This window comes from Mixophyes fleayi, chromosome 2 (genome assembly GCF_038048845.1).
Source record: "Mixophyes fleayi isolate aMixFle1 chromosome 2, aMixFle1.hap1, whole genome shotgun sequence".
NCBI lineage: Eukaryota > Metazoa > Chordata > Amphibia > Anura > Limnodynastidae > Mixophyes > Mixophyes fleayi.
The window spans coordinates 7,013,058-7,085,146 of NC_134403.1; the positions used below are offsets into that span (position 1 = coordinate 7,013,058).

A 72,089-nucleotide genomic window follows, 5' to 3' on the forward strand; every position below is an offset into this window, starting at 1 on the left:
ATTGTCACATATCTGTATGTTCGTTACTTGTGTCTGGTAACTGTATCATTCATTGTATATGACATACTGGGTTTAGCAGTATTGATGGAGAACGAGTAGAGATATAGACATCTGTCGGTAACATAAGATTCTTGCTGTGTAATAATATAGCCACGTTGTGTTGTACGCCCGGTGTCACCCCATTCTGTATCTGGGGTATTAGAGGTGACAGGATACATTCCCCTCACAAAGTAAAATAATACTGGATGATTTACTTACAGATGCGGAGCCCAGACCCTTCCTCACACTTGTGGTTAGTGTATTATTAGTGTAATCTATGTCAGCACAACATGAAGATAGACTGTGAAATGATGTTTATGGGTGTAATGCCGATATGTTTATCTAGGAGCCTGTTGTGATTTTTATTTTGCTATATTCAGAAAAAGTTATAGAACTAAAATATTGTTTTCAATGTGACATATATACTATATATTGACACTTCTACTGGCCGGCAAGTTTTAGACCAGGGGCGAGCAGCTCAGCAGCCTATTAGAAATATTTTAAAGGAAAACAAATGCATGTGGCCCAGTGGCCCAGCCCACGGTAGCCCACAATGGACCGGCCTGGAGGGGTAGAAGTCCCCTGCTCCTCAACCCATCCACCCACTGGATGGCGGTCTAAGTTGACCAGCATTGAGCACTGTGTTTCCTGATTTGGCTTCAATAGTGTACAGTGTTAGTAGTAAATTCTGGTTGCATTAACCATAGGAAATATAAATAAATATCAATTCAAATGCAAAACACAATTTAAATATAAACATCTGTTTTCCTTTTTAAAAAATGAAATAAGATTCTTCTTTCCTGCCCCAGTCAAAATCAAATAGGTAAAATCACGATTTCCGGCCTCTGTCCCACTGTACAGCCCAGGGACATGCTTCCCCTGCTGGTAGGAATGTTGTGGGAAGGGAGGTATCTAACGGACAACCTAGCGCTTTGGGGGCGGCGTGGCCACTCCCCCTTTGTAATGTGGCCACGCCCCCTGTCCATGGACAGACATGTTGGGAGGTATGTTTACAAATGAAACTTTATATAATACAGCGGCCACACTAGTGAATTAAGTACTATTAATCGGAGCTGTGAATCCGCAATCAGCCAATCAGATGTGGCTAGCTGGTGGTTGTCTACTCTATGGGAAACCTCAGTTTAGTGTCTCCCTCCCTTGTAGTAAATTGTGGGGTTTCTATTCCCATTCCCATTTCTACCTGATAATCACCAGTGATCGGCTTTTTGCAGCGGGAGAGATCCAGATACATTCAAAGTGTTCAAAACAACGCGGACCAGCAGCTTCTATCCGCTAATAGCAGGTGTCTAATTGGACAACAATGTCACCCTTCCCAAACAACCAATGACAATCTCCCACCCCAAACATCCAAATTCACCCTCCTACCCCAAACAGCCAATGTCACCCTCCTACCCCAAACAATCAATGTCTCCCTCCTACCCCAAACAACAAATGTCACCCTACTACTCCAAACAACCAATGTCACCCTCCCACCCCAAACATCCAATGTCACCCTCCCACTGCAAACAAACAATGACAATCTCCCAACTCAAAAAAACAATGTCACCCTCCCACCCCAAACAGCCAGTGTTACCCTCCCACCCCCAACAGCCAATATCACTCACCTACCCCAAACAACCAATGTCACCCTCCCACCCCAAACAACCAAAGTGTTCAAAACAACGCGGACCAGCAGCTTCTATCCGGTAATAGCAGGTGTCTAATTGGACAACAATGTCACCCTTCCCAAACAACCAATGACAATCTCCCACCCCAAACATCCAAATTCACCCTCCTACCCCAAACAGCCAATGTCACCCTCTTACCCCAAACAATCAATGTCTCCCTCCTACCCCAAACAACAAATGTCACCCTACTACTCCAAACAACCAATGTCACCCTCCCACCCCAAACATCCAATGTCACCCTCCCACTGCAAACAACCAATGTCACCCTCCCACCCCAAACAACCAAAGTGTTCAAAACAAAGAGGACCAGCAGCTTCTATCCGGTAATAGCAGGTGCCCCATTGGACAACAATGTCACCCTTCCCAAACAACCAATGACAATCTCCCACCCCAAACTACCAATGTCACCCTCCTACCCCAAACAATCAATGTCACTCTCCTACCCCAAACAGCCAATGTCACCCTCCCAACCCAAACAATCAATGTCACCCTCCTACCCCAAGTAATCAATGTCACCCTCCTACCCCAAACAGCCAATGTCACCCTCCCAACCCAAACAACCTATGACAATCTCCCACCACAAACAACCAATGTCACCCTCCCACCACAAACAATCAATGTACACCTGTCTCCACAACTGATATCTTGGCATTTCCCTGGGTACACACGTATGTAAATTGGATACACACGGTATCGATGCCCTCAGTGCAGTGTGCGGTTTTACATTTTGGTTTAATATTTAGGGTTTCTGTCAAATTCCCACGCAAAGCCCTAGATACTGAAAATACAGATTTTTACCCAAAATTTCAAGTAGGTATTTCGAAGTATAAAAACTTTAAAGCCACATTCTCTAGATTTCATTGTTTCAATATATATATATTAGTTTTGTAGATAATAAAACAGTTTTGGATTGTCTTTTAGTCTTTGGATAATTTTCATGTGACTATTGTGTACATTAGCTATGTTGCGTACCTCCTAACTGTGCAATACTAGCAGGACTTTCATGTTTCGTGGACCCTGAAAGGGGTTTAGGCTTTCTGGAATTTGGGTTTCATGAAGTGAATTTACATTGGTAAGGAATGTTTTTCAAAGTATCTTGTAACCCAAACTAAGGCGCACCTTAAAAAGACTCTTAATTTGCATCTGCATTTCGTTACTGGCATGTTAACGACCCTTGAAGTGCAAATGTTCACAAGTATTATATACGCAAAAAATACTGGTCCAAAATGTGCGCATGAGCAGTGCAAAAAAAAGAAGTTGTGATGTACAACTGCACTTGTGTTGAACTCTAACTCACCTACTTAGTGAATAAGGTCTTCATCTGGTGTATATCAAAATCTTGTGAATAGGCCTGACCTTACTATCAAGATTTTGTTTTTACAAACCTCTGGAAGTCCAAGGGTTAAATGAGAGTGGAGAAGGTGCATTTACAGGGTTGGGACCTACTTTATGGGAGGGTAGACTGTCAATAGAACTGGGTTTATCCACCACTTCTAAAGTCCCTGAGATGAGATTAGATGTGTTTTGAATTCTCTAATTGCAGATCTGTAGGAAAGAGCATTTTTAGTGCACTTAGGCCAAACACAGGTAATATAAATTACAGGGATGGGGAGAAGAACCTTCTAGGTGTATTTGAACTTTGGGCCATCTGCTGGAGAAGAGGTCTAGACAAGGGAAGAGAGTATGGTGAGGACTAATGCAATGGAGAAGAGAGGGTGTAAGTCTGCTGTCAACCCTCATCTGAGGACTATGTTGGTGCATAATACATTTCATATTTCCTTTCCTCAGCAAGCCAACTGGAGGGAAATTGTGAACAAGAAGCTAAAGTTTCCTGTGTCTCTTATCAATGCCATCCATGATGGAAACCTCATCCAGGTGCAACAGCTTCTCCAGGTCAGCGATGGGATCCTGCGACAGCTGGATGATAGCGAGGACCGATCGTGGCGAGAGGCTCTCAATCTTGCCATCCGCACAGGAAATGAGGAGATCATGAAGACCCTTTTGCATTGTGTGAAGTTTGACTTCAGACAGATCCATGAAGCCCTCTTGGTGGCTGTGGACACTAACCAACCACATGTGGTTAAAATGTTGTTAGATCGATTGGACCAAGAGAAAGGGATCAAGATGGACATCAAGTCATTCTCATTGGCTTTCTTTGACAACTCTATTGATAATTCTCGCTTTGCTCCTGGGGTGACCCCACTCACGTTGGCTTGTGAGAAGGACCTCTATGAGATTGTGGAGATGCTGATGAAGAAAGGTCATGTAATCACAACACCGCACAAGATTTCCTGTGCATGTCTGGAGTGCAGCAATGGGCGCAAGTATGATCTCCTGAAGTTCTCTCTGTCTCGTATCAACACGTACAAAGGAATTGCCAGCCGGGCTTACCTTTCTATCGCCAGTGAAGACGCCATGCTGAGAGCTTTCAAGCTGAGTCGGGAACTCAAGCGCCTTTCAAGAAAGGAGCCAGAATTTAAGGTTTGTTTCAGATAGAGTAAAGAGCTATAAAGCTAATGTGACGATGTAGTTGGTATTTATACACAGGTAATATTAAGACCTCCTTGTAGTAGGAAGTGTTGGAGTCCTACAAGCATTTACTAACATTATATTACCCTTTAAAATATAGGTTATTCTATTACATATTGTGTTGTTTGAAGTATTACAAAACTCTCAATATATTTGATTTTTAAATCATGAAATTTAGTTTTTTCTTTCCATTCCGAGGGCAATTAACTGTTCAATATCCTCAATATTCCTAATGTCATGTGTATTGATGTCCTTTGCAGCCATATATTGTATACATACATGTCAGGGACAGCCAGCTCTTGCAACTCCCTGATTTAATATCTTATCAATACTAATCAGTCACACAATATATCACCTCTGTTTTGTCAGAAAACCCCTCCCGACCACCTTTACCTGTCACAAACTTCCCTCTGCGCACTCATGACTTGGAAGCTTACTTCCCATACACTTCGGTTCTGCCACCATCTACGTATAAGACCCGTAGAGCACCTATGACTTATTATCCAATTGTGCACATTCTGTGCTCTGGTAGCTAAAATTGTTAACCCTTCACACACTGGTATCTAAAGGGATAACACAGCCAAGCAATCTATCTCTTCTAAACAGGCATTGAATTCGTTTAGAGCAACAAGGACAGCACTTATTATCTTTTAGATTTAATACACAAATTGTACAATGCTTACACGTTATAAAAGCAATTAATAAACATTGATATGACATAACATAAGCAAAACATGTAAAATAAAGGGATAAACTTCAGAGTATAACTTACAGACAAGTGGTATAATCTGCACCAAGGGAAATTAACTTGAAGGATGGACAGCTTATCAATGATGATTGATTTCCTAAAAGACTGACAATTTCTTGTAACTGGTCTCCGCTTTTTAAAGACACTTTTACACCTTTCCCCACCTCCAGGGGGGTTGCGGTCTGTGACACTGTTTACAACCATAATTTGAATGTTCCCTGTTTTAAACCTAATTATAAATTTTAACATAACTTTTCTGGGGAGTGTCACACCAACCCAATTTTATTATTAATAGATCCACTACAAATTTACCAATTTATCGATACCAAACATACCTAGGTCCAATGTATTAGTTGAGCTTATGCTCGTTTCCTCATGTTCTCTGCCTGACTGACAGGTTAATTTGATTTAGGGGCTGCCCTTTATCATGCTATTTATGAAAATGGGGTTGATCACTAATTATATTGATTTTAAGTTAAATTTTGGAAACTGAATTATATTTGTCTATATAATATACAGCAAGCCATCATCCTTGTGTAAGACCACAAGCCGTGAACAGCTCCCTAAAGTCTCTCTAGGTGCCAGAAATCACTCCATATAGTTCACCCCATGAGGTCTTTGAAGCTGTTCACTTCCCTAAAGATTCTAACTGTTATCTAGTAACACAGGAGTGTGCAGAGCCACAGAATAAACACAGGCCATTTGAGAGCAGGGCTCTGCTTTGAAGTCACTTGTGTTTAACTTGCAGAGAAAAACAAATTATAAATGGCTACAATTGATACACAATATTTACATTGCCATTATAATTAGGCCTTATTCCCCACAATCAGGGTCGGACTGGGACTAAAAATCAGCCCTGGCATTTAAAAGTACACAGGCCCACCTCAGTTCCAGCAGGAAAGAAATTATGTGCCACCGCGCATCATCGGTGCCGAAAAGGGCGTGACCACATTGTGTTGTGTGTGTGGCCAACATGGGGCATTGATAGACACATTATAATAAACATTACATTTATCACGCCCTCCCAGCCACATCACGCCATCCCCCAGGCACATTATGACTCCCCAGCCCACTGTACTTATCTATGCTTCTGGTGCTGCTGACATCCATCAGGGTGGGGAACTTCCTGTAGAGTGAGTAGGGAAGCTCTTAGTCTCAAAAGATTAATAAATCTCATGAGACTTAGAGCTCCTCGGCTTGCTCTGCAGGCTGTGTCCTGTCCGGGACTGGGAGCAACTATCAGATTTTTCCTGCTGACCAAAACTGGATTAATGTTTGGGGGGCCCTAGGCACTTAAGAGGGGGGCACCTATGATGTAGTATGGTTATTAGACACATTTTCGACAAATACACAGGCAATACTGTGCGCACTACTGCTAGATGCATGCAGTTCTGCCTTCACAAGCTGTATAATGTGAAGCAGGACATATCTCCCAACTGCAGACCAAATCCTGACTAAGTGGGACAGTCACCCACCAAATTCAGGACAGTTGGCAAACTGATCTGGTCTCTCCTACCTGTCTTGTCACTTTCACCAGTTGTGGTTGCTGCTGTCTTTAGATCAATTGCTGCTTGTCCTGGAATGTTGGAGGCCCTATTTGGAAAAAAAATGAGTACATGAAATTTAGAAAACTCCAACCAGCCTTGGTGTTAAATCAATATAGCACCCACTTTTAAAATTAGGCCTCCCTCCAGCCCAAACATTAAAATAATAGTATTCACATTTGATAAATACATCTATTTCCCTCCAGCTAGCCTCCACTCACATACTATAGTCATACACTGGCCCCCATACACATACTATAGTCTTACACTGGCCCCCACACACATACTATAGTCATACACTGGCCCCCACATACATACTATAGCCTTACACTAGCCTCCACACACATACTATAGTCTTACACTGGCCCCCACACACATACTATAGTCTTACGCTGGCCCCCACACATACACACACTATAGTCATACACTGGCTCACACACACATACTATATTTACACTGTCACACACAAATGTTGATAAAAGGGACCCGGGTGTGTTATTTGTATAACACAAACACACCAGCAGCTGCTTTGTACTGCCATGATCAAGCACTTCTACAATCACAACACAGGGCTTCCCTTCAACTCACAGGAAAAACTGAGAATCGACATTTCCTGACTATATTGAGAATATTAGATCTAGCAAGAGGGCCCTTTTTTCCCTTTATTTTAGTGAATGTTTAAATGTATTTTTACTGCTCCACAGCATAATTTATATAAACTCAGTACTTTACACAAAACACCTATTGGAGAGTAGAGCAAGTATAGATATTATAAATACAATAGGCATTAGGTCCTGTCCTGAAAATATTACAGCCTAAACTAAAATATAATGCAAACAGACCCTTACCCATATATGACCTCACCATTCACAAACTTATCTTACAGGAATACACAGAATACTTGCCATTCAAAGTAGTGCAAAAATGTTACAATTAACTGTCTCACGCACACACACACACACACACACACACACACACACACACACACACACACTATATTCATACCATCTCACACACACATAATATATTTACACTGTCACACACATACACACTTTATTCATACCTTGTCACACAAAATACTCCCCTCCTCCCCCCTTACCTTGTTCGATCCAAGGTGCGCTCTGCAGCCTCTCTTCACACATGGGTCTGCACCTATCACATGGTGCACGTCCCATGTGACTCTGATCGCCGGAGACCCATTCATAGGGGAGGGAGGGGGGGACGCTCGCCCACCAGGAAGTCAGTGTAGGGCCGGCCTCATTACTTGGCGTATAGACTGTCATTATTTTAGAAGAGGAAAGAAAGAAAGTTATGTTGTAGGTGCACTGACACTTCCTGATGATCTTGTTAGATTATAAATGTAAGATATAACTTTTATTAAATATTGGTTAAAATTGAGCAAAATATAGGTTAAAATGAATAAAAATACTCGCTATCTGTTTATATAATCTCTATTAATATTAGGACTTATGCTGGTAGGAATTATAGTAGCGCTGTGGTAATTGTTTTAACAGGTATACCTATTGCTCATAGCCACATCTAGCTAACATTCCCCTAGTATTAAATTAGGCTATAGTGTTGCCAATCAATGCCAAATTAAGTAATTCATAGGTATGATCTATTAGCCTTTAAGGTAATAAGTTACTAGGTAATACGGGGAGTGGATTGCTAACTACCTAAAGAATACCACCGAACTGACTCTGGGTATATCGGGGTATTATAGCAGCTGCCAGTATGAGAGATATCAGGTAGACAGACAGCGAGGATGCCGACGCGCGTTTCGCTAAGGTCTGCTTTGTCCAAGGCAAATGCCAGGTTCCAGCATGACAGTCTGTACGCTGAGTAATGGCATTTGCCAGAACTGCCAGGTGGCCAGTCCGATTTGTTAATCCTTATAACTGTAATTCTGCTATGTTCATTACAATACATAATCCATGGCCTGCTTTACCAGGTGCAAAAACTGCGATATACTAATGACTGCAGCATCTTAAATGGTATAAATATTCCTACTTACCTGCCCCTGCTACAGAACTTAGAGCTCAGATTTTTGAACATAAAATAGCTTTAATTCGTTCTGGGAAAATGAACCGTTGTCTATAAAATAACAAACACCTTGCACCCATTTCACTTCTTGGTCGCTCTTTAACCACTGGGCAGTGAGAAAGTAATGAACCTGGAGAAAACCGAACATAAACTGAGAGAACATACAAGCTTCATGTAAATAGTGCCCATGCTGGGATCAGACCCATGGCCCCAGCACTGTGGGCAGAAATACTAATTCATAGAGTCTTACTTTTCTTCATATTGTGACGGTAATTCTACACAAAACATTACTGTTCGCCCCCATATCCTGTCCCCCTGTGATTCCTGCAGCCGGAGTACCTGAGTCTGGAAGACTTGTGTCAGGAGTTCGCGGTGGAGCTGCTGGGAATGTGCCGCAATCAGAGCGAAGTCACCGCGGTGCTGAACGACTGCGGAGATGACAGCGACGAGGAAGAGATGGACAATCAGGCATTTGAGGAAGGGATCCCTAATCTGGCCAGACTGCGGTTCGCTGTCCATCATAACCAAAAGCGGGTAAGACGCTACATTATTCTATAGTATGTATAAAACCATACCTAGGATTGGCTCTAAGTTGTTATTGGCCCTTCTGGGAAATGACTAGGACTAGACCCACAATACGGCGGGGATCATTGCCACAGATGCTGGTGGCGGCATTTTGGTTTTGTGATCAACCACTTTTAAATTTTTGGGTTTTGTTAAATATTTGTCCCGAACTGGGTCCCTTCTCCCACAGTGCAACCAACCTCTTGTGATGCCATGCACCCACTTTTGTGTAAATGCCCCATTTTCACTTGTAGCACATGGACTAGTGCAGTAAGATGTTGGCTTAATAAGGGGATGCAAATATTTAACCGTCTGTTAGGTGGATTTGGCGCGGCTTTTCTGTTACATGCAGATTAGCGCACGAATGTGCCCTGTTTTTCGTACAAGATATTATTATTGGACGGGATTGTTTAATTGAGTTGGGGGTGGAGGGGGTGAATTTAACGTTTCCAGGTAGTCACACAGCGCTTTCCTCACCACTAAAGGACTTAAATTCTCCAGCTGATCGCAGGCATTGGTACCCTCTGACCTGTGCGATCGATGGGATTCATTGTGCAACATCCGGCTGCATGTTTGTGGGAAAGCTCGTAGCTCAGCTCTTTTTAAACAATGTAATATAAACCTTAAAATACACAAAAGTGCCCATGTAATAAAGACTTACCAATGTCCCCTTATCCTCACGATTCATTTAGGCTATAAATGAGGCTAGGGGCAGTAGTTTAGGAGAAATACTGAAAAATTTAAATGAATAAATGGATCGGTCCTAAAGGGGCCTTAGCATGGACATTGATGTGACATCTTTATGGTTTCCACCATCCCTATTTTTTTTGGAGTATCCGCCAACCTATACATGTAGGAGCAAATTGATTTTACAGCAGTGTTTCCGAAGTGCTGGGACCTAAATTTTGCGCAATTAAAAAATAGTACAGACCCCTGTATTTTGCAGCCCGTAAATGACTCTTATTGTTCTTTTTAAACATTCCTCAGATAGCTCTGTGCTGCTCTTTAGCCTGCAGTGGTTTCTGCATTGACCGGAATGACTAAATATATAGACATTGAGATATTTGGTGGTGATTTGGGTGTGAGGTGTCTAACATTCTTATTTGTTTCACTCTGCAAGTTTGTGGCACATCCCATCTGCCAGCAAGTTCTGTCCTCTATTTGGAGCGGGAAGTTGTCGGGCTGGAGGGGCAGTAATACCATCTGGAAGCTGTTCATTGCATGCGCCATCTTCTTCACCATGCCACTTCTGTGCCTCATCTACTGGCTGGCTCCCAAGTCAAAGGTAAGGGGTAATCTATATATTGTATATCTACAGCATGCAGAGATCAGGGTTATATATACTGTGTGTGTGTTGTGAGTGTGTGTGTGTGTGTGTGGATCCCATCCCCTCTCACCTCCTTCGCTCCCTCTCCCCCACTGTCTGCTCCCGCTTTGTTCACCTCTTCAATCTGTCCCTCTCCATTGGCATCTTCCCATCATCCTTTAAACATGCTATTTCCTCACCCATTCTTAAAAAACCCAATCTTGACCTAACCTCACTCTCTAACTACCACCCCATTTCTCTTCTCCCCTTTGCCTCCAAAATACTTGAGTGGCTTATTTACAACCGTCTCAGCAGCTACCTCTCCAACAACTCCCTCCTTGATCCTCTCCAATCTGGCTTCCGCCCCTTTCACTCCACAGAAACTACATTGACCAAAGTCACCAACATCTTCTCTCGGCAAAATCCAGGGGCCATTTCTCCCTAATTACCCTCCTGGACCATTCTGCGGCCTTTGACCCTCTTCTACACCACACCCTTCACACCATTGGCCTTTCGAACACTGTGCTTTCGTGGTTCACATACTACCTCGCCAACTGCTCCTTCTCAGTTTCTACCTCTGGCCCCCCTTCCATCCATCCTTCCTGTAGGTGTCCCACAAGGTTCTGTCATTGGCCATCTGTTCTTTTCCTTGCAGACCTTCCCCCTGGGTGAGCCTCCAGTAACACTTTTATGCCGACGATACTCAACTCCACCTCTCATCTCCTGATTCTCCCCTTCTGTCCTGTCTCGGGTGTTCAGTTGCCTCCCTACCATCTGCTCCTGAATGTCCTTACACTTTTTCAAACTTAACATGGCCAAATCTGAACTCATCATCTTCCCTACAGCAATCTTCTTCTTACTGGCCTCCCCGCCCCCATCTCATTCCTCTTCGATCTATACTTAAAGTTGCAGCTAGACTTATCTTCCTCTCTCGCTGCTCCACATCTGCTTCCCCTCTCTGCCAAGCTTTACACTGGCTCCCCTTTCCCTACAGAATCCTCTTCAAACTCCTCACCCTCACATACAAGGCCCTCTCCAACTCCACTGCTCCCTACATCTCCAACCTCATCTCCATACATACTCTCTCCTGCCCCCTCTTGGTCAGCCAATGACCGTCACCTTTCCTCTCCTCTGGTAACCACATCACACTCCCTTATCCAAGGTTTCTCCAATGCTGCGCCCTCACCACTGGAATGATCTCCCTCGTTCTATCAGACTATCCCCTAGCCTGTATAGTTTCAAATGGTCATTGAAATCCACCTGTTCATCAAAGCCTACCAGTTCTCCACTTAACCATTTTACCATGTAGTATACCTCACCCTCGTTCATCCTCGATCTTTTCCACACTTGCCCAGATCCCCATTCTAGATAATTGTGTGCTTCCAGCTTTTTGGCAACAGTTTGGGGACGTTTTTTTCAGTGCTTACTCTTAACACTGCATATCTGTGTGTATCTAGCAAAATGAAAACATTAGGTATTGATTTCATATTTTGATCAAAACACTTAAGCCTTCATCCCAACATCAAAGGGACAACATAGTAGGCAGTTTTTTCACTGACCTATATGCTTCAAACACAACTAAAATCAGATGCACTCACCTCCCAGGTATAGGGGTTTACATTTAACAAGGGCTGGCTTGTAAGCTACAACCAAAAAGCCTTAAATAGGCCTGATAGACAGCTACCAAGACAACACAAGGCAATCTCATATTATACATGGTACCAGCTGCTCGGAAATATAAATGCCTGAAATGTACACAAAACTAAAAGACAGTTGTTGTCGGCCAACATCAGTGCCCAAACTCACTAATGCTCATGTGGCTGAATGGATACGAATCCCCTCAGCTATGTCCCAAAATCCTTCCCAGGGGGGAACCAACTTCATATTAATGCCCATGTTTTTGGAATGTTATGTTCAGGTGTCCACATACTTTTGACCATGTAGTGTATATAGAAATTAGGGTAATATATAAAGTAAGCAGAAATTTGAATTATACTTTCCTTTTTTACAGCAAAGATATCTAATAAAAAGCAGAATTTTATTAAATTCTACCGAGTTCTAACATGTCAATAGCACCAGTGGACCATGATCTGATTTTTAACATGTTGAAAATGAAGGACATATTTGATGACATTTTGGGTCTGATTTTGAACTGATGTTAGTCCTCTGGGAGGCGCAAGTCAACCACGCCCCCTTGCAATTTTTACTTAAACGTATCAGTGAGCATCCCATTGGCCTAGTGCAAGTTACCTAACTGATGATGATGACGAAGATGACTGCCGCATTTTTGTGCCAGACATATCTATACCATAGACTTAAAGTCACACGTATCTTAAGATATATGCAACTCAAAATAAATCCTCAGAAATGTAAGTGCACAGATGTACAGTTGTGTTTGTATTAATATCATCCACCAGATTGTTGTTGGTGTTGCATAGTGCCACGGTATTTGGGTCAGTATTGCATATTAGCTAATGGACTGGGGTCTGTATCGTACAGCAGCCACCAGATTGGGGTAAACACTGTATAGTAGCCACCGGACACTTCCAGGTGGATGGACCATGTATAACTCCCTGACCTGCAGCAGAAGTAAGAATGGCTACACAGCACCCAGAGGATTAGCCTGTGCTAGGCAGAACAGCACTAATCTATCTCTCTTCCACTCGAGTGAACCATTTATTATGAAATGTACAAAGTCTTGAAGCTCCCTTTTCTGTACAAGCGGCTGCAGCTCCTAGTCTAGCTTGGAACCATGACAGATCCAAAAAGTACCCAAGACTGGAAGGTTTCATTGTGATAGAAAGCCTTAGCATGCATTCAGGAAAAGTTGTCTCCTTTACTTCATGATGAAACCAATATATTTTCCCAAAGATGAAAGTGGGTTTAATAGTGTTAGTGATACCAGAAGGTCCACAGTTGTGGCCCTTGGCCTCATGGAGAGGAGGAGTCCTGTACTCAATGTCATCCTCTGTGATGCACAAGATTCAGCCTCTGTAGGAAAAACCCAAAAATGTACCCAGGAGAAAACGATTGTGAAGAATACTCTTCTGTTTCCATTGGGCAATAGAAATTGAATTGAACAAGCCCACGTTGAAGCGGTCATCTTCTGCAGGCTTATATGGTGCTGTTTCTATGCTAACATTTCTTAATAGACTCATTCTCGCAATTCATATTATATGTTGGCTTTAAAAAAAAGATGTTGGGAGAAGGCTGCTATAAATACTAACTCCTTCTGTTCAGATGTGGTTCCTGTGGCTGGTCCTTGGGGATTGTGTGTCACCACAGAGTGGTTTGGCAGAAATCTTTGTGTCTATGGTGAAAAAGATGCCCTCCGTCAATCCTACCACAAATGGTGGAGGAACATGAAGGCTAAAAGAGAAGAAATATTTTTAAGTGATCATTTTTTGGAGAACTGATCCGCCGCTACTGGAGCTGCAGGGTACTTAATGAATATTGCAGACACTAAATCCAAGAGTTTCACTCCATGGTCACCATTCTTTAATGAACCGACAGAAGAAAACATAAACCAGGACAATAAACTAGTTTCTACAAAAGTATGTCTCCAGTCATCGGAGTGACTGGCAGACTGAGGATTACTGGTATCCGTCTTACAGACAATGCCACCCACACTATCGCCCATTGTGCTTCCTCATTCCAAGGGACAAGCGATCTGTCCCACCGCAGTGTCCACAGTCTGTGTCGGGATACAGTAGCACAATGCAGGATGACGCTTTCAAACTGCTTTTGCAGATTTAATTTTCACTGACAGACATCACAAATACAACATAACATGTCCGATGAAGAGATTTGTATCTCAAAACATTGTGGTTGTGTTTGTCCTCTCTTTGAATGAAAAATAAAGCTGTTTGAAACTGCCATACAGTCTTGTGCTGCTGTATCCTGGCATACAGTGCACCTTGTTGTCAATAATTCCTTCTCAGTCACCATGTCATTCTTTTGCATCTATGTATTATATTCTAAGGTGTGCCCAAACTGTCCCTCTGTTGTGATCCAGTGGTCTTTAATCAGATTATAGATGCCAATCCCTCAGTCTAGTGATGTACCAAAAGCCCGTCATTAATCTTTGTATAGTCTTACTCCTTCAAATCAGTCCCTGACTCAGTGGAGTTAACAGTCTAAATTCTCTACATACACATACACACTAACAGTAATCTACCAGATTTCTTTTGCACTATGGGAAAAAAATGGAGCACCCAGAGGAAACCCATGCAAACAAGGGGACATAATGCTTTGGTTGCAACAGAAACCTGTGAGGCACCAATGTGAACTACAATGGCATCATGACAGTTAACAATGTGAAAATAAACTGTATGGTTCTGAAGAAAGGTCCTGAACCAAGCACTCAAGAATTTTTCCCCAATCCTATTATTAATAGTCCAAGTTCAGAGGCCTGTAGCCAAGCCTCATACTAAGACTGAGCCTCCCACTTAGGGAGGGAAGAGGATCACAGAGAGGAAGAGCGACATTTATGCTCATTCCACAGTTCCACAAGAAACTTCTTTCCTACCATGTTCCTGGGGTATCTTTGCCCTTGTACCAATATACAGAGGATGCTAATGTCATAGACTTGTGTTCCACACTCACTCTCTGAATATAAATTTGCAAAGGTCCTGTTGTCTGCAAACTTTGAGGCCAGTCTGAAGAGAATAAGGGCCTGTTATATGCAGAACATCACCGAGGTCAAGTAAGTCTATAACTGTGATCCATTACACAGTTACCAGGCATGAGTGCTATGGCCTTGCCAATAGTAGGACAAACTCCATACACTTTATCATTATGGAGTAAACCCCCCCATCCCACCCCACCCCTCCACCTCTTAAGGTGATACAATCCATTTATGGGTGTTCAAAGCAAACCGTATATAGAATATCTAAACCTTTGATGTTGTTATGATGACTGTATCATTCACAGTTGTAGTTATTTTTACGTTGTAATATCTTGCTGAATGTTTGTTATTATCTTTTGTCCTTATATAGACTTAATAAACAGAAAGCCAATACTTCTCATATCATCATTTATTTCTGATGCAACAACTGGATGCTTATTTGTTCCTCATGTGATTTTCTCACTGATCCCTCTGATATAACCATCAGTCTACTTTCAACTTACATAACATTGTTTACAAGAGACAGAGAATGTTGCCCCATGTCCTATAATATCATTAATAGTCCAGCTTCAGCGGACTGTTCCCATGCCTCATACTACGGTTAGGCCTCCCACTTCTCTAATAAAACTTTATTAAATGAATTAAACAAATTGAATTTGTTTGGGAAGCATAGGGGATAGGCAGAGAGGAAGAGAGACACATACATTACTTAGATGAGACAATGGATGAGACACTGTCTGGATGGTCTTGTTTCCAGATTGACACACTGTGCAAATAGCCATCAACTATGATATAGATTGTTTCCTATTTGCATTACACTGTTATAATGGGAAATGAAACAGTGACAGTGTCCATTCCACACTGCATTCTATTATATTCAATTTATTTATGAGAACATCTAATATTCAGAAATCTTCCACCCTTGGCTGGAGTGACAGAAGTTCCATTTTTCTACAGTAACAGTATTCTTTTTTTAATTGAAGAATTATTGTAAAGAGTTTGGAGAATAGCAAACTTTGAATAGCACGCAAATCATGTAAAAAATAATATTCCCAATGAGGAATAATCAATAACATTGTGTTTTACTCAAAAGGAGTTCTAAGCATTTGTTATATTTTCTGTATTCATTGTTTAAAGAAAAATATCTGTAATAAGACTGTTGCTGATCAGCACTTTACTTATTCTGTTTGGCGATGATTAAAAAAATCAACATAATTGTTTTTAAAACAAATTATATTATATGTTTAAGCTAAAAAGTTATTTTTCTGAGACTGTGTCCAATACTTCTAAACTCAGCACCTTATTCTAACTCTAAGAATGATTTTTATCTCGGTATTCAGTTTGGAAAAACGCTGAAGATTCCGGTAATAAAGTTCCTCCTTCACTCTGCCTCTTACTTGTATTTCCTGATCTTCCTCCTGGTGGAGTCCCTGATAATGGAGAGCAGACACGACATATACGAGGGCAGAGATCAGACCATCTGGCAGAATTCCCTACACATGATCTGGGTGGCAGGTTGGTCTACAGCAGAAGTTCTTCATCTGTTTTTGGTCCAGGACCCAGGCTGGGTTATACATGTATATTTAGCAACCAGATAAAATATAAGTATTTAAAATAAAAAAATATAACTTATTGAATTAGTTTTTCAGTTAACTTAATCCCCCATTCTTGCATGACCCCTTAAAATTGTGCACAGATTATATGGCTATTGAAGAATAGTTTATAGATTATCACATCTGTGTAATGTATCTGTAGGCTTCTTGTGGCACGAGTGCAAAGAGGTCTGGATCGAAGGGCTGAAGAGCTATTTCCTCGACTGGTGGAACTTTCTGGACATTGTCACAATCAGCTTGTACCTGGCCTCATTCTCCCTGAGAGTCCTAGTCGCGGTGAAGGGTTACCTGGCCTGCGATGACCAACCCGAGTCTGATACATGCTTCTACTACACTAAAGCAGGTGAGGTGCTGGATAGTGATTGTGGACTTTTAATAAAGGGGTGGAGTGGTCAGGAAGGTGGTTACATTTCTAAATCCCACATTTGGGATATACTGAATCAATATTTTAAGAATATTGCTTTCTTGCACAAAATATTTGGGCAAAACTCAAACAAAATCCAAATCTTAAATTTCCATATTAAGTAGAGGCCTAGGTGAAAACATTTTATTTGGAGTCTTAGCTCCTGGAAGTTAATAAACAATGAACCTTCATTTTGTTTCTGAGTGCTCTATTTAGAATTTTTATATTTTATTCTACTTTTGATTTAGTCAGTAGCAGAAGAAGAAGGTAACGTAGTGTTTGAGTGAGAGTTAGCTAGGTAGACATTCTGTGGAGTTATCTAAGATAAGTTAGACTGTTGAATTGAAAGATAAGCAGATATATCAACTGTACATAAAAAAGGAGTTAGTGGAATGCTGTTATGAGTTCAGTTTATTCCAGTAGCTATTCTATATGATGACATCATGCTGATTTAATTGCATGTTATACTTTGCTGTTTGCTGTGCCTCAGGAATAAATAAAGATTCAACAAATATACACTAACTTATATCAGACAGCTCCATTCTGTGGAGTTCTCTGAAACAATTTAGACTAGGGAGACAAACAGTCCATTAAACTAAAAGATAATCAGAGAGATACATTTTACATATATACATACAGATAATTGTTTACAATTAGCAAAACATAAACTGTAGAAATGGTTATTCAACTAATCCCATCATGATATGATGATTTGTAGTTTAAATAGAGATGTGTATTGTAAAAAATATAAGGATGTAGTAGAAAGCTTTTATGAAGTTTATTTCATCAGCTATCTTGTATGAATTCATGCTGATAGCTTTGCCTGCTATATTTTGCTGTTTAATGTTCCGCAGAAAGAAATAAAGAATCACAAAAGTACTTATTTAAATTTCAATACCGATGAAGTTTCCAACAGAGGTGATAGCTATTTCCTACACACTATAGCTGCAGGAAATTAGGATTCATGTTAAGTTGAATCCTAATGATTTACCAGAATTAAATTTTAATTAGGATAAGTTTGGATCCTGGATTTGGTGCATTCTAAATATATACTTAAGTTCTTCATGTGAGTCCACATTGATGATTGTCATAAGCCTCAATGCAAAAACAACTATGGTTATCCTAGAATGATTTCAGCTTCACATGAGTTGTCTTACTGTTGTTTTACCTAGGTATATAAACAGTATATTTATTAAAAACAGTTTACAGTACATTCTAATTAGAGGATCCTGGGTCAATTCTTCAAAATTTTGACAACATATCTAGATTCTAATATAGAACCAAAGGTGGATTGATAAGTCCGATGTCTCCAGTGTTGCTGAATATGGAGAAGCTGTTGCTGATACAGGTGGTAGGTCTGGATATTCAAGATAATACAGGGACATTGAGTGATCTAAAGTTTTATTGTTGTGTTTAGAAATATTAAAAAAATGTTAATTAACACCTGGTATATGATTAGAATTACCTGTAGTAATACCATTTATCTATCTATATACAGTCAGTGGCCACTTTATTAGGTACCTTTCTAGTACTGGGTAGGATCCCCCTTTTGCTTTCAGAGCAGCCTGAAGTGCTCGTGAGATGGATACAACAAGTTGCTGGAAACATTCCTTAGGATTCTGATCTATGGTGACATGTTGTCATCTTGCAGTTGCTGCAGATTTGTCAGCTGCACATTTATGCCACAAATCTCCCGTTCCACCATATTCCCAAAGCAGATAAATATATAAAGCTACGATCCAGGCTTATAATTGCAGTCTGTCATTTCAATAATACCATGTTGATATGAATCTGTAGGAGGTGTAATGGCTGAGAAGGGAACCCCCTGCTAATCTCTTGCAGGACGCCCTGAGTGGAACACGGAGGACCCCCAGTTCATCGCTGAGGTCCTGTTTGCTGTGACCAGTATGCTGAGCTTTACACGTCTAGCTTATATACTCCCTGCACATGAGACCCTCGGGACCCTGCAGATTTCCATTGGGAAAATGATTGATGACATGATACGGTGAGCAGCACAGATTCATGTAACCTGGTCCTTACATATTTATGATGCATACCATGTTATTACAGAAACTAGTGACTAGTAATTGTAGTAAATAGAGCTAGAAGCTAGGGTGCCGCAGGGTGGGGGTGGATACCAAGTTCTTGGATTTGAGTCTGACTTGGAGACCAAGCAGTGGAGAATTATAATGTGAGTGGGGGGGGGGGGGGGTATGATCTGGCCCCACCCACCCTAGGTATGTGCAGAGCCAGATTATATGTAGAGAAAAGTGGGGGCAGGTGACTGCTCGGACTAACAGTAGCGGCTTCCTAGTAGTCCGCACAGTCCTACCCCCATAGGCTGTGCACTCAGCACCATCTTTTTTCTTAGGCTATGTGCGCATCTTGGTTGGAGTTGAAAGAAACCTCTCTGTTGGCCTTGAATATCCACTTGCAAACCCTGGATATAACTGACCAATAATTGTAGGATATGATAGTAGTCTTGACTAGCAATGTCACTGGTCTGTAATATTTATGAATGTTGAAGTCTTCCTTCCTAGCTTACTGGGAGGGCTCAGTGTAGTAAGGTACTCCTTTATGATAGACAAGGGACTGTAACCAAACTCAGTCCTTTAAAGCACAGTCCTCTTATCCTAATCTTCCCTGCCATTGGCTACTGTGATTCTCCAAAAGAGATTCAGAAGGAGAGACTAAAACTATCCCCCATATTAGTGGGAGGCGGTTAATAGTAATATAATGATTAATATAACTGGTATTAGTAATTACTTGTAATGTCAATGACTGCAAGTATGAATGACCTGTAATAAAGCTGAATTAATTAGTAATGATGAAGTATATTATTATTCATGACTAGTAATGCAAATGACTAATTATCAACTAGTACTAGTTATTTATGGTACTAATGACTAGTAATACTATTATGTCTCCTGTTACCAGCTTTATGTTTATCCTCATGATAATCCTTACTGCCTTCCTGTGCGGCCTCAACAACATCTACGTCAACTACAGCGAATCCGACAAGCTGGGGAAGTATGTGTCTAACCACCCAGTCCCTTTATAATGCTGCCTATTTCAGATATGTAAAATGATGCATGCCGGCTCCTGACATGACCAATCTGCCACACGCTGATTAGTATCCGATATGGAGGCGATGAAAGGATGTAAAATAATTAGTATTGAATAGACTCAGCATTAGTGCTCAGTGTCAGTCTGCAGCAGTGAAAGCAAGTCAACTTCTAGTGTGCATTTTATCAATGAAGGGATTTCAATGGTTATATGGCGCTGAGTGTTAAACTGGTTGTCTATGACAATTTCGATATTCGATGTAGAGAAGCTCAGTTGTTAGATACACTCTCTATTATTGTATCTAAATAATATGAAAGGAAGTTTAATTTGGTCTAGACATTTATTTAAATATATTTTTGTGAAAGTGGAGATTTTCTTTAAACATATTTACTGGTCACTCATTGTTCTGAGAGTAGAAGGGCACTACTTCCTATTCACATGGGTCCTTCCTACCTGCCCAGGACAGGAAATATTTATTAGGAATCGTCACATTCATTCTCACTGATATTGGATGGTTTTATGGGAATAATGGTTCCACCTCATAAAGTTGTAAACGCTGGGATCTAGTTGGTGGTACATAAATCTACAGTCCTGGATGTGATCCTGCGGGAATGCATGGATGTAACATGTGAAATAGAGAACATTTATGTAAATGAGGTGTAATAATAAGACAAGGAGAAAAGCATATGGCTAGCACAGGGAGCCTATGACAATTAGTAAAATTACCATAGTAGAATAGAATAACCATCCTGAGTTTTAGCTCCCGGAGAGGAATATTTAATTACCATTAATGGTTGTGACCAAACCCAGACTCTCTTATAATCTGATTTTATGTTTTGGCTATTTGCAGCTTTAACGAGACCTTCCAGTTTCTTTTCTGGACCATGTTCCAGATGGTAGAGAGGACAACTGTGGACATGAATCACTACATGGTGGCAGAGTTTGCTGGTCGAGCTCTTTATGGTCTCTTTACCATCATTATGGTCATCGTCCTCCTCAATATGCTCATTGCTATGATCACAAACTCTTTCCAGAAGATCGAGGTGAGAATTGGCCTCAGGAGGAGACATTGTAACACTTGATGTGAACCCAACTTGCCGCTAGTGATCTGTGCTAGATAACCTAAGGGAGGGGGGCAGAGTCTCCGGGGTAAGCATTGACCCCCCAAAAGGGAGAGATAGGCTTCACTGTGTGGTTGTGGCCCCCAGGCTATTCTGAGTGGGCAGCTGCTGACCAACAAGAGGAAGATCAAATTATAGGCTAAAGTCTAGGTTGGCAGCACGGGGCCACTGCTGGTTGCACTACCCAAATGTCAGGCATGAACTTTTCTAGGCCGAAGCTGCTGGCAGACAAATGAACCCTGAACAAGCCGGGTTGGTACAGAGATAATCAGAATAGACAACCTGACTCACTTCAAGGGCCACGTGGGCAGCCCTCTAACCTCCAAATGGCTGCACATCACTCTTAATCTCAGTCATTTCTTAAAATAATATGTTTAATGAAAAAAGAGACACCTATCTGCAAACACATATGAGCGGGTATTCTGATATTAACGGTTACAAAATATCACTAACAAATTTGACAAATCAATGTGACTTTTGGGTGACCAGATTTCCCACCAGCATTCAGAGTTGGGTGTCTGTAATTCTGCAGAAAGGTTTCCATCTGTCAACCTGTTGTGATTTTTGTTTTTAATGTGACTCATGATGGAGAATTTCTGTTCACATGTGTCAGTGGATAGACAAATAGACAACTGATACATAACAGGGCTCCCCTTTAATGACTAAGTAGGAATCACGCTGTCAATCCTCCTTTGATTTCACATGCTTGTTCATAGGAGATCACTTGATGCGGAAGTTGGCTACTGCGGGCAAAGAATAAGATCAAGATCAATACTTTTTTTTATGAGCCTCTGAACTTCACCTGTGGCTGTGCTATTATCTGATAACAGCTGGGATTAAAGGTGAAGCTCGGGAGGACAAATATCACAGAATGAAAGCTTTGGCCGATAGTACAAAGCAGGAAGGAGCTGAGGACAAGTGAAGGCTCAGATGGCCCTAGGACCACCTGTTGGCTATCACTGTGATAGAGTGAGTTGTATAAAGCCTCAGCTAACTGTAATTGGAGTGAATTTGTGCTCAAAAGTCATCACTCGAATGAAAAAATAAAAGCAAAATGAGCCCCCCTGGTCCTCAACACCACTATTCCTATACTTTTAATGGGACCAGTTCGGCAGAGAAGGGCATTTGCAGTTGGTGGGGTCTCCCCAACTTAGGATGTGTGGTAGCTAACAAAATTGGGACCCCCGGGACGGCAACTTTGCCACATCAGTGCTCCCAGTATAATGGATAGTTGACGAACCTGTTACATGTACATTTAACACATACATCTATAATGCTCAATGGACATTGATGAAGAGTACATAAATAATCTATTATTTTATATATGAGCATAACATATAACAGATTCAGCCACAATTGAATGAGCACACTGGCTTTGCACAAAACCTTCCTTCACCCACTGGAAACATGTGGCTTGTAAATACTTGTAAAACCAGTCTTGGTCAGTAATTAGCATATGAATGCTGTGAGCAGTTCCTGTGGAAGGTAGTCTCCGCCCACAAGAAAGGGTTTACACATCATTCAAGGAAAAAGCTCCTTCTTGTGTGCCTGCCCCCAAACTGATGAGACATGCGGCCAATTAATGTAATATATGGCACCAAAATCTATACTTTGTGTAAAATATTGTTACACTGTATACTGTTTTATAACATATACATAAGTTTGACAATTAGAATGTTAATAATACATCACGTTTTAAATGAAGTTATATCTTGTCTGTGGTTATTCTTGAAGACATAAGCATAAGCTATTATATAAATATTGATCTTGTGGATTTAAGAGAAGCGAAGAATTATATTTCTGAGGTTAATCTAGAAGTACCTTTGCGAGGAGCTGGTTGACTGTAATATATCATGGTATGAAATGGTCATCCATACATTTGCCAGATTATTAAGGAGATTAAAACCCCATAATCAATAGAGAAATCCTTTTACATTGAAATCCTTTTACAGACATCATAAGGAATGTCAAACAGGTTTCTTAGACAGCAGCTTATTATACCAAAAGAGGACAAAATATAAACACACGCACAATTATTTTTAAAATAAGGTTTAATTGAATAAAATGCTCTCTAAACCCTTGTTCACCACTTTATTACATGTAAAATGTGTTCGATCTTCATCTGTCCTAGTTGAAATAAAAAACTAGAAAATAACCCATAAGAACAGACCCACCACACACTAGCTTCACTAAATGACCAAAGCCAGTAGTCCCTGGGACTACCCTTCACCAGTCAATCATAAGTGTCCAGTGTGAGAAAAACCTTATGAATGTCTGCCAGTGAAGGGTAGCCCCGATGACTACCGGATATGATCATTTAGTGGTGGACAATGCCAGTAAGTGGATGGGTCATGTTTCTATGATGATTTTTCAGGTTTATTTTTCCCATTTGGACAATGAATCAAGCAAGAAGAAAATATTTTATTTCATGGTTAATAAAGTGGTGAACGAGGGTTTTGGGGGTATTTTTTGTTTTACTCTTTTGGTATAATGGGGGTCTTAGGGACCTGTTTGATGTTTATTATGGTGTCCGTCGAGCATTTTATAGGTCTTATCTAACAAGTTTGTCAATTGTCAAACACGGACAACAAACATGTAAGATGTACTTTGAATACATAGATGCGGGTCAAGCACATTTGACAAATATGTTCAGCGTATGGTTTAAAAACAAAATTAAAACGAACCAGCCCCAAAAATCACGACTGAGCCACAAGCAAGGTCGGGGCCGTCAAACCGGCTTGGTTCGATTGATTCAAACTTGCTTGATTAATTCGAGCATCTCTAGTATTTCTTTAATAATTGGGCTCATCATAAAGAACATTGAGAAACCAGAAATAATAGGAAAGAGTTATGGCTATGACAGATCAGTGACTTGTGTCTCTCCCAAGGGTACACACCAGAAGTCAAGTGATGTTAGAACATGTCGGATACATATGGGATTGTGTTGGACCAGGGTTGGTCACTCGCTGACAGTGTATCTGTGATGACACTGCTAACCTCTATTTCACAAACAAGAGATCAGTTTATATTCCCTCCAAGCACCAACTATCTGCTTACAGTAAAACTACATTTACAGGCAACACCCGGCACTTGTCAAATAGCGCTACCAGAGATCAGCTACTATTCACAATACACAATAGAGAGCGATGGCTGGACACGGCTGTATATAATATATGGGGTAAACAAAAGGTACCAAAATGAGATAACAGGAAAAAAAACAATTCCACGATCAGTAGATTTTTCCTTTTCTTCTCCTGCCACCGACTGCTCCCCCGACAGAAGCAGAATGACGAGGTGGTGATGTACTTTGTTAGCTACCTCTCATAAAATGATGTCTGATGAAAGACTTCATGTGGTTAGCACAGCACTGTGTACACCTGAGGGTATGAGGATATTACAGACCTCCAGATACTTGCATTGGGCCCACTGTAATATTTCATTCTCTCTCTCTACTTGCATCCACTATATTATTGTTGTTGTGTAGGACAGTGTGTAGGGTACTATGTAGGGCATTGTGTAGGACAGTGTGTAGGGCACTATGTAGGGCATTGTGTAGGACAGTGTGTAGGGCACTATGTAAGGCATTGTGTAGGACAGTGTGTAGGGCACTATGTAGGGCATTGTGTAGGACAGTGTGTAGGGCACTATGTAGGGCATTGTGTAGGACAGTGTGTAGGGCACTATGTAGGGCATTGTGTAGGACAGTGTGTAGGGCACTATGTAGGGCATTGTGTAGGCAGTGTGTAGGGCACTATGTAGGGCATTGTGTAGGCAGTGTGTAGGGCACCATGTAGGGCATTGTGAAGGCAGTGTGTAGGGCACTATGTAGGGCATTGTGTAGGACAGTGTGTAGGGCACTATGTAGGGCATTGTGTAGGACAGTGTGTAGGGCATTATGTAGGGCATTGTGTATGACAGTGTGTAGGGCACTATGTAGGGCATTGTGTAGGACAGTGTGTAAGGCACTATGTAGGGCATTGTGTAGGACAGTGTGTAGGGCATTATGTAGGGCATTGTGTAGGACAGTGTGTAGGGCACTATGTAGGGCATTGTGTAGGACAGTGTGTAGGGCACTATGTAGGGCATTGTGTAGGACAGTGTGTAGGGCACTATGTAGGGCATTGTGTAGGACAGTGTGTAGGGCACTATGTATGGCATTGTGTAGGACAGTGTGTAGGGCACTATGTAGGGCATTGTGTAGGACAGTGTGTAGGGCACTATGTAGGGCATTGTGTAGGCAGTGAATTATAAATACAAAGTATTCCGCGCTATACCTAAATAATGGATATGCCGGGAGCTATAAACAAAATGGTTTTATCAGATATTACAACAATTAGTCATGTGTTAAAATGCACAAACATATACAGTAAAATACATAATTCCATATGCAGGTTAAAACATGTATGGATAATGGTCACAGACCTAGGTGTATTCAGTAGAGAACTGATAAGTACAAGGAAAATGTCCAACAAATAATCTTAATAAACAGACAGATAAAATAAGTACAATATAATGGCTGGGTTATAGTCCTGGAGGATATCGCGGTCCGTTGAAACTTGACTAAATGTCCAAGTTGTAAAAGAATTGGTCACAATACTTGCGCTTAGTAGTGGTCCAGATACCCAGAGATTGTCCTGTAAATCCAGTAGATGGAGTTGGTAGTGTGCAGGCGGTCCGAGCGGCGGTGGGTAAATATTGTCCAGTGTTTAGTGAACCAATTTCTGAGTAAACACAATAGCGGTAATACAGATGCCACGGGCGGCGTGTGTCCTAGCCTTGAACACACGCCTGGCCGGATGTGACGTATCGGGTGTGAGTAATCCGGAAGTGAATGCTGATTGGCCGACGCGTTTCGTCACCTAGGTGACTTTCTCAAGGCAGTCTCTCTGCCTTGAGAAAGTCACCTAGGTGACGAAACGCGTCGGCCAATCAGCATTCACTTCCGGATTACTCACACCCGATACGTCACATCCGGCCAGGCGTGTGTTCAAGGCTAGGACACACGCCGCCCGTGGCATCTGTATTACCGCTATTGTGTTTACTCAGAAATTGGTTCACTAAACACTGGACAATATTTACCCACCGCCGCTCGGACCGCCTGCACACTACCAACTCCATCTACTGGATTTACAGGACAATCTCTGGGTATCTGGACCACTACTAAGCGCAAGTATTGTGACCAATTCTTTTACAACTTGGACATTTAGTCAAGTTTCAACGGACCGCGATATCCTCCAGGACTATAACCCAGCCATTATATTGTACTTATTTTATCTGTCTGTTTATTAAGATTATTTGTTGGACATTTTCCTTGTACTTATCAGTTCTCTACTGAATACACCTAGGTCTGTGACCATTATCCATACATGTTTTAACCTGCATATGGAATTATGTATTTTACTGTATATGTTTGTGCATTTTAACACATGACTAATTGTTGTAATATCTGATAAAACCATTTTGTTTATAGCTCCCGGCATATCCATTATTTAGGTATAGCGCGGAATACTTTGTATTTATGTATTATATCAGGTTGGATTTCCCTGCTATTCTGCTGCTTACTTATAAGACCCTGTAGTGCGCTTCCTTCCTTATTATCGAGGCAGTGAATTATGTCTGTGGCTCTAGTACATCTCTCCATGCTGTATTTGCAGGACGACGCTGATGTAGAATGGAAATTCGCTCGCTCCAAGTTGTACCTGTCCTATTTTAGAGAAGGGCTGACGCTACCGGTTCCATTTAATATCATCCCAACCCCTAAAGCTCTCTTCTACATCATCAGGTACTGATCACACTGCCTCAGTCCAGCTCACCGCTTTAACAAATCTGGTAAAGATTAGTAGAATTTCAGAAACAAATAATCCATAAAGCATAATATAAATACACAATTCCTCTGTACTGTAACTGGCTGCAAAAAGGAACCATCATTATTGTTTTGCATCTGGTTCAGGTTCCTCTTACCCTCAACTTGCAGAGATAGAACTCCAGATCTCAGGCATCACAGGGAAGAACACCATTGTACGGCTTTTTCAGACAATTGGTTTAAACTAGTAAATATCTATATATGTTTGTCAGATTCAAACAACTTGCAATGAAAAGACTTGGTGAATTTATATATGGCTCCAGTCCATCACTACTTGGGGTACCCACAGTTTTACCATCAGTGGTGTCTACTGATTATTGGAAATCAATCCTTATGAAAGGAAGGAATTGGCTCAGGTTAGCAAATAACTGGCATTGACTTGCCTGAGCTTGCAGTGGAATAAAGGGTTCTATTGAGCCGATAGTGATTATTAGTATGTTTTAGTCTACTATGGTGGTCTACAGGATTACTGCTTGGTATGATGAGATGGATATTGTGCAGATGTTCAGGCTGGAATTGCCATCACCCTGTGCGGGTAACTTAGGAAGATAAGAACATGAATTACAGAATTAACATTAGCTCAATAAATCAGTTCTAAAACAGATATTAGTATAGTATCAACATTCTGTTTTTCTTTCTGCTGGAGTGACGGTGACATCCAGGCCTCTCAGAGCTGTACCCATGATCCTAACCAGTGTCTGGTGTATGGGTATTGGTGCCTGGGGGTCAGAATTTGGAGGCAGATTGTACTGTCTCCTGTGGCTATCTGGGATACACTATTTTTCATTTAGTATCAGTATTTACATTCCATTATTTGTAAAAAAAAATTAGAAACCACATAAGACAATATTATTATTTGATTTGTAATATGTTCAAGGTCAATACAAGAATCTATTTGGAAAATAGTTCATCCTAAAAGCAACACAACAAACACACAGACATTGTGGTTAGAAGATGAGCTGTTTCTTAACAATAAAAAGAGACAACACTCTGAGACAACACTGGATATCTTGTGAGCACTCTCATGCTGGCTGAAAGCCTAAATAATACCCTTTTCACAATATAGACCATGGACGGCCAAGATATCTAGTCTTCCTAAGTACAACTAAGGCATGTCTGAAGCTATTCTTTGCAATAGTATCCCTTTTCCACATAGCGCTAAGGGAATGAGGAATTATGCTCCACTACAATTTTTGTATGGCATTGCGTGACTTCAGCTATATTCACCCTCAAGGGCCTCGCTGTTGAGCTACCACTAGATTAACGACTTTATCTGGGAAATTTAACTATGTACAATTTATTCAATGGGGACAAACTCAGAACTGACTCAGGAGAGACTAGCAGAAGTTATGCCCAACAAAAGCAACTGCCTACAGTCGTGGTAACCATATCTCTAGTATTTAACTGGTTTGTCTGCTAAAAATTGACAGAAACATAACCGAGGTCAGAAGGAAAATATCTTTTTCCCCAGGAAAGGTGATGGTCCTACATTTGCAATCATCTACCATTAAAACTATATTGTGATATTTGTACTTTGCCAGATTCATTCAGAAATCCCATGTTTTTATTTTACTCGCAGAGGCATTCTCAGATTAGTATGCTGCTACAAACCCAAGAAGAAGCCAGAATATCCTCCCATCACCACGATTGTAAGTGAACTACAGAAAATAGCATCATCCAGTCTTTGTATGATGAGTCTACTAAAATGTTTCATCATTTTGTCTCAGTAAAGTAAAATCCTGTGTAGTGAAAATGTTGCCTTTAAATTTAAAAATGGACCTTAAGATGGGTTTCCCATTTATTCATTTAGTCCAACAGGGGACTTGTGGATTCTTTTGGGGAGAGTCGTGGCTCATACCGCCTTCAGGTGATAAAAGCTCTTGTACAGAGATACATTGACACGGCCAGAAGGGAATTCGAAGAGGGCAGACGCAAAGGTAACAAGTTCAGTGATGGTCTCATTTATCTTTAACCTATGAGTTTCCCAGTCACACCACTGAATAAGCTTCAGAATGTTGTGGAACCCCTAGTCGCCAATATCCTCAATCTCTGTCAAACATTGCAGTAATAGAAAGTGATGTTATCTCTCTGCAGACCTGGGGAACCGAATCACAGAGCTGAACAAGAATGTAATCCGTCTCCAATCGGAGGTGAAACATCTGCGTCGTTCCCTGGTCGAGAACGGAGGTCAGGTCACCGATAAAGACAACGACCATGTGCTAAGTCGCTACATCATGAAAGTGAAAAACAGTTTCCAGAGTTATGACCAGGAATCAGTGAGCTCCGGAAAAGATTCTTCGGAGGTCACAGTTCATCATGACAGTTTTAGGAGCATTTTGCCAGATGATGACTGCCCCCCATATCCAGATGTGTCACTAGCAGATGATGTAGACAAGTGTGGGAACAATGACAATTCAGAGGTAGGAGAGGACATGTAGAGGACATGAGAGACATTCATATTATGTACACCGGGGATTTCTGTAAACCAAAATTCAGATTATTCAGACTTCTATAGAAGTGAAATATGATTATGTTGCTGTTTCATGTACATCTTCATATCCAGGTAGTGAGCAGGCAGTGATTGACCAGTGTTCAGCAGAGTTCTGTATATACCAGATTATATATGGGTAGATGAGATGTATACTTGAAGACTGAAGAAGGTAGATTTTATTTTAAATTATTAAATGTATATAACACACCAGGAAGGAAGAGTTGGATCCTGGGTTTATAATTAAGGAAACAGTCTGATGATGAGTGCAGTGATGATTATAATGACTGACTGTATAGCAACAACACTCATGTGGCTTCAATACCAGTGTAGAGCCCTTGTAAACTTTGATAAGTCAACAGTCTTCTTATGTCCCGGACACCAGAAACTATTTTGTAAATTGTAAGCTCAATTGGGGAGAATCATGGACTAAGAAATCTATCAATGTATTAGAAGAGAGTATACTGTCCATCCCAGTGGTGCACTTCTATGCTGACCTTTAAAGTGGAAATAGACAGTCTGGTACCACAATGAAATCGGGTACGGTACATACATCCCATCTCCTAAGTTAGTGACCAAGAAGTCTGTAGCTTGCTGTGACTACCAGTAGGTCTTATGGCTGAAGAGGTGCTCCTCCTGGATGGAGATGGTACCAGGAGAGAAGGGAAAGGATAGTACCTTTTATTACAAGGGCTATTTTGAGACGTAATTGCTCTCAAAAGCCTCAATAAAACCTTGGCATTGGATACGGTTACAAAAGTGTGGTATAAGGCTGGGAACACACTGATCTACAGCATTCCTAGTAACAATATATAAAAATAACACTGATTGCAGATTCTTGGCTTGAAATTAGTATAAGGATTGGGCACTACAAGGAGTGAGCTACAGCCAGCAAGTCCTAGCACAGTCAATGTAAACAACACAGGTAGTTACACCAGGATATAGATGACTCACCGATAACACATTGGAGGGTTGGACATTACAAGATGCTGAAGTTCAGCTAGTATAGGCCGTACATAAGAGTATACACCCAACTGTCGCCAGTCCCAATTCCCAGATCTCTTACACAGAATTCGGTGGGGCTCTGGCATTTTGCGGCAGGGCTTATCCTGTCCTGATTTTAGCATGTACAAATGGTTCAGGTGATGGAGGCAGTGCAGTACATATGGTTCAGCCAGTTTAGACAATATATAGGTCAACATTTTTCCCAATGATTTTGTAGAGGGTGAGGGAAGGTTTATTTCTGTATTCACGCCCTTGTTGCTATCCACCTTATATAACTGCTGGCAGGGGGTGAGCATAGCAACTCTATATATTTCTTATTCTCAGACATTGCATTGCTCAGTATAATGGATATGCTGAGGCTGACCTGGAGGTAGTTACTGCACTATTTGTGCATGTTTCCATATAGCACATTATACATAATGTATGAGGCTGAGGGGAAGAGAAACATTATCCTGTAATACACACAACCAACAATCACTGAAAGCTGCAGTAAGACAATACTGCCCCCTGTAGTCTAAAGCATAAAGGACCATCAAAAACATATAAAAACTATATAAATACAACTACAATCATTAACAAATATATATATTTAAAAGTTTTCATACTGTGACTGTACCCAACACAATGTTTGACATTGTATTTAATGGAGTATAAAATAGTGTACAATTCAGACTGTGAGAAGTCCACTGCCCCATCTTACACAGCTTCAGGTCAAACGCCTTTATATATATATATATATATATATATATAAAATGATCCCCTTAGTGTTTGCATCGTCAACATTACGCAGCACTCTAACATCACAGGCTTGTTACAAATAAATGACATGCAATGAGACTGACACTGAAGGTAGAGGTTGCCCTAACCAGATGAGCTTACAGTCTATATTTGTGAATGGTAACAGTAGACTTTTTTATGTTAGGTTTATTAGCTCTTTAAAATGAAATATAGCTTATTTCAAATATTTGTCTGTGCATATGTTTAGTAAAAGTCATTCCACACCAATAATCATATTTCTCTGCATTAATTAATATGAGAGCTGCTTTCAATATTACTGACATTGTGACTGCACTGCTAGACGTGACATTTATGTCAGACGATAGATTACTGCACACAATTGCCCATACTGAGTTGGTTTCTGCAATTACTGTGATGGGACTCTGCAATCTTTCTGGTTCTTTAACAGACCAAGTAATCAGTCATGTAGACAGAAATGGGGCAATCTCTTTCTCTCAGGTTTTCACCCCTGGTCATAAGAGGATGCTCTCCCATTTCACCACAGAATTGCTGGTAAACTGTAATTAGTAATTAAAAACTTGTCTGGAGAAATTCCTTTGGCCACATGGGATTTCACTTTAATGGTACTTGAACTATATGCCTAACATCAGACATTGTCTTGCAACTCAAGCATCTGGGAAACTAACTCTGGCTTCTCAATGACATATGTACCCACAATTATGCTTGACCTATTCACCTGTAGTAAGGGTATGTCCCACATTTTACACTCCGAGTAGATTGCAGATTATTAAGATAAAAATTTGTGTTTGTTCTAAATTCTCCATATCAGACTGCCTCATATCTTTTCCCACTCTGCCCAGACTAATCAGTGGTTGTGTGTGGCAGGGATACATTCTTAGATAGAGCGTAGTGAAGACCTAAGACCTCAATAAGTGCAGTGAGGCAGTGTTAGGAACTCCCAAGTCAGTACAGTGAAACTCGGGAACTACTCAGAAGGCCAGGTGTTCGCTGGAGCCCCTAGTGGTGGGGACAGATTGGGCTGCGGGCCGACCGAGGGTCGAGTAGCGTATACTGACTTAAAGGAGTTTCCCAGAAGTGGAGTGATTGGTGGACTGTAGTATAAGAGAAATCCAAGGTCCAAAGGTCACAGGCACAGATGCAATATCCAAGGGCAAGCGAAGGGTCAAACTCACAGGCAGAGAAGCAAAATCCGAATTCCAGGCAAAAGGTCAAGGTCAGAAGAGAAGGTTCACAGGTCCAATAACAAGCAGGGGTCAAACACGGGTGGTCAAATCTAAGGTAGCAGGAACCTAAACGGATAGTACAAGCAGGCAGCAGGACTGAGGACAGAACGCTATAACCGGCAGTGAGGCTCAGTCCTCACTGCCTTAAATAGTACAGATGGCCAATCAGGACACAGTCCAGAATGTGTCCTCAGCTGCAGTATGATAAATATGCAGAGCCTGCAGCCAATGGAATAGGCAGAGTGCCAGCAGTAAACTAATCTCTAATCAGCCTTGATTAGCTGATCCTACACAGCCTTGCAGGGCTGGCCCTACCTAATCCTGTGCGCACGCGCCCGACTGTTTGACAGCTGGCCGGGCGCGGCGTCAGGAAGACCAAAGCGTCCTGGTTGTTGCCCAGGCAACCGGGACACAGAAACCGGAAGTGACGCCCTGGTTGCCGTAGCAATGGCCGGGACGTCACTAGGAGCAGCAGGAGAGTCGCGGCGGTGCCCGGAGCCGCCGCGACCACTAACAGGCAGCGTCTCACATTAGAACCATGCCCTAAAAGGATGCTCGCCTTTGGAAAGCCATATTAGTAGTAAAAACTTACAAGACTCTGTGGGTACTTTCGTATCACAATTAATCTAGAATACAGTTAAATCAAATTTCATAGACCCCAAACTAAGGTTTTCGCTGCTGCCCATTACAAGGACTTCCTAGCTGAGCCAGGTGCAAAGCCTTCTGTAACTTCCCAAGTAACCTTTACTTATTAACCCCTTGAGTCAGTGAGGCACTTTGTTAAAACTCTTTAAGAATCAAACAGGAAGTACATTGGATAATAGCCCAAGTCCCATCTATTAATTCTAGAATAGAACTATAATTGGTTTGTCACAAGCACTAGTAGTAGACTTACTAGAAGTTGGTGCTGGCTTACATGGGACACATTCTTATCAGTGTCCTGTCTTCACCAGGGACCCATGGTGGTGAATACCTACAATTCACAATCCCAGGTCAACCCCAATAAGCAGCAGCTTATTGGGAACAGGTCATCTGACAACTAGACAACATACAGATGTGGATGAGATAAGGCCATGGGGCACAAGTTCTAGGTCAAAATCCAAGTCAGAATCACTGAAATCAAGAAAAACAATTGTGGTGATGTTTTTGTCTATGTTACCAGTCGGTGGTTTTGCTATAATCTAACAGTGCAAGTAAGAAGAGTTAAGAGGTGCAGGCCTAATGGCAGACCCAAGGTACAAGTTGGAGGATTTGGAGCACATTACAGTATGGTTCCTCAAGACATCACTTAACCGGGTTCAATGGAAAATGTACAAGAAATTTTTTAAGGGGAGCATGAACTTTGGTAGCTATGTCCAAGATCTTCAAGGGCCATAGCTTTTCCAATCAACCAAATTAAACAATTTTCAACATGACCTCTTGAAATCCAAAATATGTTTTATTTTAAAGTTGTGTAGCTAACCAGGAAATGTTGAGGGTAGGAAGTAGGAATGGAGACAAAGTTAAAATGTCATTGTTTAAACTTAAATATTTAAAGCAAGACAGTAATAGCAACAGGAGTGCTAGTCTTCTTGTTCCTATTTTGAGTTGGTGTACAGAGTCCGGTCACAATACCGATTTGATTACTCAAGGTGGTGAGAGAGTGGTTGTTGTTTGATTACAGGCCTGTATACTCTATGTTGGAGGATCCCACAGCTCCATCCACTAAAGCCAACATTGCAGCTGTCCTCGTAAAAATGATAAATATGAAACCGTTCATTGAAGATGAAGTCGCCAATGCTGTATCTGGCCTTTTGTCGGATGTCTCTAGCCTCGTTAACAGGGTGGACGAACTTGAGAGCAAACAAGAGGAAATTATCACGTTTCAACAGCTCTCTGAAAATGAGTTGACTCAGCTGGGGAATAATCTTCAACAACTTGTGGATAAGCAAGAAGATGCTGAAATTCGGTGAAGACGTAACAACTTCCAGATCCACAATATACCAGAACCTATTGACGGAGCCATATTTACTCCTTCTTTCCAGGATGCTGGCTCTGACAGTGCCAGACGATATTCAATAGACCACATCAGGCTCTTCGTCCCCGCCCACAGAACTCTGAAGCTCCAAGGGATGCGATCCTATGACTTCACTAATACAAAGCTAAGGATCAAATTCACAGAGAGGCGAGGTTGCGTACTGAAGTCGCCTTCAACAGTGCAAAGTTACTCATTTTTCAGGAGTACCTCATTCTCCCACTCTGTCCTTAAAGTCACCTCCCGGGGACCCAGACAACCTGGGTACAGATATTACCATCACTTTGGCTCAGCTCATACTTCTATAAACATATTTCTATTAAAATACTAGCATTTAATGTTAAAGGTCTGAATAGTCCTCAAAAAGCTGTACCTTGTTCCGTTCACTAAAACAAATGAGAGGAGACGTGTTCCTTCAGGAGACCCATTTTGTTGACACTCACCATCCATAGCACAGCTCTTGCCGTGCTCCCTCCTCCACATGTGTGACCACTCACGTTATTATAAAAATTAAATATTTCCTTGTGATCTAACATTTGAGCTCTCTAATGCAATACGCAACCCAGAGGGGAGACATCCTGGACACCCCTTATACCTTATTTAATGTGTATGTCCCCAACATGGACTAAGCAGGTTTCTTTCACAATCTGAGTGACATCTTATCACTAGACAATGTGATCATGGTCAGAGACTTCAAAACTACTGTTGATTGCCATCTGGACAGGTCCAAGTCCCCACAACAAAACTCATACCCAATTTACCCAAATATGGAATCTCTGGTACTATTATAACACCTTGTCTGATCACACCTCCTCCACAGGCGGATTTATCTCCTGGCAGATTTGTCAGGCCCCCTGTTAGGCTGCTGGCCCTGATCAACAAACCAACAGAACTAGATGACGGAGGTTTCACCTTCAGCAGCCGCCTTTCCCTTAGAGCTAGATGCGCTCACCGGTACTCGGATTCCCCCAGGACTTAACTCCAGGTGTAGTGTGGGTTGTTAATACAGGACCACAGCGGCGGGCCAGGAGACTGGTAGAAAGCAGCAGGTAGTCAAAACGATAGCCAAGGTCAAGGGTCACGAGCAAACAGGATAGTCAGTAAACACGCCAGATGTCGGGGTCACAGGCTAGGTAGCAGGGTCCAAGGTACAAGCCAAAAGGGTCAGGGTCACAGAAAACAACAGGCAGGGTCCACATCCAGGCAAGGAGTCATACACAGGCAATCCAGCAGAGTATGCACAGTACAGGGACAAGGGGCAGAGCAGGTCAGCAGAACTGGTAACAGTAAGCTATAACCGGCAGTGAGGCTGCAGACCTCACTGCCTTAAATACACAGATGGCCCAATCAGGGCTTGTATGCACCCCTGCAGGCTAATTGGCAGTACAGAGCCAGACCAATCAGGGCTTGTCCCTGAAACACACAGTTGCAGGCTAATTCCTGTAAATTCAACCCCCTATATTAATTAGCCCACAGGCTGTGCATGTTTTCGCGCATGCGCCCGACTTCCAGCACTGCCAGGACGCAGCGCTATGCGAGAGGCGTCCGGTCGTTGCCTTGGCAATGGCCGGGCAGGGACCGGAGATGACGTCCCGGGCGTCAAGGTGACGGCCGGGACGCCAGGGGGCACCAGAAGCTAGCCGCGGGGGCTGTGAGTACCGCCGCGGCTCGTGACACCCCCAATGGTCAATCTCATCCCCTCTTGCCCCCTCTCCTTTTCCTTCCCCGCTCCCTATTATTGCATTCTGGTATGCACCATCGGAACATGCAGGCCTCCCTATTGGTATTTCTTACATTTTTTTTAAAAAAAACTTTATTTATTCAGTGCAGTGCAGCAGGTAACATCAGAAAAATTACATCATGGAGAACAGTGCACATCCAAACAGGCAACGGCAGGGTAAAACGTGCAAAGAGCATTTCCAGGGAATAAGAGTGAATGAATAAAAACATTGAGCCGTCATCTGAGAGGTTAGTAGTCATCTGAGAGGTTAGTAGTCATCAGGGAGGTTAGTAGTCCTCTGAGAGGTTAGTAGTCATCTGAGAGGTTAGTAGTCATCAGGGAGGTTAGTAGTCATCTGAAAGGTTAGTAGTCATCAGGGAGGTTAGTAGTCATCTGAGAGGTTAGTAGTCATCAGGGAGGTTAGTAGTCATCTGAGAGTTTAGTAGTCATCAGGGAGGTTAGTAGTCATCTGAGAGGTTAGTAGCCATCAAGGAGGTTAGTAGTCATCTGAGAGGTTAGTAGCCATCAAGGAGGTTAGTAGTCATTTGAGAGGTTAGTAGGCATCAGGGAGGTTAGTAGCCATCTGGGAGGTTAGTAGTCATCTGGGAGGTTAGTAGTCATCAGGGAGGTTAGTAGTCCTCTGGGAGGTTAGTAGTCATCTGAGAGGTTAGTAGTCATCTGGGAGGTTAGTAGTAATAGGTGCTAAACTGTTTTTTCAGAGGAAGAGAGAAGAGTAATTTCAGATGAAGATGCTGCTAGGAAAGGAGGACTATGAGAATGGGAACAGATAAGAAAAGGAAGATGAAGGGAGGGGGTGAACCAGGAGGATCAGGACTAAGAAATGAGATACTTATATTAAGAAGGGAATTTGAAAATAGGAAGCCCATGGTGCCCACACTTTATTGAACGACTTAGATGTGTTGTGAATAATGCTGCTTATATATTCCATTTTCTATGCTTACCAGATTCTATCAATGATCTGAAGTGTTGGAGCAGAGGACTGTTTCCAATCAATGACTATTTGAAATAGGGCAGCTAAATCTATGTCTCTGAACATGTTCATTTGCAGGACAGTTGCAGAAGGAATCCCAAGCGGTAGGAGGAAGAACCTGGGGGATGTCGATTTGCAATAATTGGGATGCAAAGTTCTGGAGTTCCTGCCAGAATGAGACTCGTTTAGTGCATTGCCACCATATATGGAGCAATGATCCATCAATTGCACATCGTCAACAACAGCTACTGGGAGAGTCAGGGGAAATTTTGTGCAATTTAGTAGGAACTAAGTACCATCAATATAAGGGCTTATATGCATTGTCAATACAGTGATTGTGTGTGTGTGTGTGTGTGTGTGTGTGTGTAGCATTTCATTATAATGTGTGAGGGAAGGGGGGGGGTCTTAATTTAGTGTGGGAGGTAGGTATTTCATGGTGGAGTGCTGGAGGGGCTAGTTATTAATGGGTGTTATTTTATTTGTGGAGTGGTGGTGGGGCAATTACATTTTTTGGTGAGGCTGTTTGGAGGGAGAGAAATAGGTTTATATATTAAATGTGTTTGCTATATAATGTTAGGGTTGGTTGGAAAGCATTAGATCTATTTAGCAAATGAGAATGTTATTTTAAGGTTAGGGCTGGAGGGAGGCAAAATTATAAAGAGTGGATGCTATTAATTTAACACCGGGGACTGTTTGGAGTTTTCTAAATTTTATGTACCCATTTTTTTTTCCTAATAGGGCATCAAACATTCCAGGATCCAGACAAGCAGCAAATGAGTTAAGAAATCAGCACTTACAAGTGGTGAAAGTGACAAGAATAGGTACGAGACAGTCCTAAATTTGGGTGACTGTCTCACTTAGGAGAGTTGCTTCACATTGTACTACTTGTGAAGGCAGAGCTGCGTGCACCTAACTGTAGTACACAGTATTGCCTGTGTATTTATCTAAAATGATAACCATGTTACATCATAGGGGCCCCCCTGTCTAAAGTGCCCCAGGCCCCCCAGCGTCTTAATCCAGCTATGTCAGATTGACACCTAGTGCTCTACTCCGCCTTCTAGTACCACCTCTAATATTATTTGGTTTAGGTTAACTCTAAAATAAGACCCTTTTAGTATATAGGGTGAATAAAAAACATTAGGTTTTCAAAGCAAACAAGCTTTTTGCATTTTTATAAAGGCCATTATAATCAGCAAGGTATGTTTAAAAAAATAAAATAAAATAAAAAGTGGTGTAGCAAGAAGGAACATATAAAATAAAATGCAATATAAAGGGAGGTTGTTTTTTTTTTTGCATTATTTCTTTTTATTATTTAAGATTTATCATTTATAATAATAAAGTATCTCTGGGTTAAGCAACACTAAAATAGGCTATTTTTATATTGATAAATATACATTGTACCGAAAACCACCCTTTAAGGAAGGGCCGCTACTTATGGGCCAGTGCAATGTGCTTGCCCCCCTGGCTAAAGTCTGCCAGCCAGCCCCTGAGAGGTCCAGACTTTAGTGGAGCAAGGAGTGTTCCATAAGAAACATTAGGCGAGTTGTGCTGCTAAATAATAATGCTCGAAATTGGGGACTCCCAAGGCCTCCACCCCATGCCGATCTCTGCAGGACGAGGAGCTTAACTCCGCAATGGGTAACGTTGTAAAAATTTAAATAGAGTTTCCATCTTTCAAAAGTTAATTTTGCATTCGGAAATACGCCTGTAAGTATCAATGTCTGCAAGGAGCGGAGATGGGAAAACGGATGGGTCTGAAAGAGTCAGGAGTACATCGCCTGTATATAAGGAGATTTTAAGTTCCGATTTCCCCACCTTGATCCCCAAGACGGACCAGTTGGAAGCGGATTTTTGTGGCTAAGGGTTCGATCAATAGTGCAAAAATTGAGGGTGAGAGGGGGCAACCCTGACGTGTAGAGATGGAAATTAGAAAAGGGGGAGAAGCGACTCCATGGGCCAGTACTGTTGCACTAGGTGATTTATATTATTATTATTTTATTAATTTTTATTTATAGGGCGCCACAAAGTATCCGTAGCGCCGTACAAGGACAAACAATGGCACAGTACAAGGTGAAACAGCACAGTACAAGTAACAGTAAGCACTATAACTCTGGGGGCTCAGGCACAGCATGAAAGAGAGGGAGGGAGGGGAAATAAAGCCAGTTATTTAAAAATGTACCAGCAAAGCCCATTGACATCAAGACCCTAGACATGACTGTCCATGTAATACATTCAAACACATTTTCAGCATTAAGCACCATAAAGATGGTTGCTTATGCATATGAATAGCGTGCACAAGGTCAACGGCCCGTCTAGTGTTGTCTAAGGCCTGGTGGCATGGGATAAACCCAACCTGATCTGAGTGGATCAGGGGAGGGAAGGATGAAATTCAATTGGTTTGTTAAAATATTTGCGTACGTTTTAAAATCTACGTTTAGTAATGATATTGGTCTATAGTTTGAGCAGGAGGTGGGATTCCTGCCTGGTTTAGGTACGACAATGGTGGTGGCCAAGGTCATTGCATCATCAAGCAGGGCACCAGTAAAAAGTTTATTTAAAAAATCTGTCATGGGGGAAGCAAGTAAAAATGAGGTGGTCTCATCCACCAGAGAGTCGGCAGATGTTAAGAGTACCAAGGAGATTGTACAATGCTTTGTAACAGTCGTGAAATTCTTGAGCGATGTCCACCGGGTCATACACTTATTGATTACTATGCATGCTTTTAATTTTGGCAATCAACCCTTGGGCTCTTTTCTGGTGCAGCTTGTTGACAAGCATTGAATTGTCCTTAGTGGCTTTCAAAGTATTTGATGCCCTGCTAGCAATTGGCCTTTAAGTCTGGACCAAGATAGCCGAAGAGGCAGTTTAAGTTGATAAATTAAAGAAGCAATCCTGTCCTAAAGGGAGGCAATCTCCTGAGCAGCCAATTTCTTAGCAGTGGAGGCTTTACTTAACAACGTGCCTCTAATGGTAGCCTTATGGGCTTCCCACAGGACACCTGGCACAATTTCATCTGAAGCATTAACTTTAAATTAGTCCGTGAATGCCTTTTCAGTCTCGTGACGTCTGAGCCAATAAGAGAGTCATGAAAACGCCACAGACAAGATCGTGGGGCTAGTTTAATCAGGTCCAAAATGGTATAAACGCCTGTGTGATTTGTCTACTTAAGCAGAGAGATCCAGGCATCAGGTACTGTTTGTGTAAGAGAGTGAGAGACAAAGATCATGTCAACACGAGAGTGTCACAACCAGCACTCACCTGAGCCTGCGTGACGTGTGAGACAAAGGGTTAAATCAGAAACAACCAACTGGTCTGTTTAAAATTAAATCCTTCCCTATCTATACCACACACTAGCTTTGCCTTACCAATTATGCCACCACCAAGGTTTTTGTGAAGAGCTGAAATTGCATCATTTCCAAGTCTAAAGAATACTACATCCTGAGGATAAACATTGGATGTAATATCTCAGACGTTGTGGTGCCATCTAGGACCAGGGGGCTGGGTTAGCCTCTGCCAACATGTGTCAGGATCTGTATAAAAAAAGCCCTGTTTGACCATGTTATGTTGTATTCTATCTGTACCTCTGGAAGATCACCGAGTAACGCCAACTAGTGTGTAAAAGGACTCTTGAGCAATAAAATATCACTGCTTGAAGATTCTACTTATGGCCTATTACCTGCTGTATCCAGTGCTAGAAAAAAGAAAGAAAAAAGAAAGGGGGGGGGGGGACAGACTAGGGTGGTACATAGGGAAGACTGTGCACTCCAATTAAAATATCATGATCTCTCAGGACCCGGGGTTCGGGAGGAGCCTACATTCAGTTGCACAAACTAGAGCTGAGTGAGAATATTCAGACACAGTTCTTCAGAGAGCCTGCAAATCAATATAAGCAGTGCAGCAATCTGCAATGCAGGTATTTCTCGAAATTTAAGACTATAGGAGATCCAGGTCTTGATATGTATAAAAGTGAATGGATTATAGAACATCAAAAGTGTGTTGGGGTTCAGTGGCAAGTAGTGTGGTTACAGTTCAGTGTCAGTCACTAGAGGGCAGCAGATCCTCATACAGTAGATGCAGATAGCGATTAGGTAGTTGCTGCTAATATAGAACACTGTTTTGAACCACTATGGACGTGGCACTTCTGCTGTGGTTCTGGAGGGCAGAAAACAGGAGTAATGATGGTAGAGTCAGGATGGCGGACCACCAAGGTGTACGGCAACAGCAATCTGAGCGTACGCGAGTTAGAAGTCCATGATGAAGGGCCGATTAGCTGGTGATGCTGCAGGTGTCCGTTTTACCTTTTCCTCCACCTCCTCTCAGATAACCTCCTTGGGAGCAGATAGACGGACGTGATGCTACGATAGTAGAGGATGGTGTGGAGGTGGTGACACGTGGAGTGATGATAGGACTGTTCAGCCATGCCATGGTGCAGGATAAGAGACACGAGGCACATATGCAGAGGGGCTGAGTATGCAGGTGAATAATGAGCATCTGTATGCTCCGGGCATTTGAGGTTCCCCGTCAAGGCCAGTCAGGAGGTGGTTAGAAGATAGGACCGGGGGACAATAGGCGTGGTGGCGTTAATGGCCGCCGTTTAGTCTGTGAACTCCCCTCGATGCAACGTGCTGGTCAGACTTCTGTGTCCGTCACTGGAGTTGAGGTCAGATGTGCAGGACCAGAGCGGAGACTCCCTATACCCTCGAGAGAATGAAATACAGACCTCAGACTACTCGGGGTTACTATGTCTCTGATCAGCCAAGCTGTAACGGTTTCATAGTGCAGAAAACCACTTGCTTGGGGTATAGGGGACCCCCACAGCTTCGGCTAGCAGGCCACGCTTCCCCCTTATAGTTATTTTAATTAAAAATTAGCAACTTTACTTTGATGCCTTTCAGGAATTTGTTGTTCTACTTTGGGTTTTCTCTGTGTAATTGTTGCCTATATATACACACACTGATCAGCCACAACCTAAAAACGACCTGCCTAATATTGTGCAATCCCCCTCGAGCATGGACTCCATAGGACCTCTGAAGGTGTCCTGTGGTATCCGACAGTAATATGTTTGCAGCAGATCCTCCATGGTTTGGACTTGTTTCAGCACATCCAACAGATGCACGATTGGATTCAGAACCGGGGAATTTGGAGGCCAAGTCAGCACCCTGAACACCTTTTTACATTCCTCAAACCATTCCTGAAATTTTTTTGCAGTGTGACAGGGCACATTATACTGCTGAAAGAGGCCACTGCCATCAGGGAATACCATTACCAGAAAGGGGTGTACTTGGTCTGCAACAATGTTTAAGTAGGTGGTACATGTCCAAGTAACATCCACATGAAAGCAAGGACCCAAGGTTTCCCAGCAGAACATTGCCCAGAGCATCAAACTGCCTCTGCCGGCTTGCCTTTGTCCTATACTGCTTCCTGGTGCCATCTCTTCCCCAGGTCATTGACACACACGCACCCGACCATCCACAGGATGAAAAAAGAAAATGCGATTCATCAGACTAGGCCCCCTTCTTCTATTAATCCATTGTCCAGTTCTGGTGCTCACGCGCTCATTGTAAGCGATTTCGGCACAACAGGAGTCAGCACAGGCGCTCTGACTGGTCTGCATCTACGCAGCAAGCTGCTCTGCGGTGCACTACATGTTCGACACTTTTCTACCATAGCCAGCATTAACTTTTTCAGCAATTTATGCTACAGTAGCTCTTCTGTGGGATTGGACCACATGGTCTAGCCTTCGCCCACCACCCAACCACATCACTGAGCTTTGGACGTCCATGGCCCGGTTGCTGGTTCACCGTTTGTCCTTCCTTGGAGCACTTTTGGTAGGTACTAACCACTGCATACTGGGAACACCCCACAAGACCTGCTGTTTTAGAAATGTTCCGATCCAGTCTAGCAACCACAAATTGGTCCTTTGCAAAGTCGCTCAGATCTTCATACTTGCCCATTTTTCCTGGTTCCAACACTTCAACTTCAAGAACTGACTGTTCATTTGCTGCTTAATATATCCCACCCCTTGACAGGTGCCGGTGTAACAAGATAATAAATGATATTCACTTCACTTGTCAGTGGTACGCAATGGTTTAAAATATGCATTAAATGGAATAAAAAAACAAAACAAAAAATTCAGATGCACAAAGTTTTAATGTGGCATCGAATATCACACACATAATATACATTGCAAAAGAAAACAAAGATGTATTGAAAGTGACAAATGTGTCCTTTAGGCCCAAGTTTCAAACGGTGTCCAAAATTCTCATCTAACAAACATTTAAAATACGGTTTTCACATTCTAGGTTTTGAAGAAATGAAACCAGCAGATAAGCTGAAAATGAAAAACAGAGGCAAATATGCCTAAATATTTCTGGCTATGTAGGAGCTCCTTTTAAGAAAGTGTATCAGGCATTTGCTTCAACACTTACGGTGCAGTAAAAATAAAAAATCCTCTGTTGTCTCGATTGTCTGTGTCTATATTTTCTAACATGAAATCAACCACTGCACTTATCTCACAGAAAGTATATTTACAAGGAAGGAACACGTCTGTAGCACAGATCTTACCTACAGAAACACTGAATATTTACCCCTCACTTATGTTGATCTTGGCCTTAATTTTAGTAGCAATTATTTCAAAACCTTCAAAATACATTTCGGCTATTATACAGCGACTTTAAATGACTTCCAACCCCCACTTCCCCCCACAAAATAAAAAAAAGTTACTACTATTCAACATCACGAAGGAGAAACAAGAACAAAAGAACCCCAAGTAGCACGCGTTAGTAGTAAGCAGGCGTTTAGAGGGCTCTTCTTAAATTACCATTTCATCTGTAAGGGATTAATAATGGTGGAACTTCACTGGTTTGGTTGTTCGTTTAGAAATACTTAAAATAGCTCAATTTAAAATTCACTTTCATAGCCCAAAAAATGCTCCTGTAAATGAAGGTATGAAAAAAGAAACAATATTGCCAAACATGTGAGCTAGAGTTATGTTTTTTCCTATGAAATTATAATTTTCAATGTCTAATTTACTTAAAAAATTTTAACGTAAACATTACAAACTACAAAACTGATAACATTAGCAATACCATCCTGTACTCTGCTCATTACCAAATTTCATTGATGCCTACTGAAAAAGAACATCTCAGGGTACAGGTAGTTCTGGAATACAAAACCAGTTTATTATTGGTTATTTAAAATCCATTTGACAAGTACGTCAGATCTTCTTTGGACGTCGTAGAGCTTCAAGAGCTTGCTCACGCTCTTTCAGAACTTCTTTCAGTCGCTGAATCTTTTCATCCTTGGTAGTTTCATCAACATAAACCGATGAGAGCGGCTCAAAGTGAAATCTCTGACTTGGCAGAGAAACTTCACTAAAATGTCCTGTGATATCTTGACCAAGATGGAAATCGACATGGTCTGAATGACTGGTAGAAGTTTCTGTACTGTAATATGAACGCACAGGTGCGGTGCTGATTCTCCTCTGAAGACTGGTGGCCTCCATACCTCCATCAGGAGGAGATGTTTGTAACAATGGAGAAGTAATGGAATTTAAACTAGTCCCATCTACACTCATTCTCTTTGAGTGTTTGGTTTCTGTACTTGTTGACTTTCTTTTCATCTGATGCTGTTGCGTTTCGACAGAGTCCTACATAAAAACATAGGCAATAAGTTACTCAGTAAGGATACCCCAGTATATGTAAAACTGGGAGTATGTAGCAGGTAAAACATAACAAACATTTCTCTACATCATAGATTAAATAAATGTGCCATTTATCATGATAAAAAAAAAACCATAAAAACATTTGCTTGGCACGCAGACATAATGTTTGAACAAAGCATGTCCAAGACAATAATACTTGTGTCACTTTCAAGGAACAAAGTTCAGATAATTACAAGTAATGCCCAAGATAAACTGCACCATTTACAAATGACAGTCAGGTAATGATCCATCACAGTACTAATTGTACATAAACCATTGGTAACTTGAGAGATTAACTTATCAGTGCGTGTGAATACTGTGTATAAAGAGTTGCTAGTAACTCAATAAGAGTGTTCCTGGCCACCAAACTAGACCATTAGGCTGCATTGACCACTGTGATTGCTTCCTATGTCATCTGTAGGGAAGAACTGAATCTAGAACTGTATTTGGGACTCTACTGAATACTAAAGGGCTTGTTCAGAGTGGGATGCAAATCAGGAGTAACTTCCTCTTAAAAAGAGAGCAGCAAAAACTAGAGTATCTCCGCAGTTATGCGGAGCTGTAGGCATCTCAAAATGCGCCGGTCTCTGCATCAGCAGCATTAACACCTGGTTTACAATAAGTCATCATCTTCAGCCCTATAGCAGGTGCAAGAGGTACTCCTCCTAATAGGTGTATCCGTCTCAGCAGGCCTGCATGAGCCGCATGTGTGTGAACACACCTTTAGTGTATGCGGCCTGCGTTTGTACGCTATTCACCTTCACAGTTCTGCCTCTCCAGGCACAGACAGGCATAAGAGCATATCATCATCAGGTATTTATACCTGATGATGAGCGCTACTAATTCCACAGCACTGTACAGAGAACTCACGCACATCAGTCCCTGCCCCATTGGAGCTTAGTCTAAATTCCCTAACACACACACACACACAGACAGACTAGGGTCAATTTGATAGCAGCCAATTAACCTACCAGTATGTTTTTGGATGTAGGAGGAAACCGGAGCACCTGGAGGAAACCCACGCAAACACGGGGAGAACATACAAACTCCACACAGATAAGGCCATGGTCGGGAGTCGAACTCAAGACCCCAGTGCTGTGAGGCAGAAGTGCTAACCACTGAGCCACCGTGCTGCCCTTATTCATACATCCCACTTTCTGCACATGTGTACAGTGATTTCATGCCAGATACGCTATGCATACTGGCGCATGCCCTAATTTGCATCAGCTCATAATATTCGGCAAGCCGGAGTTAAGTCCTCATTTCCCTGCACAGGGTATAAAGCTACATTTACAGATAAGACTTGTCATGTGGGTTTCTCCTACTTAACTTTTAAGAAGCATGTGCCCTAATCTTTTCTAAAGCATGAATTATTTGTATACCCAATGACCAGGACACAAGACACATGTAAACAACATATTGAAAATACGTCGTAATAGCTGCACTGTCACCTAAATATAATGAACCTCTGAGATCCAGGAAAATGGATGCATGCAGTGACTCTTCTCAAAACCGGATGGACACAGGGGCCGTGTAGGGGGAGGAGAGCTATATGAGCTGGGTGGACCAATAGATTGTGGCTTCTTATTGGTCCACCACCATTTTGATGGAGCAGGGATCTGATTAGGAAAAGCAGCAGCTTCTTACAATTAGGTGGTAGTGCTGCTTTAAGAGAAAATGATCAGCAATAGATGTTTATTATGTTGTGCAAATTAAACTTTGCAATTTATCTAGTTTACAGCATTGCCTTTCAGCAAAATATTTATATCATTGTTCAGGACACAACCTGCTGTACTTTCTGCATTGAATTCAGCTGTAACCAAAGATAAAGGCAACAGAATAAACTCCCGGATGACTAATGTATTAGTAAGGGATGCACAAGTCATTAAATTAATCTGAAGGTGTGTATCTCCATTTAGTTCCTAAAAGGGCAACTATTTACACCCTTAGACAGGAATTGCCCATAGAGGACATAAAGCAGTGACATTGTGTAGGCAGCAACTAATTAAACCTGTAGAAGAGAATAAGGACAGACTATTCAACACAAGTCACCACCAGGTCTACCTCCACGATCCTCCCAGCAGCTCCAAGACGTCCTCTGGAGTTTCCGGTATTATCTGCCTGGAGAAGAGGAATCCTCTTTAAGATGATCTTTTCTTTTTTGACTAAACCGAATTTCAATCTCCAGCTCCTATCATCCATCATACTCGCTGCTGACAAGTTAGCGGCAGTCATGATAGGCGTCGCCTTCGCTGCGGCTGACACCTTTAGGAGTAAGTGACACGTTTAGAATATATATTTCAATGACAATACTGTAATGAAAGACACACGTTTTTGCGATATGAAAATATGGTCAATACAATCCCAACATGAATGATTTTTTTTAGTGCATTACATCTAGTTTTTGTTACTTTAAACACTTTAAATATAGACTTAGGATATTTTCTATTAAACTTCCTTTTTCCTCAGTCACACTATAAGTAGTTAATTACAGAAAATTGCCCATCCAGTAGGATATTGGCTTATTCATGTAAAATTATAATTACACATTAAGTTTTCTACTTTAAATCTTATATTCCCATCATGCACTGCATTAAGCAGGATCCCAGCACTCCTATAACCGAAGCCTATTTTGATTACCTGCTGCACGCTCTGGTTTGCCTGCAACAGGAGACCCCCGACCTAGCGACTGACAAAGCTGGCTGCCCAGTGTGCCCGTGACCCAATAATGTACACAAATTACACAAGATTACTTAAACGAAGCCAATACACACTTGACCGTTTTTATCCAATGAACAGTAAGTATTTACCAATAGGAAATTAAGTTATGAAACTACAGAAACAGCTGTATATTACAATGGGTTAGTTATAAGTCCCTGACGGAAAATAGATGTGACTCCTACCACTATTAACACTCATCATCCACAAACACATCAGCAAAATCTGCCCCCTTCTCCCTTACTCTCATTTCTGTCCTAAGCCCACACAACATAGCAGACACAGAATGCACCCCAGGTTTGGTAGAAAAGGTTACTGTCGTAATAATGGTGGCATGTGGACAGCAGTTAGAGATGGTTGCACATAAGCTTGGCACTAGGCACTATGCCGGCGGTTCCCAAACTGTGCGCCGCGGCTCAGCCCTAGAAAAAAGAAAGTAAACAGAAACTTACCAATCCACCGGGCGCCGGGACCCAGCAGACTCCTCTCTCCCGCAGCTGTCACTGAATGACGTCAGTAACAAGCTGCGGGAGAGAGGAGGCTGCTGGGTCCCGGCGCTCGGCAAGTTTCTGTTTACTTTCTTTTTTCTAGGGCTGGCGCGGGGCAGAGTGAGGGGGGCAGCGGAGGGGGGACAGCGTGACAGAGGAGGGGGGACAGCGTGACAGAGGAGGGGGGACAGCGTGACAGAGGAGGGGGGACAGCGTGACAGAGGAGGGGGGACAGCGTGACAGAGGAGGGGGGACAGCGTGACAGAGGAGGGGGGACAGCGTGACAGAGGAGGGGGGACAGCGTGACAGAGGAGGGGGGACAGCGTGACAGAGGAGGGGGGACAGCGTGACAGAGGAGGGGGGACAGCGTGACAGAGGAGGGGGGACAGCGTGACAGAGGAGGGGGGACAGCGTGACAGAGGAGGGGGGACAGCGTGACAGAGGAGGGGGGACAGCGTGACAGAGGAGGGGGGACAGCGTGACAGAGGAGGGGGGACAGCGTGACAGAGGAGGGGGGACAGCGTGACAGAGGAGGGGGGACAGCGTGACAGAGGAGGGGGACAGCGTGACAGAGGGGGCAGTGTGCCTGGATGCAGATGGGGCAGAGTGTCTGGATGCATAGGGGGCATTTTTGCATACAACTAAATAAGTATTTCTGTCGTGACCTAAATACTTATTACAATTTTTTGACCCAACTACTTCTAAAACAGGACTGCTCAGTAATTATTTTGGAGGGGTGCCTTGAAAAAATTTGGAGACTCTAAGGGTGCCGCGAACTGCAAAAGTTTGGGAACCACTGCACTATGCCGTACCTCTCACTGTATCTAATTCTCAGAAACAAAGCTTGGAATGTGTGTAAACTGTTGGTAAATGACACAGTAGCAATGAGAAGTAGTCATCACAACTTAAACAAGGCTGGTACTAGGATCTACTGAATCTCCATCTCTATTCAGCTGCTGAACCCACTGAACGGTCATTGCTGTTGTCACATATTTAACAGACTTGCTCACAGCAACATAAATGGCGATTGCTGCTTCTGTGAAGAAAACCCTGTAGATATTTCCGCTGTGATAGTTGCCATCACTAAAATTATGGTTTGAGAATCTGAAGAGGTGAAAGTGACCGCGCCTTTGATGAGCGAACACATTTAATGAATAGTGTAAAAACGTACCTGCTCATTTTTCTTGACAGAGCCATATTCTGGTCTCACTTTATCAGCAGAATTTACTTTGGTGGAACTGGCTGTACTTGGCGGGCCGTACTCGTTGACTTGAGGTTTCACAGTTACTCCACTTCTAGCAACTTTATCAATATAAGAGACACTGGGGTCATTTCTATTAGTTGGAAGGGAAATAGAAGTCCTGTTGGACTTTACAGCACTACACACATTAGGATGGGTTGATGTTTCGTTGGCAGGGCTCGACGGCTGATTGCCGGTAGGAGGAGAGGATTTATTTTTGGACAGTACGACTTCAACCACTTTATTGGATAGATCTTTTATCTGCTCCGCCTCAGTTGCAGATTTATCCGGAGATGCGTATAGTGGAGATTCTTGCTTTTTAGTATCCGGGTCAATCAGCTCTGTTCCCCTCTTTGTTAGAAAGAAAATTTTATTGTTGCACATTACAAGAGCATTGTCTTTTATTTGCATAACTTTTGAACTATCGGAACTAGTCAGATTAATTTCCTCCGTCTTTGTTCCCGACAACATTTGTAATATCTTCGAAGCAGTATCGTTGGATGAGCTAACTGGAACGAGACAAGCAGCAGACTCTTTGTTTTCTTGCACAATCCATTTCATTGGTCCTTTCGGGGAGTCCATTCTACTGGTTAGTGGAGTTTGACTAGGAGTTGGAACAAATGGTAAAGATTTTGTCATGGGTGTCATATTTGAGATATTAGGCTTGGGACAAAGTGGGATCACCTGGTTACCTAGCGTTTTCACAGTATTCACTGGAGATACATAAATAACAGAAGGGCTCTTTGTTATATCATTGTAGCTAGTCTGGGGTAGTATCTTCTGTTGAATGGAAAGGGGCAAGGAAGAAGCAGGGACAGATTTCACTTCCGCGTGGGCGGGTATTTGGAGACGATGTCCTGTAGGTAACATCTGCGTTGGTCTTACAGGAATGGGCGTAGATTTTGTATTCATCATTATGAATGTTGGCTTTCCTGATGGAGAGTTTGTTGGGAAATCCTGATTAGTTGAAAACGTATTCTCAATCCGGATGGTTTTTGGAGTATTGGCAAGATCTCTCTGTGTTGCGATAATGTAGTTTCCGACACCAGGCTGTCTCAACAATGGCACACTCACCGGACAAGGTAGAGAGAGATTTGGAACGGACGATGGTGCAGAAAACCTGACAGCCTGTGGAACATTCAGTGCTGAGACACCGGGTATTACAGGAGATGGAACCACAGGTGTTAGGTTATCCTTTGACTTTAAAATGGGGATAAGTTTCAGGACATTGGATCCCTCTAGTCCAGTGGCTTGAACTACTTGATATAAGCACCCTGTAAGGCTGAAAGAGAAACAAAAGGCAGCATTTCAAGAGTATGGTCATATTATTCTGTGCATGCCTGATGGAAAGGGAGTACATAATTTGGATGCATTTATTAGGATTATGTCGCTGTGGTGTTAGCACTTATTGCATGTTGACCATCAGTTTCCAAATGGATGTCAATATAGAACGTATATTATATATACTGTATACATTATATATTGTCTATACAAATACCACGTCTCTAGGTTATTGGATATAATTGGAAAATACGTACAATTCTACCTATGCTATAACTATATAAAAGATTCATCTATCTATATATTAGCAATAACAAATCTTTTGTATGAAAATGGGATCACAACGCATATCTCTCCCCACCACATAAATCAGGCTGCTTATATTGACTGAACATAAAATATATTTTATTAAAATTTCTGAACAAGGTAACTTTGTTGCATACTTACTTTCATATAGATTTAACCAATTATGCATTTACTAAATTATAAAAAGGTTCTTTTTTTTTTTTATCAGAAACTTTTTACCTCTGCATACCAGCTTTTTTATAAATTACATTACCTAATGCTTTCCTATAAATATATTCACAATTACTCTACTTTCTATGGTAAATCTAAGAAATAGGATTAATTACAGACAGATATGACACTTCTTTAAATCAGCACATCTACAAAAATATGGCTAATAGACTACAAAATATTTAAGCATAAAAAAAAACCGCTGCCAGTTGAAAATATAGAATACAGTCTTATGCACACGCTGAATCATTCAGTAGGTACTTCTGTTGTCGTATTTTACATTCTTCTATCTAGACTACAAACCTTAGGGTAATTAAATCCGTGCAATACATGATTTCCTTAAGGTTCGAATAGTAGAATATATGTGAACTATGACAACAGGATGGGATAATTATATAGCAGAGTAGGGGTAAATAGTGTAGGGGGCCACAGCAGCATGGGGTAAATAGTGTAGGGGGCCACAGCAGCATGGGGTAATTAGTGTAGGGGGCGACAGCAACATTGGGTAATTAGTGTAGGGGGCGACAACAGCACGGGGTAATTAGTGTAGGGGGCGACAACAGCACGGGGTAATTAGTGTAGGGGGCGACAACAGCACGGGGTAATTAATGTAGGGGGCGACAACAGCACGGGGTAATTAGTGTAGGGGGCGACAACAGCACGGGGTAATTAGTGTAGGGGGCGACAACAGCACGGGGTAATTAGTGTAGGGGGCGACAGCAGCATGGGGTAATTAGTATAGGGGGCGACAGCAGCACGGGGTAATTAAATGGCAGCATGGGGTAATTATAGTGGCATAATGTTTGGACAGAAAAAGTCCTTCAAATGCCAAGAGTAGTAATTCGATTTCTCAAAAAAATACAGTGACCACTTCTATCAAGAAACTGATCCCTTACACTGATCAGCCACATTAAAAGCACCTGCCTACAATTGTGTAGGTCCCCCTCATGCCACCAAAACAGCTCTGACCCGTCGAGTCATGGACTCTACAAGACCTCTGAAGGTGTCCTGTGGTATCTGGCACCAAGAAGTTAGCAGCAGATCCTATAAGTCCTGTAAGTTGCGAGGTGGGGCCTCCATGGCTCATCATCTGCTATTTATATAGCGCCACTAATTCTGCAGCGCTGTATAGAGAACTCACTCACATCAGTCCCTGTCCCATTGGAGTTTACAGTCTAAATTCCCTAAACACACACGCACAGTTCGAGAGATACTAGGATCAATTTAATAGCGGCCAATTAACCTTTTTGTGGAGTGTATGAGGAAACCAGACCACCCAGGGAAACCCACGCAAACACAGGAGAACACACAAACTCCACATAGATAAAGCCATGTTCAGTAATCGAACTCATGACCCCAGTGCTGTGAGGCAGAAGTGCTAGCAATTAAGCCACCGTGCTGCCAATGGCTCGAACTTATTTTTCCAGCACCCACAGATGCTCAATCAGATTGAGATCTCAGGAATTTGGGGGCCACGTCAACACCTTGAACACTTTACCATATTTCTCAAACCCCTAAAGGTGTGTACTTGTTCTGCAACAATGGTTAGGTCGCTGGTACTTGTCAAAGTAACATCCATGTGAATGCCAGGACTCAAGATTTTCCAGCCACCTTCTTCCATGGCACCATGGGCCAGTTCTTGCACTCAAGTGCACATCAAAGGCGCTTTTGGACACTCCGAGGCTATGCAGCAAGCTACGATGCACTGTGTGTTCTGTGGGATTAGACTAGACAGGCTGAACTTCACTCCCCAAGTGCACGGATGAGTCTTGGGCACCCAGGACCCTGTCGTCGGTTGTCCTTCTTTGGGCAACCTTTGGTAGGTACTAACCACTGCATACTGGGAACACCCCACATGACCAGCCGTTTTGGAGATGCTCTGACCCAGTTGTCTAGCCATCACAATTTGGCCCTTGTCAAAGTTGCTCAGATCCTTACAATTGTCCATATTTCCTGTTCTGATTCTGAACACTTTCTAAATTGCATACTGAGATCACCGAGGCAGTAAATACTGGTAAATAAGTAATTTCTAGAATAAACAATGAGGATAACAAATAGTTATAATTTGTGACAGGATGGACCTCCTATATCACCGTCTGTTGCGTTGCTGGGCACCGTCTGGGCTTGCCTTCGTCCTCCCTTTCTCCAAAATACGCCCCCTAACCGTAGTAGGAGGGGCTTTTGCTGCTGGCACCACTAGGCTTCTAAGCGGCACCTAGAACCAGGGTAACTCTCGCTGCAAGTGTACCCCCGACCTCTTGCCTTCAGAGTTCAGGTTTGCTGTAGATGGTTCCCCCTGGCCTATCACACTGGCCAGAGCTGCAGGGTAGGGGGCAGAGCGTTAGTACTTCATGCAGGGTTCCAACCGCAGTACAGCCGGATAATGAATTAGATTGGTCTAATCTACAGGTCAAAGGAATTACAGCAGGTAAGTAGGCGTCATAGCAGGTTCCTTGAAGGGTAATGTTTATTAGCTCAAGTGTCCTAATAAGGACAGTTACATACACTAATTTAAGGTACTAGTGATTACCAGATGTACAGATTATATAATGCTACATGCTCAAAACAGAGCTCCTTTCTATACAGATTCTGACAACTCCTGGCAGGGGGTAAAACCAGCCCCCTGATCCGACCAGGCACCAAAGCGTCTGATATCACATCAGATGATTTAACATCAGGATGTGATATTTCTCTAGACGTGGCGTTAACGCAATTTAATTTCAAATTCACAGCAATCTACGATATCCTAAATTACTTGTATCCTGAGTCTACATTGTTCAGACAGGCTCCTGTCTCATTAACAAGATACGACAACAGGTAATGACCTCCTGCTGGGCTTACAGGGTAAAGCACGTATTTGTCACTTCTGTGATGAAAAGACTTACTTAGCATTTCCTGCTATCAGCAAAACAAACTTCCTCTAACCTGGCATAATACATTAGAAATCAATACATTTCCTATACCAAAATACACACAATATAAAAAAAAAAATCAGTACATTTCTAATACACAGTATAAAAAATCAGTACATTAGCAATGACAAAAATTGTCACATGGAACTAATTTAAATATATTTATAGAATAAGTTATTTATAAGCAACCTAGCCACAAAATTCATAGGGGAAAATAGACAAATGTAAATAGTAAATCCCTACTAATATAAGCACCATTGTAATAAATGTGCAGTAACTTGTGTAACAGCAGCAAGGGGTATCTTGTCCTCCCAATACCTGGCTGATCTTCCCACAATTTCCTTTGGATTCATGAATCACCCCCACCCCACCCCCCAAAGCACAGAGTGATGGCGTGAGAGCGCTACTATATGGCCAATCAGTGTTATGACGCTGGGGGAGGGGCTATAACTTTACATTAGAGACAATGTTGGAGACTGAAGAGATCAGTCACAGCGAATCCCATCTATTGTCCATGCGTCAGGAAGACAGCAACCCACCTGTAACTGAAGAGAAGTTATTTACATCTGTCATTTGTGTGTGTCATGATCCCCTCAGTGCAGCCTTCCATAATATGTCAGTGCTCTATACCACATGATAATTATGTTATTTGCGGTGAGGAAATTTGCTGATATCAGTAGGGATTAATCACAAAAAGGGTACCCACACAGATTTGAGGCTGCACCTGTTCGCAAGGGGGCAAAAGAACCCAACCACCTGGAAGACAGAGCCCTGGAGATGGAGTGCCCTTTTACATCAGTACAAGTCACGGCCTCTGGTGTAGGGAGCCCCCTAGAGGCACAGCCTGGAGTACTCGCCATGTGTTGGGGGACACTGCCGGGAAGCATTATGAGCCTTTACAGAGAGACATTAAAATCCCCAGTCTCTGGCACAGGGTGTTACCTAGAGGCACAGGCTGGGATACTCATCATGTGTTGGGGGCACTGCCAGGGGGCATTATGTCTCTTTACATAGAGACAGTAAAATTCCCAGTCTTCAGTGCAGGGTGCCTCCTAGAGGCACAGGCTGGGATACTCACCATGTGTTGGGGGCTCTGCCAGGAGGCATTATGTCCCTTTACATAGAGACAGTAAAATCCCCAGTCTCTGGCGCAGGGTGCCCCCTAGAGGCAGAGGCTGGGATACTCACCATGTGTTGGGGGCACTGCCAGGAGGCATTATGTCCCTTTACATAGAGACAGTAAAATTCCCAGTCTCTAGTGCAGGGTGCCCCCTAGCGACACAGGCTGGGATACTCACCATGTGTTGGGGGCTCTGCCAGGAGGCATTATGTCCCTTTACATAGAGACAGTAAAATCCCCAGTCTCTGGCGCAGGGTGCCACCTAGAGGCACAGGCTGGGATACTCATCATGTGTTGGGGGGCACTGCCAGAAGGCATTATGTCTCTTTACATAGAAACAATAAAATCCCCAGTCTCTGGTGCAGGGTGCCCCCTAGAGGCACAAGCTGGGATACTCATCATGTGTTGGGGGGCACTGCCAGAAGGCATTATGTCCCTTTACATAGAAACAATAAAATCCCCAGTCTCTGGTGCAGGGTGCCCCTTAGAGGCACAAGCTGGGATACTCATCATGTGTTGGGGGCACTGCCAGAAGGCATTATGTCCCTTTACATAGAAACAATAAAATCCCCAGTCTATGGTGCAGGGTGCCCCCTAGAGGCACAAGCTGGGATACTCACCATGTGTTGGGGGCACTGCCAGGGGGCATTATGTCTCTTTACATAGAGACAGTAAAATTCCCAGTCTTCAGTGCAGGGTGCCTCCTAGAGGCACAGGCTGGGATACTCACCATGTGTTGGGGGCTCTGCCAGGAGGCATTATGTCCCTTTACATAGAGACAGTAAAATTCCCAGTCTCTAGTGCAGGGTGCCCCCTAGAGGCAGAGGCTGGGATACTCACCATGTGTTGGGGGCACTGCCAGGAGGCATTATGTCCCTTTACATAGAGACAGTAAAATTCCCAGTCTCTAGTGCAGGGTGCCTCCTAGAGGCACAGGCTGGGATACTCATCATGTGTTGGGGGCTCTGCCAGGAGGCATTATGTCCCTTTACATAGAGACAGTAAAATCCCCAGTCTCTGGCGCAGGGTGCCACCTAGAGGCACAGGCTGGGATACTCATCATGTGTTGGGGGGCACTGCCAGAAGGCATTATGTCTCTTTACATAGAAACAATAAAATCCCCAGTCTCTGGTGCAGGGTGCCCCCTAGAGGCACAAGCTGGGATACTCATCATGTGTTGGGGGGCACTGCCAGAAGGCATTATGTCCCTTTACATAGAAACAATAAAATCCCCAGTCTATGGTGCAGGGTGCCCCCTAGAGGCACAAGCTGGGATACTCACCATGTGTTGGGGGCACTGCCAGAAGGCATTATGTCCCTTTACATAGAGACAGTAAAATTCCCAGTCTCTAGTGCAGGGTGCCTCCTAGAGGCACAGGCTGGGATACTCATCATGTGTTGGGGGCACTGCCAGGAGGCATTATGTCCCTTTACATAGAGACAGTAAAATTCCCAGTCTCTAGTGCAGGGTGCCCCCTAGCGGCACAGGCTGGGATACTCATCATGTGTTGGGGGCTCTGCCAGGAGGCATTATGTCCCTTTACATAGAGACAGTAAAATTCCCAGTCTCTAGTGCAGGGTGCCTCCTAGAGGCACAGGCTGGGATACTCATCATGTGTTGGGGGCTCTGCCAGGAGGCATTATGTCCCTTTACATAGAGACAGTAAAATCCCCAGTCTCTGGTGCAGGGTGCCCCCTAGAGGCACAAGCTGGGATACTCATCATGTGTTGGGGGGCACTGCCAGAAGGCATTATGTCTCTTTACATAGAAACAATTAAATCCCCAGTCTCTGGTGCAGGGTGCCCCCTGGAGGCACAAGCTGGGATACTCATCATGTGTTGGGGGGCACTGCCAGAAGGCATTATGTCTCTTTACATAGAAACAATTAAATCCCCAGTCTCTGGTGCAGGGTGCCCCCTAGAGGCACAAGCTGGGATACTCATCATGTGTTGGGGGCTCTGCCAGGAGGCATTATGTCCCTTTACATAGAAACAATAAAATCCCCAGTCTCTGGCGCAGGGTGCCACCTAGCAGAAGAGGCTGGGATACTCACCATGTGTTGGGGGGCACTGCCAGAAGGCATTATGTCTCTTTACATAGAAACAATAAAATCCCCAGTCTCTGGCGCAGGGTGCCCCCTAGAGGCACAAGCTGGGATACTCATCATGTGTTGGGGGGCACTGCCAGAAGACATTATGTCTCTTTACATAGAAACAATAAAATCCCCAGTCTCTGGTGCAGGGTGCCCCCTAGAGGCACAAGCTGGGATACTCATCATGTGTTGGGGGCACTGCCAGGAGGCATTATGTCCCTTTACATAGAAACAATAAAATCCCCAGTCTATGGTGCAGGGTGCCCCCTAGAGGCACAAGCTGGGATACTCACCATGTGTTGGGGGGCACAGGCTGGGTACTCACCATGTATTGGGGGGCACAGGCTGGGTACTCACCATGTATTGGGGGGGCACAGGCTGGGTACTCACCATGTATTGGGGGGGCACAGGCTGGGTACTCACCATGTATTGGGGGGGCACAGGCTGGGTACTCACCATGTATTGGGGGGGCACAGGCTGGGTACTCACCATGTGTTGGGGGGCACAGGCTGGGTACTCACCATGTGTTGGGGGGCACAGGCTGGGTACTCACCATGTATTGGGGGGGGCACAAGCTGGGGTACTCACCATGTATTGGGGGGGCACAGGCTGGGGTACTCACCATGTATTGGGGGGCACAGGCTGGGTACTCACCATGTATTGGGGGGGGGCACAGGCTGGGTACTCACCATGTATTGGGGGGGGCACAGGCTGGGTACTCACCATGTATTGGGGGGGGGGCACAGGCTGGGTACTCACCATGTATTGGGGGGGGCACAGGCTGGGTACTCACCATGTATTGGGGGGCACAGGCTGGGTACTCACCATGTATTGGGGGGCACAGGCTGGGTACTCACCATGTATTGGGGGGGCACAGGCTGGGTACTCACCATGTGTTGGGGGGCACAGGCTGGGTACTCACCATGTATTGGGGGGGGGGGGCACAAGCTGGGGTACTCACCATGTATTGGGGGGGCACAGGCTGGGGTACTCACCATGTATTGGGGGGCACAGGCTGGGTACTCACCATGTATTGGGGGGGGCACAGGCTGGGTACTCACCATGTATTGGGGGGGGGCACAGGCTGGGTACTCACCATGTATTGGGGGGGGGCACAGGCTGGGTACTCACCATGTATTGGGGGGGGGGGCACAGACTGGGTACTCACCATGTATTGGGGGGGGGGGCACAGGCTGGGTACTCACCATGTATTGGGGGGCACAGGCTGGGTACTCACCATGTGTTGGGGGGGGGGCACAGGCTGGGTACTCACCATGTGTTGGGGGGGGGGGCACAGGCTGGATACTCACCATGTGTTGGGTGGCACAGGCTGGGTACTCACCATGTATTGGGGGGGGCACAGGCTGGGTACTCACCATGTATTGGGGGGGGCACAGGCTGGGTACTCACCATGTGTTGGGGGGGGGCACAGGCTGGGTACTCACCATGTATTGGGGGGGGGGGGCACAGGCTGGGTACTCACCATGTATTGGGGGGGCACAGGCTGGGTACTCACCATGTGTTGGGTGGCACAGGCTGGGTACTCACCATGTATTGGGGGGGGCACAGGCTGGGTACTCACCATGTATTGGGGGGCACAGGCTGGGTCACTACAAAGTGCTGGTGGTCAGACATGGATCTCCTCTGTGATAGATCTGTACAGATGCCGCACCTCCCGCCCCGGCTACAGACCCGCCGCCATCACCCCGCCCGGGCCTCGCTGCAGGACTCGGCGCCTCCTCCGCTTCCCTCACACACAATGGCAGCCGTGAGAAACCTGACAGAACCAGTCTCTCAACGACCAGAACACCGGAAGTTCCCGCAGGACGAGGCTCCGCCTACCGGCATCCCATTGGTTGTTTGACGAACGTCGGTGACGTCACCGCCAATAGGAAGACGCGTCTTTGCGTCCTCGTCATATCCGGGGGTGTGGTGACAGCGGAGCTTCCGGTCAGCTCAGGGTTGCTTGGTTTTGGTTGGGGTGACTGTGATTCGGCTTGGGGTCAGGTCTGTGGGGGGGGGGACCTGTAGCTGGGGGTCATATGTACATGTTATAGGTGATAGTCTGTGATATAATGAGGGGAGAGGTACACAGTTACCCCAAATATCCCTCTGACCCCAGAGATGTTCTCTGTCCACCCTAGTATGAGACCCACAGTCATAATATGTATTTATATAGCGCCCACTTACCTTGAAGCGTTGTACAAATGGGAATATGCTCCGTAATATAGACAGAGTGGTAGGAGGGCACAGCTTGCAATTGCAATCTTGGGGTACACGGTTGACGCTCCTTTAGGGTGGCAGACGTTACCTCCTTCCGTTCTGGTCACGAGGGTCAGAAAGTTGGAAGGCCGCATAGCAGGGCAGCGGTGTATAGGTGCATGCGGTATTGGTTTCATTTGAATGGGGGGAGGTTTATGGGGCAGCCTAGTACTGCAATGCTCTAGGCATGCCCCATGGGAGTTGCTCCATTACGATGTAGCAATGCTGCTCTGTCTCGGTTGAAGAGGTAGCAAAGTTAGGAGGTATGAGAAAGTATCGCTCACCCCATCTAGGAGATGTGAAATCCCCCAACCTGGACAGAATATCAATACATTTTAGTGGGAAAGGCTTTTATTATGGCAAATGAGGTAACAGGAGAGAAGAGTGGGAGGAGACACATTTTTGGCAGATGGTTAATTTTGAAGAAAGACCTGGTGTCTATACCACATTAATATGTTAATAGTGAAAATTTTCACATGAATTTCATTAGCTTATCTACCAAACTGACTATAATATAAATACATATCAGCACAAGTTTAAGTTTATGGTTTATTACAACAGCAAGTAGACCAATCTGTTTCTGATAATAATAATATTTTCTGCTTAGTAGAAATCACGTTGTCTCTACTGTAGTTTGTATAAATGAGTCATCATGGACTTCACAGTGTTGATGGGATCATCTCTAAGCTCTTTAAGGTGGCCTAGTATCTGTGTTTAATCCGTGTTGGGTTGCACAACTAAGGTTTTCTCAAATTGACACTGGGTGATGTTGAACAATATTTTGTCACTTATTTCACTTGGCCAGGACTTGGTTTAATTAAATATAGCATTGCATGTACATCAAACAAATGAATAGGTAAGGCTCAGCTGAAGTGCTGAAGCACGGGTTTCAATAACCAGTATTGGCACCACTGAACTAGCGAGTACGGAGTCTAACGTGCCCCTGGTATTCACTAGGGACCCCCGCAAGGAGGTTTGGGCTTAGCTGCGCAGGTCGCGGTCCCATTAACCAGTTGCCGGTGTAGCAGTATAGAGGTCAAATGGTCCGGGTCAGAAGCCAATCAGGAGTAAACAGAGCCAAAGGGTAATCCGGAGAGTAGTCAGGTGAGCCAAAGCGCGGAAACAGAACAGGGCAACTCCAGAAGAGTGGTCAGCAAGCCGAGTCACAACAGGAATGGTGCAAGAGCAGGAGAATGGTCAGGAAAGCCGGGTCACAACAGGTATAGTAATTTAATAGTAAAGCTAGAGGCAGGAAACCTAAAACACTGGCACCCTAATGGTGCCAGAGCAGGGTTTAAATAGGAGCAGGGAGGAGGCGATGGTGTGCACAGGGGGGTGGTCAGAACACGCTGATCGCCGACAGGAAGCATTCCATTGCCTAGCAACACGACGAATCAGTGCGCCCGGCAGGCAGAGGACGTGGACGCTGCGTGCCTGTTGCTTGGCAACAGGGCGCCCCCCGCCGAGTCTGTCAGGCGGCTGTGTCTGCACTGCAGGGAGGAAGCTGGGACGGCTTATAGGTCGGCAATAGGTTTCTTAGCTGTTCAACAGGCCAGGTCCTTAAATGGGTCCTATGATGTTTCTTTGTCTCTATGGGTTCCAATAGAGAGCCCTTCAACGTAAACTGGAGTTTCAGCTAGTTTTTGAATGGTCTGGTGGTGAAGAAGGCAGGTTTCCCTCTAGGCATTGACTAGAGCCCTTGGTTCTCTGTCCTACTCTGAATTATACTTGTCGCTTTTCTCACTAATTCCTGTCTGTCCTAATGATCATTTTGTTTTGGTTAATCTAGCTTTCTCCAGTATCTCGGTACTTGTACTCCTCTACTTAATATATATTCCCTTCTTCCTTAGTAAGACTATTGGGGCAGCCCATGGCTTTCTCGGATTATTAATTCATCAGAAATCTCTTGTATTATGTCTTTGACAGTCCCATGTATAGCTAGGTGTGATCTTTCATATATATTCTATATTGGACCAGCTTGCTTAGCCCAAAGTCATGGAGGTATTGGCTAAAACATTAGGTCTATTCCTTTATCAACCATATCATATGGCTTTGAACTTCTGCTGGAGACTTTGAGGTCTCAAGGTCAATATCTCTCCACCACTCTTGATCAGGCTTTAAATGATGTGCAACTATTTGGACTGAATCGACTTTCTTTTGTCCTGCCCTATCACTGCTTAGGCAGTCATGGAGCAGTATGGCTACTGCCTGACTCTTCTTTAACTTCAAAGGCTCTGTACTAAAATTCAGGAGTCATACAAGTATCAGTCCCTTTTTAATGGTGACTAATCTTCTGACCGCAACATGTAACATTTATTTCACATTCTTGGAGGTTCTAACACATAATCTCACCTTCATTATCTCAACCTCTCTGGACTGTTGATACCCCTGCAGTACTTTTAAAGTTTGCTGTAGTACATTTTTTTTTGTCAGCCAGGCTTTTCACCCTTCCTTTTTTTCCAAAACGGCCAAAAATGTGTTTCTACCGTTTTGAAGTATGTCCATGCCAAGTATGATGGGCGGCAGTCACCTCTCATAGGACCAACTAACAATTACTTCAGAGTGTCCGATTGCTGCCACATATATCTTTACCTTAGGTATCCAATTACTGCTGATGAGGATATCTGTTCCTTTGCTTATGACCAGCTGGAACAAGTCTCTGGTGGTGGGATGAAAGCCATCCTTCTACCAATGCCTCCAAAATTGTGACTTTTGTAGCCTGGTCCCTTTAGAATCGGTGTCTATCAGGACAGGCAAGGCAAGTCCTTCTATGGTGAAGGTAATTGTAAGACTTCACTGTTAGTACCTATTTTAATGATAAGGTTAGACGTGTATGGGACTCTCAAGGGATCCAGTCCTCGATTGTTGGGATACAGCGTTTCTAGGTAACTGGTGTTTTTAGAAGCACTGCCTTTACATATGTCTACTTCTGCAAAGCTGACAGATGGCTCATCCGTTCTCATATTTATCAGTTGGTCTACCAATAGGAGGGGTTTTTATTTCTTGTGAAGTGAAGATACTGTAAAGCCTCTGGTCTTCGTTCTTCATTCATAAGTTTAAGTCACTGAAACATCTTATTCATTTATTTAGTGAGATTTTCTCAAGCTCTTCTACTATGAAAGTGTCAGGATTCACGAGGATAGTGCTCCTGGGTATCATGCAACTGATACACTACAACTGAAGAGAATAACAGGGTTTGCAACAGTGTTGTAACAGACATTGGACTCAGAAAACAGGCACGATCTGTAGTACCAAGAAAAAATGTTCTGACACCCTAGTGTTGTCCAGAACAAGTTTTCACGGTGTGGGGAGGAGGTTCATTTGGTCATGTGACTGATACTACAAAGGAAGCCGTTATCGCCGGAGACTAAATAATACCGCACAAAACCAAAGAAAAACGCATTAAACCAAGGTTAGTCCTGTTCGTGACATTACCCCTCTTTTAAAGGTGGGCTCAAAACACGCAAATAATGGTTTTAGTGGAAACTTGAGATGGAAGTCTTATAAAGAGCGAGGGCCATGAACATCCTTGGTGTTTACCCAACAACATTCTTCAAGGCCAAATTCTTTCCAATCAATAAGAAATTAGGAGTCACCGTTTGGAGATGCGAGAGACCAAAATTTGTTTAATCTCAAATACATCAGGTTGATTTGCATCTACAGAGAAGGTTGGATTACACAGAAGAATACTGGATGATTGTTAGGTGTTTTAGAAGCAAGACATGAAAACATTAGGAATGCGAAAAGTCGAAGAAAGTTGTAATCTGAAGGCCACTGGATCAATAACTTGTAAAAATTTAAAAGGTCCGCTATATCTTTGAACGAACTTTATGCTTCAGATACATAGTCGAATGTTCCGAGTGGGCAACCATACCTCCAGGTTGTAAATTGGAAAATGATCAACGTTTCTTGTCAGAATAAAATTTAGAATGAGCAAAAGATTTAGGAAGGATCATTTTGACTGCAGACCAAATTCTGGATAACCTGTGAAAAATTACATAAACAGCAGGTACCCAGGCCCGGCGCTCCCATTAGGCAACCTTAGGCAGTTGCCTAGGGCGCCGGGACCTGCAGGGCGCCGCTGCCGCTGACTAGATTTGAAAATCTAGTCAGCGGAGAGAAGTGGAAGATAGGTGCAGCGGCGGCGGGGTGCCGCTGCTGTTTTTTCATGCCGCTGCTGTTTTTTCAATGTCCGCCGCCACTGTCAATAATTCATTCTGATGCGCCCGGGCTGCCCGGCGCATCGCACACCTGATCACTGACGTCAGTGATCAGGTGACAGGTCTTTACCCGGCGGCGCCGGTGACAGTGACAGACAGTGTGAATAAAGTTCTTTCCAGACGCCCCCTCCTCTCCCAGCATGCATCGCTCCGCCTCCTGTGTGAAGAAGGCGAGGAGCAGCAATAGGAATGAAAGAAAAGAAGTGAAGAGAAAAAGAAGAGAAAAGGTTTGAAGAGCCCCCCCCCCCCCCCCCCCCCCCGGCATCTACAGTTAAATAAAATCTAATCATTTATTTAATTATTTATTTATTTATTGTGTTCGGCGGGGCAGGAAGGGGGGGTTTTGCCTAGGGCGCCGAAAACCCTAGCACCGGCCCTGCAGGTACCTCGAAATATACCTGCCCTTTCACCCCATTACTCCTCCAGCCTATCATCAGCTATGTTGAGAGCTATGGTGTATTGTAGTGTTATACCTTGTGCTGTCTTGTTGTTTGTCCTCTGTATGGAGCTGCGGACCACATGTGGCACCATATAAAAAAAGTTAATAATAATAAAAGGTGGAAGCTTAAAGTTAGGAAGAATGGGATGGCAACCATACATGAAAAAAACTGGAGTAAGAGAAGGAGATCCATGGTAATTATTATTAGTGATCTCTGCCAATGGCAACATATCCACCCAGTTCTCTTGATTAGCTATTAAATAAATTCTTAAAAATGTTTCCAAGTGTTGGTCTCTCTAATTGACCATTATATTGATGATGGTATACAGAAGAGAAATTTAACTGAATACAGAGTTATTTACAAAGAGAATCTTGTGACAAATTGTACTCCATGATAGAGACAATGGGCCTGATTTATTAAGGAAAATAAAGCAAAAGCTAGGAGTAACTTTGCACTTTGCCAAAAACATGTTGCATTGGAGGGGGAGGTACATTTAAAATGTGGGGAAACATTTATATTTGGGGTAGGGCATGTCGTAGATCAACTTTAAATTTTTGTGTAAAAATAAAACTATCAAGTATTTGTGTCCTGCATAAAAACAGCCAGTATTTCACTTATGTGCAATATAATAAACTAATTTGAACCTCTTGCTTTTCTTAATGAATCAGGCCTAATCTTTTTAGGGCAGCCATAAAGCCCAAAAAAATCTTTAATGAAAGGTTTTGCGAGTGTTGCGGCATTAAGAAGACAAACTAGAGGAATTAAATGAGCAGCCTTAGAGAATCAGTACATTAAATGAGTACACTACCAACCAAATGGTATTAAACTCTTGTCTGTTGGGGAGATCTGTTAATAGTGCTATGGACCACGGTCTATCAGGAGGAGGCAGAGGAAAGAATGGACCATACGGAGCATGAGGATGAGTCTTGTGTTGGGTGCAAAATTGAGAAACCGTCACAAAATCTTTAACTTCCTTCTGATATGTTGGCCACCAATAACTTCTTGCAGTGAGTTCAAAAGTGTTCTTGACTCCCATATGACCAGCAATGCAAGAGATATGGACCCATTGTAGAATTTATTTTCAGAGATTTTCTGTCGCAAATGTTTTCCCAAGTGGTGGATTGTGAATGGAAGAAGATTCTGTAAGATGAAGAGTCTGAATTTAGAATGCGATAATTAATTACAGGATCCTTAGTGTCTTTGACTTTAAAAGAGCATCTGCCTTTTTATTTCTTTTTCCAAGTAGAACGGTGACACACAGATCAAACCAAAAAAAGAACTGCAACCAACGTGTCTGGCATGGATTCACACACTGAGCATTTTGAAGATATACAAGGTTTTTGTGATCTGTATACAGTCATGGTCAAAAGTGTTGAGAATGACACAAGTATTGGTTTTCACAAAGTTTGCTGCTTCACTGTTTTAGATCTTTTTGTCAAATGTTGCTATGGCATACTGAAGTAAAATTACAAGCATTTTATAAGTGTCAAAGTCTTTTATTGACAATTACATTAAGTTTATGCAAAGAGTCAATATTTGCAGTGTTAACCCTTCTTTTTGAAGACCTCTGCAGTTCACCCTGGTATTATGTCAATCAACTTCTGTGCCACATACTGACTGATGGCCGCCCATTCTAGCTAATCAATGCTTGGAGTTTGTCAGAATTTGTCAGAGAGTCACTGACCTGATATCAGCTGGTCCTTTTATGGCAGGGCTGAAATGCAGTAGATATGTTTTTGGCATAAACTTCATTGTCATGGCAAAGAGGGACTTTGAAATTAATTGCAATTCATTTGATGACTCTTCATGACATTCTGGAGTATATGCAAATTGCCACCATAAAAAGTGAGGCAGCATAGTTTGTGAAAAAATATTTGTGTCATTCTCAAAACTTTTGGCCATGACTGTAGACAGTAGCAGGAAAACTAGAGCCTTCCAAGAGTTGTTGTCCTTTGTTCTAAAGCTTATTTCATGGCAAGAAATTCTTTATCTCTGGTGGTATAGTTCAATTCAACTAGGATGATTTTTTTTAATAGAATCCACACGGACACTTGAGTAGCCTCAGATGGCCGTTGACACCCTTTTTGTAAGAGCGGTAATGGGAGCCACTAAGGTTTAATGCTTTGAATAAAATGACAATAATAATTGGTGAAACCTAGAAAGAGTTGGATCGCCTTCCACTCAAATGGTTGGCGCCAGTTGATAATGGCTTGAACTTTCTAGAGATTCATTTGTAGCCTGGCACCTGAAACAATATAGCCAAGGATAAAAGCACTACTTTGCTCAAAAACCATTCTCAAGTTTACAATACCAGTGATGTCTGCGAAGGCGAGAGAACCTCCTTAATGTGGGCACGGTGAGAGCAAAGGTCTTTGAAAAAGATTAGAATTTCATCCAAATAGACCACTACAACATTATGCAGAAGGTTCCTGAACATTTCATTCATAAAACCTTGGAATACTGCTGGAGCGTTGCCAAGACCGAAAGGCATCACAAGGTATTCATAGGGGCATATACAATTGTTGGCGGTTTCCGCCGCGGAAAAAGTATTACGTTAATATTAAGCCGGATTTCAGCTTGCAGTTCCCTGAGCCGCAAGCTGAAATCCAGCGTGAAATGTACCGTAATAACGGTACTATTGACGGTAATAGTGCACGCGCCACGTTACTTTAAGCAGTAACGCCAACAATTGAATATGCCCCATAGTGGTAAACCCTGTCTTTAAAAGCGGCTTTTCAGTTCTGATGCAGATTATATTATAAGCTCCACGTAGATTGAGTTTAGTGAAGATGCAGGCTCCTTTGATATGGTCAAATAATTCTGTGAAGAGAGGGAAAGGATATCAGATTTTGATAGTGATGTCCTTGGTAATCAATACATGGCCCAATATCACCATCTTCCTTTTTTTTTTTTGCAAAGGTATCGGCTACTGATTGACCATGTACTATGCACAGTTAATAATTGTCAGGCGCCGTATCCGCACTGACACTTGGTGCAGGAGACGGACGCCTCCATCTTCTCAGCAACCACGTCCTGTTGCCTAGCAGCGGGACGATATCTCTGCTCACCTGTCTGCAGCCAGCATGTCTTATCGCCAAAATCTCCCTAACCCTATCAGGAGGCACCTTAGGGTATATAAAGCAGCCTCTGACACATGTCTAGTGCCAGAGTATTTGGTCTTCAGCCTTGCTCCAGCGTTTGTTCCTATGTTGCTGTTATTTGGAGAATAGGGGGAAGATGTACTCAGCCCTAGACCGGCCTTCCTGGCACCGACTGGGATCTGGCATTTCCCGGTCTCTTGGGACACTGAGAGGGGTCAGCACAGTAGAGGCATAGATGGTTTTTAAACCTTCGTTCCCGTTCTTCCACAGTTAGGCGAGAACGCCCGATCTGCATGGGCTCCTCAGGCAGAATTGGTGGGTTCTGAAAAGTGGGAGCCAAGCGTGGACTAGCCCGGCGAGATTGTTCACGTTCCTGGTTTCTGCTCCAGAAGATTTTCCCCCAGTGAATTAAACTACAGTATCGGGGATAAAGAATTATTGGCTATCAAAACAGCCCTAGAAGAATGGAGACAATTGCTTGAGGGGGCTGAGCATCCTGTTACTGTCTACACAGACCACAAGAACTTAACGTACTTGCAAACAGCTCAGTGTCTGAACCCACGTCAGGCCCGCTGGTCCTTGTTTTTTGCCCGTTTTAATCTCATTTTGATGGGGTTAAGAATATCAGGGCGGATGCTCTCTACCGGTCATTTGATGATAGAGATCTTCTACCCGCCCCACCCCCAGAACCATCTTGGACCCTACTACTATTGTGGCCCTCACTAGAACCTCAACCAAGATTCCGACTCCTGGTCGCTCCTTTTTCACTTCCAGGCTTCGGCCCAAGGCTCTCAAGTTTGCCCATGATTCTCTGTTTGCCGGGCATGCGGGTGTCAAGAACACCTCGTTGATTTCTAAGCATTATTGGTGGCCCTCTATTCGGGCGGACGTTAAGGCCTATGTTGCCGCTTGTGGAATCTGTGCCAGACACAAGACACCTAGGCAGTCTCCTGCAGGACCCTTGGTACCACTTCCTATTCCAGAGAGACCATGGACTAGTATTTCTATGGATTTCGTCACCGATTTACCAGCTAGCCATGGATTCAATACTATCTGGGTGGTAGTGAATAGATTTTTCAAGTTGGCACATTTCATACCTCTCAAGGGACTTCCTTCGGCTTCTATCCTTGCTAACCTCTTCATCAAGGAGATTTTCTGTCTTCACGGCTGTCTCCAGGATATTATCTCGGATAGAGGACTACAGTTCGTGTCCACGTTCTGGAGATCATTCTGCAAAGAGTTGGGGGGCAATCTAAAGTTTTCCTCAGGGTACCACCCTCAAACTAACGGCCAAATGGATAGGTTTAACCAAGACTTGGAACAAATTCTCAGGACCTACTCTTCGGGTAATCAGGCTGAATGGAGTCGTTTCTTGTGTTGGGCAGAATTTGCTCATAATAGCCAGGTGCATGTATCTACTGGTTCGTCTCCATTTTTTCTTACCTATGGGTTTCACCCTCTCCTTCCTGAACTTTCCCAACCTGGTTCAGCGCTTCCGGACATGCAGAATCTCATTCAGGACTTTTCTCAAATATGGTCTCAGGCGAAGTCCAAATTATTGGAATCCTCCAACGCTACAAAGCTAGCGCCGATCGTCGCCGTAGACCAGTCCCCAGACTTCGAGTTGGGGACAAAGTGTGGTTATCCACAAGAAATTTAAGACTGCGAGTTCCCACCATAAGGCTTGCACCCCGTTATATCGGACCTTTTCAAATCACTCAAGTTATAAATCTCGTGACATTCAAACTCCTTCCTCCATCACTCAAGATTCACAATGTGTTTCATATTGCTCTACTTAAACCCTTCGTTCTCAACAGATTTGTAAAAAGAACCCCGGTCCCAGTAAAGACTGATCATGGGGAGGAATATGAGATCAATCAGATTCTGGATTTACGGATCTCCAGGGGTCGCCACCAATATCTTGTTGACTGGAAGGGTTATGGCCCAGAGGAGAGATCTTGGATCGATGTACAAGAGATACATGCCCCTCGCTTATTGGCCAAATTCAAGAAGGAGAGAGAGGCGACCTTGCAAGCCCTGAAAAAGAAGAAAAGGGAGAATACTGTCAGGCGCCGTCTCCGCACTGACACTTGGTGCAGGAGACGGACGCCTCCATCTTCTCAGCAACCACGTCCTGTTGCCTAGGAGCGGGACGCTATCTCTGCTCACCTGTCTGCAGCCAGCATGTGTTACCGCCAAAAACTCCCTAACCCTATCAGGAGGCACCTTAGGGTATATAAGGCAGCCTCTGACACATGTCTAGTGCCAGAGTATTTGGTCTTCAGCCTTGCTCCAGCGTTTGTTCCTGTGTTGCTGTTATTTGGATTCTGACCCCGGCTTGTTCCTGACTTCTCCTTTGGTTCCTGATTCTGGCTTAGACTGATATTTGGTATTGACCCGGCTTCCTGACCATTCTCCTGCTTCTGATTTGGCTATATCCGTTCCTCTGGTTGTGACCCGGCTTGTTGACTACTCTTCCATCCTGCATCCTGGTGGGCTGTCACCGCTGCCTCAATTGTTACCTCGCCAGCTGACTGATACTGAGGGCCGCGACCTGCGCGTCCCTTGCAGCAAAGTTCATACCTCCTTGCGGGGGTTCCTGGTGAAAACCAGGGGCGTGTTAGACTCCACGCCTCGGTACTCAGTAGCGCCAGCTGCTGCCAGGTATCATCAATTCCACAGAGTGATTCTGACAATAATACAGTACAATCATTAAAACTATATTTTTTCTGTATAAACTTCTTACAGTCCTTAGTGTTAATTACTTTCATGGTACTGTAATATACAGGAGAATAGAAAATTGATATGTGGTTCATATTGGTCCTAGATTGCAATAAGAAAGCAATGTTGGCTTGGGAGTCAGCAAGTTGTTTAAGTATCGAAATAGAATAAATAGAAGTATACAGGTAGAATAGCGTAGGGAGGTTAACATGGTTCGGGAATTTGATATACTTGCCTAAACAGGTAAACTTCATGGTACTCAGAGAATATTTGGGTTGGAATTTGTTGTGTTTTTTCAGAATAGAAGTAATAACCACATGGGATAAATACTGACCCAGAAAAATAGTTTAACCACCTGAACATGGTTAGTTAAATTAATTTCTGTTGTGTACCATGGTTAAGATCATAGTTGACCCTGAAAAGAATCAGTAGTTGGAGCAACTTGATCAACGGCTATTTCTACAGTGGAAAACAGAACTGATACAGGGAGACCCGTCCCTGCTACATTGCACTGGATCTCACGGTGGCTGGCGGAGTGTGTACTGTTGGAAAAAGTGGTTGTAATACCAACATCTAGTTCCTTGAACACACTATTAGGTGAAAAGCCAGGTAGACATCGCTGGAGACTTGTATAAGATTTGAGTAGAGTGATTATTGTGGTCATCCCGTCATTCTCCATAGTTTCAAACCCTGCACCTATACTGATTTCTTTGACACTGTTGAGGTTGTCAGATTTCAAGTTCCTCTTTCCCAGAAGAAAGATTTTTGGAGTTTAGAAAGGAACTTCTGCTTCTACTTACACTTCTACTGTGCAACCCCTGGTTCTTTGGTTTCTTATGTGCCTTGATTTCCAGCTCCATGTGTGTGACTGGATACTTACGACCCTGGTTCTCATTGATAATGAGTCCATGAGGAAAATTACGGACTAGAACTTTGTTGCTAGCCATGGAATTCCCACAGCATAGAATAACGAGCCAGTCCCTGTAGAAACAACAACTCTCCAGTGTCCTCCGGTCCTGTCACACTAGAGGCCATGTGTGGCTGGATCACGTAGAAATAATTTATTGTAGAAATGTCTTTCAGTTAGTGGTGCAGATGCGATTTCAGAGATAGTATGTCATGTTAGGGTTTTGTAACTTTTCTATAGAAAGTCCCAAGCAAGCATATGAGTGGAAGGATGTGGTTTTGCAACTGTATGGAGATAGGTAATCTCATGTTAATTAGACCTTTGCATTGCTGAATGACCAACACGTCTATTGAGCCTGTAAGCACAGGGAAGGTAATTAGACTGACTGGTAGACTTCCTATGTATGTAAGACTCAGAATGCAAGCGATCACAGATTAATATGAATTCTGCAAGTGAAATTGCGTAAAAAACAAGATTAGAGAAATGTTATATCCTGATGGTAAACATTCAATATCAAATCTCAGACGTTCTGGTGCCACTTACAGCAATGTAAAAAGGTCTTAAACCCCTCTAGGCTTATTTATGTGCAGCCTGCATGAAGCACTTGGATTGTTAAAGGGGCAGGAGACTGGATTATCTCCTGGCAGGGTATTTGTGTAAATCTGTATAAAAAGCGCACTGTTTGACCATGTAATGTATTATTACTCCATGTGTACATTCTGAGACTAGTACCACAAACTAGTGTGTAACTTTCCTTAATAGGACACGTGAGCTAATAAAACATCATTGTTTCAAGATCCGACTTTGACGACTACTTATCTGCTGTAATTCCTGTGACATGCAGATTAAACAAAATAGAATCCGTTGTCCAGCTGTTCTGAGGTTGGAATCCAGTATCTAGCACCAACACTCTGCCCGATAACCCGCAGCTCTATCCAGTGGGATGCCTTGATTGGCTTGTCATAATCCAGAGATTGATTGGCTAAAGAAAAGCGTCACTTTCAAGTCATCTTT

At 43.1% G+C, this 72,089-nt stretch overlaps 2 protein-coding genes across 2 annotated transcripts; one reads left to right on the top strand and one right to left on the bottom strand.

Moving 5' to 3' along the window:
• The first annotated feature begins 802 nt into the window (after positions 1–802).
• LOC142140641 (short transient receptor potential channel 2-like) lies at positions 803–31,641 on the top strand. Its single transcript, XM_075198370.1, has 12 exons — positions 803–4,208; positions 8,922–9,125; positions 10,276–10,440; positions 16,429–16,603; positions 16,844–17,044; positions 18,947–19,109; positions 20,042–20,134; positions 21,021–21,213; positions 26,946–27,073; positions 28,734–28,803; positions 28,965–29,091; positions 29,249–31,641. Exons 1-12 carry the CDS (start codon positions 3,411–3,413, stop codon positions 29,590–29,592), a joined length of 2,661 nt encoding a protein of 886 aa, XP_075054471.1. The 5' UTR covers positions 803–3,410; the 3' UTR covers positions 29,593–31,641.
• An 11,844-nt stretch (positions 31,642–43,485) lies between these two features.
• Positions 43,486–59,268, bottom strand: LOC142140644 (ligand-dependent nuclear receptor-interacting factor 1-like). The gene is made up of 4 exons (XM_075198377.1): positions 59,007–59,268; positions 49,434–50,784; positions 47,121–47,321; positions 43,486–45,002 (listed from the first exon to the last, which is right to left on the bottom strand). The coding sequence occupies exons 1-4, from the start codon at positions 59,057–59,059 to the stop codon at positions 44,571–44,573; spliced, it is 2,037 nt and encodes a 678-aa protein (XP_075054478.1). The 5' UTR covers positions 59,060–59,268; the 3' UTR covers positions 43,486–44,570.
• Positions 59,269–72,089: the final 12,821 nt, after the last annotated feature.

Bases quoted from the DNA above. Each gene is read 5' to 3' on its own strand.
- LOC142140641 (XM_075198370.1), top strand. From the start codon at position 3,411: ATGGTGAGGACTAATGCAATGGAGAAGAGAGGGTGTAAGTCTGCTGTC. The intron at 16,604-16,843 runs GTTGGTCTACAG...ATGTATCTGTAG, and splicing joins ACACATGATCTGGGTGGCAG to GCTTCTTGTGGCACGAGTGC. The intron at 17,045-18,946 runs GTGAGGTGCTGG...AATCTCTTGCAG, and splicing joins CTTCTACTACACTAAAGCAG to GACGCCCTGAGTGGAACACG.
- LOC142140644 (XM_075198377.1), bottom strand. From the start codon at position 59,059: ATGTCTGACCACCAGCACTTTGTAGTGACCCAGCCTGTGCCCCCCAAT. The intron at 50,785-59,006 runs GTGAGTACCCAG...TTTCTCTTTCAG, and splicing joins CCTGTGCCCCCCAATACATG to CCTTACAGGGTGCTTATATC. The intron at 47,322-49,433 runs GTACGTTTTTAC...TTACTCCTAAAG, and splicing joins CTGTCAAGAAAAATGAGCAG to GTGTCAGCCGCAGCGAAGGC.